This window comes from Empidonax traillii, unplaced genomic scaffold (assembly GCF_003031625.1).
Source record: "Empidonax traillii isolate 1590-97213 ecotype Southwest subspecies unplaced genomic scaffold, ASM303162v1 scaffold135:size1941959, whole genome shotgun sequence".
Classification (NCBI taxonomy): Eukaryota; Metazoa; Chordata; class Aves; order Passeriformes; family Tyrannidae; genus Empidonax; species Empidonax traillii.
In genome coordinates, this window is record NW_020955328.1 from 1,195,694 (window position 1) to 1,264,539 (window position 68,846).

At 54.6% G+C, this 68,846-nt stretch overlaps 3 protein-coding genes across 5 annotated transcripts; all 3 read right to left on the bottom strand.

Moving 5' to 3' along the window:
• Positions 1 to 12,944: 12,944 nt before the first annotated feature.
• On the bottom strand, positions 12,945 to 15,031 carry MRPS23 (mitochondrial ribosomal protein S23). The gene is made up of 5 exons (XM_027883844.1): positions 14,915 to 15,031; positions 14,653 to 14,820; positions 14,089 to 14,166; positions 13,855 to 13,978; positions 12,945 to 13,380 (listed from the first exon to the last, which is right to left on the bottom strand). Exons 1-5 carry the CDS (start codon positions 14,956 to 14,958, stop codon positions 13,219 to 13,221), a joined length of 576 nt encoding a protein of 191 aa, XP_027739645.1. The 5' UTR covers positions 14,959 to 15,031; the 3' UTR covers positions 12,945 to 13,218.
• A 5,338-nt stretch (positions 15,032 to 20,369) lies between these two features.
• CUEDC1 (CUE domain containing 1) lies at positions 20,370 to 39,628 on the bottom strand. The gene is made up of 11 exons (XM_027883843.1): positions 39,610 to 39,628; positions 26,978 to 27,439; positions 26,358 to 26,485; positions 25,406 to 25,532; positions 23,828 to 24,011; positions 23,352 to 23,435; positions 22,350 to 22,439; positions 21,869 to 21,962; positions 21,603 to 21,661; positions 21,213 to 21,283; positions 20,370 to 21,004 (listed from the first exon to the last, which is right to left on the bottom strand). The coding sequence occupies exons 2-10, from the start codon at positions 27,266 to 27,268 to the stop codon at positions 21,216 to 21,218; spliced, it is 1,125 nt and encodes a 374-aa protein (XP_027739644.1). The 5' UTR covers positions 27,269 to 27,439; positions 39,610 to 39,628; the 3' UTR covers positions 20,370 to 21,004; positions 21,213 to 21,215.
• Positions 39,629 to 44,212: 4,584 nt separating this feature from the next.
• On the bottom strand, positions 44,213 to 58,996 carry VEZF1 (vascular endothelial zinc finger 1). Of its 3 annotated transcripts, none has more exons than XM_027883840.1 (7): positions 58,824 to 58,996; positions 52,822 to 53,519; positions 52,066 to 52,129; positions 50,889 to 51,072; positions 49,272 to 49,490; positions 47,076 to 47,120; positions 44,213 to 46,713 (listed from the first exon to the last, which is right to left on the bottom strand). In XM_027883840.1, exons 1-7 carry the CDS (start codon positions 58,854 to 58,856, stop codon positions 46,286 to 46,288), a joined length of 1,671 nt encoding a protein of 556 aa, XP_027739641.1. In that variant the 5' UTR covers positions 58,857 to 58,996; the 3' UTR covers positions 44,213 to 46,285. The 3 variants fall into 3 exon arrangements, with proteins under 3 accessions (XP_027739641.1, XP_027739642.1, XP_027739643.1); XM_027883841.1 differs by lacking the exon at positions 58,824 to 58,996 and adding an exon at positions 57,544 to 57,879; XM_027883842.1 differs by lacking the exon at positions 47,076 to 47,120.
• Positions 58,997 to 68,846: the final 9,850 nt, after the last annotated feature.

The window sequence follows — 68,846 nt, forward strand, 5'->3', positions numbered from 1 at the left end:
AAAAAAATTTAAAAAAGAGGAGTTTTCAAAGCTTTAATAGCTTTGAAAACAACACAGAGAGTTCTCTCTGCTGCAGGAGAGGTTAATGATCTCCCTCTGCTACAGAACCAAAGTGGACATCATAATAAATAACCATAATAAGATATAAAGTATCACCTAGAGTCATTCAATGCAGGGAGCGGGGAGGAGTTACGATGCATTTCCATTATTCAGAGTAACTGCCAGGTGGGAAATATTCAAAGTGAAGGCAGTCAATTAAAAAATGAAAAGCATTGCTGAAACAGAGAGAGATTGCACCTTGTCTTGCCTGGGAAGACCGTGTGCTCTGGCTTCTGGTGGGACTGCAGCCCCGAGGAGGTCCCTTGTCCTCACCTCTCCTTCTCCCTGCAGCCCAAGCAGGAATGGCAGCAGTGTGCCACCCTGCCACCCTGTCACCAGAGCCCACAGGGGTCCCTCAGGACCCGTCTGCACGATGGCTCTGCATGGCCAGAGCTGAGCATCTCGGTACCAGCCTGGGCTGGCCCTTGCTCCAGCTGCTCTCAGAGTTGCCTTGGGCGTGTTTGCACACCCAGGTTTTATTCAGGCACATCCAAAAGGATATTTGCATTTACTGTTGGCAGTTAGAGAAGACAGAGAACCCCAGAATGGGATGGGTTGGGAGGGATCTTAGAGATCACCTCGTTCCCACCCCCTGCTGTGGGCAGGGACACCTTCCTCTAGACCAGGTTGCTCCAAGCCCTATCCAGCATCTTACAGGGGGGGATGTTTGGGTTCAAAAAGATCAGGAGCACATTTCTCACCTCCACAGCTGCCCTGCCCCATCCCCACACTAGACGTGAACATGGTTTTACTCTTGGCAGAGCCTGGGGTGACACAACAGGTACCCGGACACCCAGCAGGGTTTGAGCATAGGCAATAAAAAAACTCCATCAGAAACACCAACTGCAGCCCTGGGGAGCGACACGACCTCCCAAACCTCAGCACAAGGCCGGGGTGACGGCCCAGCTGCCCCCCTGCCAGCTGCCCCACGCACCAGAGGCAGGAGTCCATCCATCACCAGCGGCAGGAGGTGCCCCCAGCGCGGTGTCGGGGAGGGGAGGGGGGTCAGAGTTCCTCTCAAATGGCATTAATCACCTTTCCCGAGGCTCTGCACACGCTGGACAGAACGATTAATCAGCGGCGTATCAGCCCTCCAGCCCGGCCGGGCCCCTTTGTGTGGGTCCCTTCCCATCACAGCCAGATAAGATTATCAGTGACGAGCAAGACACCCATTGAGCAACACCTGACTGCAAGAATGGGATTTTTTTTTTTTCTTATTTATCCCCCTGTCTCAAAGATGAGCTGTTTCTTGTCTTGTCAAACCACATCCTTTTCTTGAAAGAACCAGCTTTAAGAATCCAATTTGTCAAGCTGGACAATCATTTGAGAATCCATAAAAAGCCTCAGTGACTTTATCAAAAAAAATAAATCAGAAGGTTTTAAATGGTAACTGAAAGGGATTTGAAAATAGGTTGAGTGGCCTACATCAATTAATCTTCAGAGAGCTGGGGCTTTGTGAAGCTAGAGTGGCGGAGAAGTGTCAAAAGCTAGTTACTGGGCTTGAGGAGATGGAAGTTATCGATATTTCTCACTCCTTTTTCTCTCTTTTCCTCTTTCTCTGTCTCTTCAGAACATGTTGAGGCAATATCCTCTGCCACAGGGTACTGCAAAGCCAAGAAGGGCTGGGAGGTCAAGCCCAGGACAGGTAGGTGGTCAAGGCCACTTTTCCTTGGGGAGATTTTTCGGAGGTCACTCCCAGAGTCAGCTAAAGAGGGCCAGACCACGGCGTTGGGTCTCACTGCTGGTGATGGGTCTCACTGCTGGTGATGGGTCTCACTGCTGGTGATGGGTCTCACTGCTGGTGAGTGCCAGGGCTCCAGAACAGCCCCAGGACAACCCTCAGAAGGAGCCATCACACACTGCTGACATTTAAGGGCAGCTGAGGAGCCCTGAGGCACATCATGACACCTGAGGAGCCCACAGGTCACCCACGGCCCAGCTCCAGCCGAGCAGGGAGGAGGGAAGGGCAGAAAGAGATAAATGGTTTCAGTTCAACCCCGGGGGGCCTGAACAAAGAGCTGCAAACCGACAGGAGACCTCGGGGCTCGCAAAATGAAATGAAGAAGCTGGAGAATGAGGTATTTGGCTGGAGAGAGCCAGTGCCCTGGAACAGCAGCAGAGCTCCTCTCCTGCCTAATGAGAGCGGACAGCCCCGATCGCTCCTCGCTGCGCCGCTCCCACAGACACGGGGACCAGGGACAGACAGGGGCCAGGATGCTGAGCCCCAAGGAACACAAGCAAGGGGACACAGGGATGGAAACAATGGACTGGAGAATTTAATGTATTGGATAAAAAAAAGACCTTGAGAGGAATCAAAATGCTGCAGAGAGAAGGGCCGCGCTCCGGTACCGAGAGCGGGATGTGAGGGGCTCCAGATGGCTCTGTGGTTTAGTGCAATAAAAAATTTAATCTGACAGGCAAGTGTGGGGTTGGAGAATAATAATAAGACAAATAATTTCCTTAAAAAAACCTGAAAGGAACGTAACAGCTCAAAGATATCTTCATTTGCTGCAAAGAACAGAGACTATTGGTTATTTACTGCAGTTGGGAGCGTGTTCACGAGCTTTCAAGAGCTATTTTGTTGCAGAAGTATAATATAAGGACACTCTCCTCACTTTCCAGTCTGGGGAAATAGATCTGACTTGGAAATTGGCCAGAAGGGCTGCAAGTTCGGGCTCTGAAGCGAAGGTGATAACTTTGCCAATTAAATATGGATGTGATTTCCCCCTCCCCTCCTTCCCTGGAATACTTTTGCACTGTCATTAGGTGATGATATAAAGACATAGGCCTCCTGGTGCAGCTTAATTGCTCCTATATAGAAAAATGATGAGCTGGGTTGCACTGCACGGGCGCTGCTGCGGCCACTTGCTGCCTTATTAATAGGTGATACCAACGTGTGTTTAATTCCTCTGCCCAAGGAAAAACAGAGAGATGGCAAAGCCCTGCTCAGCAAATACCTCAGTGCTCGCTAAACTGCTTCACTGAACAGCGAGGGGCTGAAGAGTGAGTTTATATTTAATCACACACTTAAAGTGTTTTGCTGAGTTGATGCTCAGTGCACGGGAGACAGGATGAGCTCCCCATTAAGTGATCTTTTATTCCCATATCCTGATATTTTTCTCTTTTATTGATACACAGCACAGACTATCCTGTGTTTTGCAATCTGCTGCTGGATGATTTCTAGTCCAGGGTGAAGCCTGGGCAAGTGAAGGACAAAAAAAAGAACAGCTTCTCTGGGCAACCTGCACCCTCCTCACAGGGAAGAATTCCTTCCTGATATAACTCAGCATTGGGAAAGCAGCATTACTGCATGTTTTCAGTGTTTGCTTCCTCAGTGGCCAATAGACCCTTCCTTAACAATCCATATTTGTTTCTGCTTTGTAACAATCACTCTAGGAAAGGTTTTTTAAGGGGTTGGCCCTCTCCCAGAAGAAATTGGGGGAGCCTTCTCCAATGTACACAAAAAGCAAGTGGGCACGGGCTGCAGGGGCAGGAGATTTGCATTTGCATCTGCTGAGGCTCTGAAGGCTGAGTTTCACTCCCGAAGAAGCTGCGGTTGGCAGGGGGGGAGCAGAGCAGGGAGGAGAGGCTGCCACTAAATTGATGGCAACAGAAAAAGCTGGAGGTACAAATGGCTTGAGAAAAGGCGTGATGAGATGTGACTGCCCTGGGTCCTGGGACTGGAGAGAGAAAAATGGGAAAAGACCACCTGGACGAAGAGAAAGTGCTTCTGATTGCTCGGGGAAAAACGGAGTTAAAGATCATTGGAACGGACAAGGCAATCTGGCGGCGGCGCGGGCTGTGATTGCTGCCGGGGCGGGCACAGGGCATCATCAACGCGGGCGTGACGTGGGGGCACAGGGATCCGGCCACACCACACCAACATCTCGGGGCGGGGGGCGAGCCCCGGCAGCCCCAGCTCTGCCAACTCCCCTCGACAAAGCAGAGAGCCCAGCCCCGAGTTCTGGGGGAGAGCTGGGGACACCCTGCCCAGCCCCCGGGAGGCAGGAGTGAACCAAACCACGATGGGGAAGTGTCATTTAGGGGTCACACAAATTCTGGGGCGCGACAGAACTCCCCCACATCTCCTCCAGTCCAAAGCCCTTCGTCCCCAGCGATGCTCTGGGCACCCCTGGAGCACGTGTGCTCTGGGCTGGGGATTCCCACAGCCAAAGATTATCTAAAGGTTATGCAAAGGTTACCACCCAATTCATGTGCTGGAGCAGCACTAGCTCTGTTTGCCTAATTTCCAGATCTGAAGGCCACAGGGCAGCTCAGCAGCCCAAAGGCTCCAGCTCCCCCCACACATCTGTGCTGGCCCCTCAGTCCTGAGCCACGTTCCAGCACACAGGTGATGGCAGCAATGAAGATAACAACAATAATGTATCCATTTCCTCCGCCTTGGGCATTTTTAAGTCATCTCATCTCAGAAATGAGCCAATTTCAGCCTGTTGGACCCTCTGAGCTCTGGGCAGATGGTGGGTTGTATTCACACATCACCTCTTGTAGCATCGCACGGGCTGGGACCCCAATCATTGCTGTGTTTGAAGGTCACAGAATTATAGAATGGTCATCTACTTCCAACCCTCTACCACTGAAGGGCACAGATCGACCCATCTTTCTCCACCTGATCTGCCTGACAGCCTCTGAACTCCCGTGGCACAGGAGGGGAGGCAGAGCCCCAGGAAGATGGAGACTGACCTTGCTCTGGGTACTGAGCAAACCAGCAGCAGGTTCTGGAGCCACAGGCTCCAGCTGTAGGATAACACTGTGCAGAACACACAGAGATGGACCATTTCAAAACAGCCATAAGATATCTTTTTCAAATGTCCCTGCTCATGTTATTAACCACGTCCCAGGTTACTAACCACAAGCAAGTTAGGATCATTTCCTTGCCAGCATCATGAGCCTGAGGTTAGCTGTTCCCTTTACCTCAGGGCTTCCATTAGCCTTTATAGACAATTTCCCTGTCAGGCTTTCCATGTATGATCACAGCTTCCCAGCATTCCAATCCACCCAATCTAATCCTTATTGCAACTCCAAGTGCTTCACTAATTCCTTGCCTCACACTGCAATTTCACATCCTGGAATACCGGGTTGAGCAGCAGCAGCGCTGCTGCCGCCTCTTCCAGACTAAATGAGCCAGGAGGAAAAACATTCCAGAAGGATTTCAATTGGGCCTTTACAGTTTGAAGGACATTTTAAAGACAGGGAACATAACCTGGCTCCTGCTGATGTTCATGAGGATTTAATCGTGAGAAATAGCAGACGGTGTTGGAGCGGAGTGAGGAAAGGGGGTGAAGTCTGATACGACATTAGGAAGATGTGACTTACTTTTCCAGTCCCCCCACAGTCCCACGGAGCAGGGCTGGTCATCCTGGCTGTGTTTTTGGGGTCCTGTGTTGAGAAAATAAAGAGTCATCAGTAGGAGAAGATGGGGACTGGGTAACCTTCTTATCCCCAGGAATTGCAAAGTGAAGCACATTTTTTAAAAGCTGCTGTTTTGGAGGGTCCCTCCATAAAGGCACAAGGAAAGTACCTTGAGAACAGCCTGTGGCACTCAGGACATTCCCAAAATAAGGGACAAAACAGCCACTGGACCCATGGTGAGAAGGAGACCATATAAAGGAGAACTGGATCTTAGTCCAGGCTCCAAACCTTTCCTCCCTCCCAGGGGTGACACAGGAGGGTCTGGGTTTCCTCCCAAAGGAAGCCTCATGAGCAGGGTGGGACTGTGAGGCACCAAAAAAAGGAAGGAGAAGCTGAATAAAAGAGTTTGCAACATCCAATGTTTAGTCCAGCAGAAAACCCAGACTGGTCCCTCTTACTGCTCCAGCTCACCCAGGGGTGCCACGGAGGCCCCTCTTTCTTAGATATTTCTGGATATTACAGTAGGTTTGGTTTTCTTCCAACACCACAAAACTGGTGGTTGCTGGGAGTCTGCCCCTACCTGCACCCTGAGCCCCCCAGGGCCCCCCATGTCCCACCCCCAGCCCTCCCTGACCCCGCAGAGCCAGGAAGGAAAACAAACAGCAGCAGAAAGCGGAAAACTTTCAGTCTCTCTCCTGTTAATTATGATCTTATTTTGCACAGAGAACCTGTCATTCAGCTGCTGGTAATGGATAGTTTCTATTTCAATTCTCCCTCCACCCTATTATCTTTTATAAAATTCCACGGGGCCGGGTGATGGATTGATAAGGGCCGGTCCCGGCGGGAGCCGCTCGCTCGGAATGGCTCTCACGCGCCCAACTTCTGTATCTTTTTAAATATTTCAGCTGTTTGAGATCTTTATTTCACATTTCGATTTCCTGTAGTACAGTAAATTTATCTTAGTCACCCAGTCAAGTTCTCTCCAAGTCTCTTATCTTCTCCTCCTCTGTAAACTGAAGGCCCCTACACTATCTGTGCTGCTGATAAAGCCGGCCCTGGCAATCCGCAGATCCCGCTGATCCGGCGGCCCCAGCCCCACAGAGACCTTGGAGGCCCCATGCTCAGCCCAGAGGAGACCTTGGAAGACCCACACTCCGCACCAGCTGGAAGTTCAGTGCTCAAACCCAGCACAGGTTCCTGCCAAGGCACCTCCTGCTCAGCTGGAGAAGCATCTGGGGCTCCCTGCGGACCCAAGGGATGCTGTGGGCAAGGACAAGCCCAGCTGGGGCCATGTGGGATGTCCCCGGTGGAGGGGTCTGTGCCAGCCAGACGCCCTGCTGCGCTCCCAGGCCGGCAGGCAGAACTCATCGACACAAGGATGTGTTTTTCCCCCTCTAAACCACAAATTTTTAAACGCCTCAACAGCAAGGAGCAGAAAGAGCACCCTGCACAGAAAACCCCATCCCAACAGCATCCATCAGGCCCAGGGAGGAGATAGGAGCGATCAAATAACAATGAACACAAACAACGAACAGGTAAAACCAAGTCACCTCCTCGGCGGCAGCGCCGAGCGCGATCAGGCAGCACCCCCTGGTGCCACCGCGGGGGGAGAGGAGCCGGGCCAGGCTGGATGGAGATGGGATGGAGAACCAGCAAACGGGGAAACAACTGCCCAGGGAACCGTGCGGGAATTCAACCTCCCGTTTTCCCCCACCGGGACTCGCGCCTGGGTGGATGCTTGGGAGAGGCACAGAGGGATGGCTGTGGAGGCAGCACATCTCACCTGCCCGGCTCCAAGCACAAACACACTGATTGGGGACCGTCCCCATCCCACCTGCTGGGATCCAGGAGCTCTAGGATCCAGGAAATCTAGATGATTTCCCTCCTTGGGAAGAAGTGGGTTACAGCTCCAGAGAGCTCCAGCTCCTGCCTTACCAATTACAGCAAGACAAGGGGTTGGGGTCCTCCCTCTCACCAGATCTGGGAGTGATTTCATCCCCCAGGATCAAAACCCAGCAGCAGGGCACCCAATAAACACATCTGCAGAGGGGTGATTTATCTGCAGGGGAAGCCATGGAAATTCCCAAACCCTCTTAAATAGCTGCCTCCTGGCTCTAAACCATCAGTAAGTTGCCAACTGGGAAATGTATTTGTCTGCTCCCCTCTGTATATTTTCTGCTTTTCATTATAATTTGCTAAATAATACATTGCAATGAGTTATTTATCACACTCAGCAGTTCCGTGATGCCTCCTCCATCGCGAGGAATTTCACCCATAAATCAGACACACAAATATCTGCTGGCACTGCTGCAGATTTAACCCTGCACCCAGCACCTTTCACCTGCCCCAGTGGCTCCCAGGCTCTGCTGAGAGCCACCACTGCATCAAATGGAATTTCTATCCCCCAGGATTGCCATCTCCCTCCCACTGTTGCTCCTTTCCTCGTGGACACCAGCCAAAGGGCAAAGAGGGAATGGAAATTATAAAATTCCCAGGGGGAACACCAAGAGGGAAAAGTTATGATTCCTCAGGTTGAACCTCCCTTTCCAAGACACTGTACCCTCCCTTCACAACAAATTGCTTTGAAAATATGGATTCATTTAACTTTACACCATCCATCTTAAATCAACAGTATCTTGGCGTACAGATGGGGAAATCAAGGCATGGAGGGGATAAAGAAACAGAACCAGGAAAAAAAAAAAAAAACACTCTCTGTGCTTTAACTACAAAATCATCTTTCCTCATTAGCAGCTAATCAGAACTACCAGAGGGGAAGAGATTACAGACAGGGCGGAGAGGGGAGTAACTCAAAGAAATACAGACATCAGAACAGATTTTCATTTATTTACTCATTTATCACAGCGAGTCACAGGCTTTGAGTTCATGAGTCTGCATTAGCCTCGCAGGATTTTGGGACGCAATCTGCAAAATCTCAGAAGTGAACAGGTCACAGCTCCGTGCCATCTCAGGAAGGAGAAAATCAGCAGTTTTGGGTTGGTCTCGGGAAGTCTGATATTGCTTTGCCTGTTGGATTATAAGAAACCACTAATCTTCCCTCGCCAGCCTCCTAATCTCTACGGGAGCCCAGATGCCTTATCTGGAACTTGCTCAGTGAAGAGCACCCCAGCTTGCCTGGCAGTGGCTGGGGGATGGATTCCAGCAGCTCTGGGATGCAGGGAGTGGCAGGTGGGGGAGTTTGGGAGTGTTTCAGCACCCACCATGCCACAGGTGCCCTGTGCTTCGCCAGCCAGCGGTGCTGCCAACAGGAGCACAGGGCCAGGGCAGGAGCAGTTTGGTTATGGACAACACGAGTGCCACACATCACGTGTTTGTTCCTCACCTGAGCAGCTCCAGAATGAGAGGGCACCACTGGGCTTCAGGTGCCAGGGCTGAAACCCTGCACCCCCTCAGCTCACCTGAACCTCTCTGTGCGTGCTCTGCCCACCTTTGTAACTTCAGACACCAAAATAAACCATCAGCACTTCAAGGGCTTTTTGCTCTCCCTTCTTCCCCAAAATGATTTGCAAGAAGCCAAGTGTTGTATTTACTGCAGGCAGAGAATGTCTCGTTTCCCTTTCTCTCCTTATTTCCCCCTGACCTTCCAGAAGTGAGGAGGCAGGCAGGGTCCACTGCTCTCACACCACCATCACCACCACCCCCCCAGACAGTGCACTGAGCTGGCTCTGAGGGCTCCAGAGGGGCCAAGCCTTCACAACTCACACCAGCCTGGGATGCCCAGCCAGTCACCACCTGCACAGAGCATTTCCTGTGGCATCTCCAGCCCCGGGCACGAGCCCGTGCTGGGAAATGAGGAACATATTTTTAAATGAGAGGAGGAAATGGTGTCTTTGTGTCAGGCAAGTGGAAGAAATCCAGGACCAAGAGACTGCAGAGCCTTTCCACTTCAGACAGCAGGTGCTCTCCAAGATGTGGTTATGGCAACAAAATAAATGATGGATAATTGCTTTTGTGACAACTTGCCAATTAAATTAGACTCAGCAGAATAACATAATGACAATTTGTTATGCTCTGGTGGGCACTAACACACCAATCATAATTAAATGCTATGACTGAAATAGAATGCTGCTGTACACAGGAATATATAACCCCAATTCCCTCCCAGTGAAACATTATAGGTTCAGACTTGATTTCAATTTCTGGAGGATAATAGCATTAGCGCACATCAGAATGAGCTTGCAATATGCAGAGAGGCAGCAGCAGCTCAGGGACAGACAGAGCCAAGGGCAGCTGAGCCACTGGGCTCCTGGGGGGACCCTCCCAGCATCTGTAACACTCCAGGTCTCAGAGCAGTGGGGGACATCCCAAATCACTGCTGTGTCCAGGGGACATCTCAAATCCCCAGCCCGGGCAAGCAGGTAGGTGACACTGCCCCAAGGCAGTGACTGACCCAGGGGAGCAGCCTCACTGCAGCCACTGAGGTAAGAGCCCGTCAGGACAAGGCCATGGGGGTTTCTTGTGGCTGCTCATCACTGTGTGCCAGCAAAGCCCTCAGGATCAGAGCAAAACAGCAGCAGCTTCTTCACCCTGAGCCACCACTGAGCCCAACCCGCAGCCCTCACAGGGATGCTCCAACCCTCCCACTGCTCCTTCCTCCTGGATCTTACACATCCCAGAACTGTCAGGCGAGGAATTACCATGACCTGGGCATTGCTGTTGCTGCAGAAGCAGAACACTGCAAAGAGCAGCAATCCCAGTTCCTTGGAAAGAGTTCATTTAGAACCAGAACCGGGCAGGTGGCAGGACTGATGCTGCCCAGGTCTTGTAAAGCAGAAGCCATCTGTGTGCCATCCCCGCTCTGGTGTGGGAACTCCACTGCCCTGCTCCAATTCCACCATCCATTTTCCCAACAGACTTCTGGAATTCCAAAGCTCAAAGGGGCAGGTTTGAAGACCAGACGTGTGTGTGTGTGTGTGCAAGCAGGGGTGGGCAGAGGCAAATCACAGAGGAATCTACAGTGTGGCAATGCCAACAATTTTACGTCTTACTTGGAGCCACATTCTTTAAACATTAAATCCTTTATTATCTGCCTCGATGAAGCTTGGCATTGGCAAGGTCAGATCACCTGGTTTTCCAGCAAAGCTGATGAATTATTTTGGCTGCTCCAGACATCAGACCTGATCCTATTAAATCCTTAGTTTCCCTGCCCTCAACACATACCAGCGGATAATCCACTGCCCAGGAACACGTGAAGGGGCTGAGCAGTGCTGTGGGGGCAGCTGCCCATGGGTTAAGACGGTGCCCAAGCTCAGAGCCCGGCCCTACAGCCCTGATCTGTGGGACTGGAGGCATTTGCTCCAGCAGGACATATCCTGCACTGACACTGTTTGGGAAAGCACCAGTCAGAGGAATGCTACAACATCCCTAGGAGATTCCTCCAACCATCCACTGCACCACTGTACCTGCATTCTAGATCCTACTGGGGTTACCTGCTAGAGACCAGGCAGTTTTTCAACCTAAAACTTCCAGGTGAAGCCCTCATTTTTAGGAATTGACCTTGGAAAACCTTCAGCCTGGCTGCGTCAGAGCAGTGGAAGGTGTCATCGCCCGCGATTGTCTCATCTCTTTGATGTCTGGAGGAGTGAGGCACCGTGTAACTGATACTTGGCATTTATTGTCACTTAAAATAGCCCGGCAATCAGCGAGAGGAACTGCCGCCCTGCGGGAGGAGGGAGCTCGGGATTTAGCCCGGGAAAGGTCACACGGCTGCCCCAGGACGGGTGTGGGATGGCGAGACAGCGACCGCCTCGCTCCGAGCCACGAGCGAGCGCTTCAGTGGCAGCGGAGGGTTCTCCAGCGGTGGGCACGGTCCCCGACCCGAGGCACAGGGCAAGTGACGGAGTCACAGCCGTGTCCTTCTCCCGCGAGCCCCGGGAGCAGCCTCTGCCTTCCCCAGGGCACCCCACGGCTCTCCATCCCCCAGTTCCCCCGGTGCATCCCCCCGGCTCCCACCCCGCTTGCCCCCGCGGGGGAGACGAGATGCCTTTTCAAAACATTTTTTTTGGTGAAAGCTGGGACTCTCCCAGGCCTGCGGGAGGCCGGCAAGGCCGCCGTGCCCGCCCCCGTGCCCTCCCTCTGTGCCGGGCTCTGGGATGGAGCGGCGGTGCCGGCAGCGCTCCCGGCACAGAGCGCGGCTCCCACCTAGCGGGGAGCGCCGGGGAAGGGGCTGCGGGGGAGCCCTTCCCACAGACACCCCCGGACCCCCCCCTTCCTGCCAGGTAAATGCTCAGTAAGTAACAAATCGCCCCCCGGCTGCTGCCCTGAACCTCTTCATTAAAGCCGCTGAACTCCAGCGGGTCCCGGAGTCCGGGATCCACCTCCCAGCCCAGCAAACGCTTCCATCCAACGCCATCCAAACCCGCAGAGCCCTGGGCTTAGCTGGGTTAGTTTGCTTCTCGATGCACCGACCACTCCGGCTCGCAGCCCTTACCCACCCGGCGTAACCATCCCGCGGCACCAACATCCCAACCACTGCTCCATCACCCAGCCTGCCCCTGCCCCGGCAGCTTCCAGCCGAGGATTCCCACACTTACACCACGGGAAGGCTCCTGTTCTCCCTCTCTCCCCCACCAAGTGTAGACTCCCGTGTAAGTTTACAAGTTTTCCCGCAAATTTGACCACATACCTGCCTCGGGACGACAGGGTTCAGACACCAGTGAAGGACACAACTGCTCGTGCAGGAGTTGGGCAGAGCGTGGAGCACATCTGCACCCTCCTCTCTCACTGCTGCTCCACAAAGGAGTTGGGTAGAGCATGGAGCACACCTGCACCTTCCCATCCCACTGCTGCTCCACAAAGGAGTTGGGTAGAGCGTGGAGCACACCTGCACCCTCCCTTCTCACTGCTGCTCCACAAACCCGAGGGGTTTTGCATTTTCCGAGTCACACTCTGGTTCCCTGGGCACGGCACGCTGGGCTGGGAGCAGGAAAGCCCGTGGCAACAGAGCTCTTACCTGTAGTGATGGAAACTGATGTTGTGCAGCTGGACAGGAACCATCTCAGGTGTTCCAGGGGAAGAAAAACCCTCGAGGGGCCTCTGACTCCACCCCCGGGCCACAGCTGCCCCTGAGGGGAATTCCAACTGCTCCCAGCTGAGCCCACCGAGGGAGGGCTGGTCCAGCTGGGCAGGACCTGCCCCAGGGAGCCACCCCGGGGACTTCTTCTAACACAAAATAAAAGAGGAATCACTTTCAACTTTCTCCAATTTCATTAGGAGTCACCAAAAACCACAGAGGTCCCCATTATCTGGTATTGCCACAATTTATCCCACTCTGAATTTAAGCAAATAAAGGAATGGGAAGAGCATATTATTCCCTTTCTATCAAGAGCAACTTTCCTCAGTGAGCTATAAAAAGATGACACTTGAGGCAGCTGCTGGAATGCATCACACAGGACCTGCCACTTCCACAGCAGGAAACATCTTTACTGCTGCAAACAAGACACCTGAGCAGGCAGAACTTCCAACTTTTAAAGAAAATGGTTTATTTTCCACTCTTATTTTCCAGCTCACACTTTGAGATAACAGCCTTGAACCTTAAAAAAAAACCCCACATTATCTCCAATTTCATCACTGAGGAGAAGGACTGAGGAAAACGTGTCACACTCATGAGTCTGGGGGTACCAGAGCTGGATTCCCCCCAAGGAAATGTCCCAAAGTGCCCGGTGTGGAGGCTGGATCCTGACAGGGGACAGCCAGGGCGCAGGGGCAGCAGAGTCCAGGGCAGCAGAGCTGTCACGAGGGAGGAGGATTCTCCTTCTGTGTCCCTGCCAGCTCTGGTGTCTGCTCCTCCCCACCCTTCCTCTTCTCCTGCAGCTCCTCCAGCACAGTGTGGAGCTGCTGCTGCAAGGCAGGATCCCTGGTTCCAGCAGATCCCTGGTGCTCCTGCTGTGCCACCTGCAGGCAAAGACACCAAATCACACAAAGCAGGGTGCAAGCAGCTTCTGAAGGGTGGCTGAGGAGAGAGACAGCCCTCTGTGTGTCCAGAAAAGCTGACAGCAATTAATTCATGCTGAGATTATTTCTATTATTATTATTATTATTATTATTATTATGGGGAAATTCAATACAGAGCAGCACACAAACATGTTTCCAAATGGTTTCTACAGACACACACTTATTTGAAAGATTATTCAATCTTTTATCACCAGAACAAGCTCTTTTCTGTCCCACAAGCCCCTTAACCTTGGCCAGACACGTTCATGACCAAGAGGAAAGTTTTCTCTGCACAGCAGAGACATTTTATTACAACCACCAGATGTGTGATTGCTTTGCTGAGAATTTACCCCAGACCACTCCAGTATCAGAGGCCTGGGAGAGGGGTTTCCTCAACCCACCAGCCAAGTGACTCTGTGAATATTTAATACTCACTTTATCTGCTGTTCTCCTCTGTAAAATGATCCCACTGGCTAAAAGGGCCTTTCCTGTTTCTTCAAACAATTTCTCCTCTTCAATTTTCCCTTCTTCCTTCAGCTCATTGTATTTCTCAACAAACCTGGATTGCAAGGTCGCGTTTTTACTCTCACAAATAACGTTTTGGTTCACTGACTGAAGGGGAGGAAGGGACAAGTCTCAGAGATATCTCCAGTTTAATTATAACCTTACCTCTGGCAGGTAGATTTGAAGTTTAACTGTGTCAGGTCGAAAGGCCTTGGACCACTGCCATAAACTCTGTAAAATCTCCTGGTCAGAAAAGAAAACGGGTGAGTTTTTGAAACTGAAATCAATGGTAAATAAACGACATCAGGGTCTGTTAGCTCAGGGTGTAATAAAAAGCATTCACAGAACTATTTCTCCTTTGCCCAGGAGCCCTTATGAACACCTGGAAGTGTCCAAGGCCACGCTGGAGCAACCTGGGATAGTGGGAGGTGTCCCTGCCCATGGCAGGGGAGGGACTGGATGGGCTCTAAGGTCCCAAACCAGCCTGGAATTCCACAGAGTTGTTTGTTCCAGCATTTGTAATGGTTTTAATAAATTCTAGTTAATCATCACCACGGGTCAGAGCAGCTCTGGAACTCCCCAGAGGGTTAAGCCCAGCCTGGAGCTCTGTGCTGTACAGGTGTGTTTGCCATTCCTGCTGCACAGGAGCCTCCACGAGCCAGGAGAAACACGTGGAGGATCATGGAAAAACCCTCCAGGGAGCAGGCCGGTGTCCCGGGGGTGACTCACGCCCGCACTTCATCCTCGCGGTACAGCACGGGCCGCACCGGGTCCGCAGCCCGCCCGCGGCGCGGCCGCACCGGCCGGTGCAGGGGCTCCCGCAGCGGCGGGAACGCCGCGTACACGTCGAACCACAGCGGCTTCTTGATGATCCCGATGCGCAGCAGGTTCCGCGTCCTGCGGGGAGAACCAGGGGGAGGTCAGGAAGGGCCGCCCGGACCGGGAACCGGGAACCGGGAACCGGCCCGGCTGAGCCCCCCCCGCCGCGCACCGGCTGAACACGCTGCCGATCTTCTGCGTGCGGCTCCCGGCCATGGCGGCCCCGCCGGGACACCTGGGACCCCTCGGGACACTCCGAGCCCTGCCGGGACCCCCCGAGCCCCCCAAGCTCCCCCCGGGCCCCCCGAGCCCCCCGAGCCACCGGGACACCGGAACGGGAACCGGCGCCGCCGCCAGGCCGCGCAGCCGAGCGCCGAGGGGAGACAGTGCTCAGGCATCGCCAGCCGATGGCCGTGCGGCGGCGCAGCCGGATCGTGCCGTGTGTCGCCCCCCACACACCCGGGGCTATCGCGACACGCGGGGCTCGGGCCGGGGGAGCCCGGGCACTCTCTGCCCCTGCCCAGGCGGCACCGGCAGGGCCGAGGCTCGCGGGAGCCGCGCCCCGGGGCGGGCTGGGCCGCCATGTCACTGAGCACAGTCACGGAACGAGGGACCCCCGGACCATCACCCGACCCTGGCCCTGCACACACACCCCGACAGTCCCGCCCTGTCCTCACAGCGCTGTGCAAATGCTCCTGGAGCTCTGGCAGCCCCCTGGGGAGCCTGTTCGGTGCCAACCACCCTCTGGGGGGAGAACCTTCCCCTGGGATCCCACCCGACCCTGCCCTGGCACAGCTCCAGCCATTCCCTGTTCCCTGTTCCCTGTCCCACCGAGCAGGGCTCGGAGCTGCAGCCCCCGAGGGGCTCTGCCCTCTGCTCTGCTCCAGCTGAGCAAACCCCGTGCCCTCTGTGCTCCTCGTGTGGCCCTTCCACACCTTCCCCATCCTCGTGTCCCTGTTGGGCCATGAGGGACGAGGAGACCTGAGGACACCCCCAGCAGGTTGGGGGTCTGCCCTGTTTGCCCCCCAGAGCTGGGCAGCCCATTCCCCGCACTGGAACGGCAGCAGCTCCCTCAGTGACCCAGCCCTAGGGGGAATAAGGGGAACCCCCCCCCCAGCCCCCTGGCACCCCCAGCAGCTCTGAGATCCATCCTCTGCTCCCAAACACCCCCCTCCTCCAGGCCAGCCACAGCCCCGGGGTGAGGGGTTTGGGGTCACAGCCCTCCCAGGGGCAGCAAAACCCCAAGTGTCCAAAATCCCAGGATCCCCCTTAGCCCCAGCCCCGGAGAAAGGTGACACCAGCTGTGCTTCCCTAAACTCCCACCCCACCCTCCCCGTGCTCAGGGCTGTGGTTTGCTGGGATCTGGAGGGTGGACAGGCTGTGCGACACAGCTGTCACTGTCCCCTGCCAGGCACGTGCAGGCCCGGCCGCCGTCTCCGGTTTCTCTTGGAGCCATCGGGGCTGCTGCGGGGCCAGGGCAGCAGTGACGGGAAAGGACAGCTGTCCTGGAGAGGGACACGGCTCCAAGGGAAGCAGGAGCTGCTCCCACCCTTGCTGGCCAGTCCCCTCTCCTCTCAGAGGAGGGGACAGCTCCGAGATGCCGTGCCTGCGCCTCCACAGTGGAGTGGTTTCTCTCCACGCATCAGGAATGATGTCCCCAAAAGGGCTGGGGCTCATCTCCTCTGCCCTGCACTGAACTGCCCTGCCTGCTGTCCCCAAGCTCACACTGCTGTGTCCCCATGGCAGCCAGGGCGTGGAACTGGGGGTGACACTGGGCTGCAAACCATCCAGGGTCAGTCTCACTCCTTCACCTTTTCCTGGACTCACAGAATATCCTGAATCGGAAGGGACCCACAAGGATCATCAAGTACAACACTCTGAGGCTCGTGGTGGGATTGTTGGGGTGTCCTGGGCAGGATCCTGCCCCAACAACACCCCAACAATCCCACCACGAGCCTCAGAGTGTTGCCCAAACGCTCCTTGAGCTCTGGCAGGCTTGGTGATTCTTTTCATAGAATCACAGAATCATTAAGGTTGGAAAAGACCTCCGAGATCATCAAGTCCAGCACCTTTTGGTGTTGGGTCTCACCCAGCCAGAGAGCAGATGGTGGGATCTGCACGGTCCAAGGGCTGCTCCCTGCCCTGATCCTGCCCTGGCAGCCCCAGCCCTGCCCGCTGGGCTCTGGAGGTGGCAGCAGACAGTGCGTGGCCACCACAGTGTCCCACTCTGTGTTTTCTACCTCGATTTATAAAGCCCAGGAGCTCCACCGGGGCCCTGTGTGAACAGCCTTGCTCCAGGCAGCATTTCTACCAGCCTGGCTTGGCAGGGAGCTGGTCACTAGGTGCAGCCCTTAGCTTGGGAATGAGCTGATGGGGAAAAAAAAAAAAAAAAAAATACATCCCTGCTTCCATCTTCCAGCCTCGGGAAGGAAGGGGGCAGTAAATTTCCACGGCAGCCTGACAGCCAGCAGGTATTGCTGGGCTCTCACATCTCCAGCTTCGTCCTCATCTCAGCACTTCCCAGCCCTGGGCTTTTCTCAGCTGCTGGTTTTCTTAAAACATAGGTTTAAAAAAAAACCAAACAAACACCCTTGTCCCTGTGGAGAAGAGGAATTAAAAAAGGAGTTGCCGGGACTGCTCCAGGGCTGCATCTGAGCTGCTCCCAGCACTGGGCAGGCCCTGGGCCATCCAGCTCCTTGGAAAGCCCTGGCTCCCTGCAGCACGTGGCACTCGCTTGGCTGCAGCAGGAAGGCAACAGCCACAGTTTCTCCACCATTTCTACATTTGACATTTAAGGCAAGAATGCCTTGGCTTTTTCCAGGGTCTTCTTCCACAGGGACGGTTTCCAAGCCACATGTGAGGCTGGGAAGCTCTAATCCTGCCAGGAGCTGAAGGCTGCTCCCGGACAGCTGGTGCAGATGGAGTGGGCTCTGACCTATCCCTGATGTGAGAGGGATGCTCCGTGTGCCACCCCGGCCCTGCCACTGCCACTGCCACAGCAGGAGCTGGGCTAGAGCTGTCCCTTCCTTCCCCATCCCCCTTCTTTTTAATTCCCCCTGTAAAGAAATGGGAGTGAAAAAATCCACCTGGGTGTTAAGAGTACAACAGGACTTTATTATAGGAATTACTATTAAACATCTTTAAGAAAAAAATCACTTATGGAAATAAATTCTAAAACAGCCACACTCACAAACATCACAGATCAGTTTGGTTTGTTCTTTTTAAACCCTTTTGTAGAGAAATGATACAAATATCACTGAGAACTGGACATTTTAATGTAAGAAATGCGTTTTGGCTCCCAAGCCGGGTTTGTGGCCTTTCTACTCATTAGACCTGATTTTTTGGGGTTTATTTTAAAGGACACAAAAATAATCCCTCTCCATCCTCCATTAAAACGATGCTTTGTTGCCTCCAAGATATTTTGACATGGCTACAGAGTGACATCACTCCGAGGCTGTGCCAGGCCTGGGATGTTTAAGGGCACGTTGTTGGTGGTGTGAGCCAAGACGTCCCCGGGGCGCTGTGCCAGCCCCGCAGTGCGGTGCCCGCTTTGGGCACCTCAACACCTCTGTGCAGGGCACAGCCCCCCCCGTCCCCTCCCCGTGGCCCCCTGTCCCAGCTCACAGCCCCCAGGCCACGCTTCCTTCCTCTGCCCGCTCCTCACATGCCCCCCAGCCCCGTGGGCTCTGATGGGTCACGGGGAGCAGATGGCGATGGACGCTCGGGACGTGCTCAGGCAGAAAGCAGAGGCAGCTGCTGTCCCGAGGCTCCTCTGCCAGCAAACCTTGGCAGGGTTACAGAACGTGCCACCTGAGCAGGCCGAGAGGAGGGACAGTGTCCACCTCTAGCTGCAGTTAAAGCCAGCAGGGCGGCAGGACTGGCCTGTGAGTGATGTGAGCCGTGCCCAGCGCAGCCTGCCAAGGGGAGCTCAACTGATCCCCCCCGGCACGGCCCAGCCTGTCCCGGGCACAGCGAACCCTCCAAGGCTTGGCAGAGGGGGGTGAGCTGCGAGTGCCCCAGGAACCTGTGCCTCGCTGCCTCAGCCCTCCCGTAACCACCTCCTGGTCTGGCAGGGCACAATTCCCTTCCCGCCAGAGTCAGAGCACCCGCCCGCCGCTGCTTCCTGCACTCCTGGAAACTCCGCCGGCACTGCAGCCCTCGGTAGCCGAGAGGAGCTGGAACGGGGACAAGCTGAGCCGGTTCCAGCCTTGATTCTCTTCCAAATATGCAGAGCTGCTTTGGACTGGGAAGGGGTAACGGCAGCCTCCTATGGCCCCGAGGGCCAGCAGAGGGTAAGGAAGGAGCTCCTCCTTCTCTCCACCACTCTCAGGCTGGGAATGAAAGTCCCACCCAGGGACTAAAGGATTTTCTGTTCCCAGATTCACACTTAGGCCCCTTGCACCCTGAGCCAGGAGGGGACAGGCTCCTCCAGAGCCCCATCCTACCCTGCTTGGTGCAGAGCAGCCTGAGGCATGGCTGGGCACACCACAGGGAGCAGGGGGCTCCGAGCCTTGCCCATGGCATGGCGTGGGATGGCTCTGACCTGTCACCAGGCTGCCACGGCTCGGGACACGCTCCTCAGTCCTTCCTTCAAAAGCAAAGAAGCAGACACCAAAGCTGGGATTTGCTGCTCTGATTTCAGGAACTCCAAGCTCGCTGGTGTCCCCGGGCACTCCCAGCCCAGCTCATCCTGCCCTCACCCTTGGCACCCCAGGGTTTGTCTGAGCGCCGCTGCTGCAGGAGTGTTTAGTTTGAGCTAAGGAGACACCACCTGGACCCTGCAGCCACAGACACCTGGGAGCAGCCCCGGCCCTGGCCAGGAACCAAGAGCAAGTGGAGCCTGCAGGTGCCCCCGATGCCCCCTGTGCTGCAGGGCTGACAGCCGCGCTCAGCAGGTGCAGCGGCCGTGCCGCTCGCGGGGGAGTCTTGGCGTCCACTTCAAAGGCACGCGGGCTCCGCTGGGATGGAAGAGGAGCCTGCCGGGAGCCAGCGCCTGCAACAGGGACTTTTGTTACCAAACCCCGTGGAGAGGCAGGGAAAACAGTTGCGTGAGTGTTTGGTGGCTGGGGCTTCTGCGTCTGCCGCCTTCGCAGCTCCAATCCTGCAACATTTGTGCTGGTTCGCGGGAGCCAGAGAGTGAAACAGGCACGTCTAGAGCCACCTCCCGCATTTGGCAGGGAGCGCTGTGCCGATAGAGGAGGAGAAAATGTGCTGGCGGGAGCGAATTCTGCCTCTACGCTCGTCACTCGGTACTTACACAGCGAAGGAATTTGTTTATGTAATTATTTTTAGCCTGACAGCATCTCCGAGAGCTGCAGCGACTCCGGCGCTGTGGGCACGAGGAAGGGGCTCTGCTCCTGCCCCGCACCAGACCCAGCAGTGTCCCCAAGCCCTTGTACAAACTCTCCGTGCTGAAAACACCTCCACCAGCCTCGCAAACACCCGGCTCGGGCTTTGCCTCTCAACTACAGCGGGGGCATCCCTGAAGCTTCCAGGCTCCAGGACCACCCCCGGCACCCCAAACCCCGTGGGTCGTGTCCTGCTGCATCAGAGAGGGTTAAACCGGTGCGAAATCCAGCCCTTGGTGCTGCCCCGCGGCGGCACAAAGCGTCCCAACTTCAAGGCAGTTGTAGCAATGCTGAAGGCAAAGGTTTAATTCAAAGTGAAACGCCTAGGAAAAGAAGGCCTTTCCTTTATAAACAATTTATATTATTTGACTATTACCTGATCTGAATCTCTGCTCATTACTCCTAGCAATAATAGACAACGGCTGTTAGCTTCCCTTTCTCACGTGGTTTTTGTTCCGGTGTGCGCAGAGTGAAGTCGCATCAGACCACTACAGATATGTTCAGGAGTGCTCCGGCCCCGCAGACCCCACGTGTGAACGGATCCTCGTTAGTACGACTGATTTCATTCCTCCTCGGACCGAGAGAGCAGGCGGGCCTGCTCCTCCCCGCTCTGAGCTCCACTGGCTCCTCCACAGCTGCTCGCAGCAGCTGCCCACTTTTTTTTTTTTCCTTTTTTTTTCTCTTTTGTTTTTTTCCTTTTTGGCTGATTTTCTGGATAGAAAACGTTGTTTTCAAACCGCTGGTAAGAAAACACTGTGCCTCACTTCAAAACTTGTACTTCGGAGGAGTACAGCAGCGGAGGGGGAACAGCCAAAATCTGGGTGATTTGTTGGGTGGGTTTTTCTCTTTTCCAGCCATCTCCTCATGAAGCCTCCTGCACGTCCTGTGCCAGCAAGAAACCCCAGTGCTGGGACCTGCAGGGAGGGGAAGGGGAGGGAAGGAGAACAGCACGTGCTCAGCCTCAGCTGCACCATGACCAGCACGTGGGGCTGTTACAGCCAAAGCCACCGATGGGCTTGTCCCCACCCAGACACCCTCTGGACCCACCCAGAGCACGTGGCCCCTCCTCCAGCCAGGACAGATGGACGGGACCATTCCCACACATCCCCGGGTGCCTCTCACCATTTACTGCCCTTCCTTTGGCGTCTCCTCCTCCTCCCGGAGCTGTTGCCTCCGTGCTTGGAAGTCTTCATCTGAAAGGCAGAGGCAGGCAGGGGCTGGAGCCACCTCCACACCAGGACACCTCCACTGCACCATGGCCCAGCTCCAGGGAGGAGCCCCAGGGGGAGGCAGCCCAGCCCCTGTCCCGGGGCAGAGATTTCCTTGCTCAGACATCCAATTCCCAGTGGGACACTGGGGTTCTCTGCCATAACTGAGAACACCAGAAGGGGGTTTTGGCTCACAGGGGCGTTTCTGCCAGGTGGTCACTCCTGGACCATCCCCAGAGCGACCCGAGGCCAAGCACCAGCCACGCCCAGCACAGCACACCCATCACGGCACAGCGTTCCTTACCATATCCATGGCCTTCCACGTCGTCCAGGAGATTTGCCGTGGAAGCCGCCGTCCCCATCCTGCACCCCCCGCTAAGGAAAACCAGCTGTGGGGCCGGGAGGTGGCTGTGGCACCAAAATCCCCCTTCGCATCCCACGGCCCAGCCACGGGGCAGCCGGGGGGCTCTGCCCACACCGTGCCCTTGGGGAGCCCTGGGAGCACCCGAGTGAGGGTCCTCAGACAGCCCTGAGTTGTCTCAGACCTCCCCCAGTTCCCTTTTAGGATACACCTGGTGCTTCAACAAGTGTTTTCTTTTTGATTTTCTCATCTTCGTCTTCTCGGAGAAGGCTCTGGCGAGTTCAAACAGCTTCTTGCGCGTGGCTGGAAGGAAGGAACTGGGTGAGGGTCTCGCCCCAACACCTTCCTGAAGCTGCCATGTGTGATGGGGAGGAGACAGGCAGGGCCAAGGCGTGAGAGCCACCCACAACCCTGTGCTGATGCCCTGGGTTTGCCTGGGAACACGGACAGCGCAGAACTGGGGTGGCAGGACTGGGTGTCCCTGTCCCACCCGCTCTGATGTCCAGCCCAGGAGCATCCTGCCACTGGCAAGGCCTAAGACAGCACCACAGGGTGGGGATGCACCAGCCCATGGCTGTGAAATGCAGGTGGAAACTGCTGCCACCTCTCCCCCTGACTCCCCCACTCCCAGCTCCCCTCCAGCCCTCCTGGGCACCCTGCTGCCAGCACGGAGCCTGCACACCCACTCACATTTGCCCATGTGTTTCAATTTGTCTCGGAATAAGGCATCGTCAGACACGGCACCGCCGGCCTCGCTGGTTACAGAGGGGGCTACATCACCTGCAAGGCAAACATCTGGTCACTGGGGGTGTGTGATGAGGGGACACTTGAGACAAACCACTTCCACGACCCAATTCCAGCGCTAGCAAAGCACGGCCCTGCCACGAGCACAGCTGAGCCAGAGCAGGAGGGACGAGGGCACTGCCACACGGGGCTGGCTCTGGACAAGGGCCCTCAGCAGACACAGCCCTGTGTTGGTGGGTGCAGGTGTGGGCCTGCAGCCCACCCTCACCGTGATCCCCCCATGAGTGGACGTGGGGCGAGCAGTGGCTCAGACCCAGCACAGGCACCTCCCTCTGTGCTGCTCCAGGCACAGCAGCCCCAAATTACCCTGGGCACTGCCTGCACTCTGGGTATTGGATCGTGGAACCCAGGACAGCAGGGTCACCACATCAGGAGCAGGACTTCCAACTCGGTCAGGTGGGCCAGAGACCCCCAGAGCCATGTCCCTGTGCCTGCTGGGCCATGCCCCTTCCCCAGGTCCGTGTGCCCAGCTGGAGCTCTGCCAGGCTGCCCTGCCACTGCGTCTCACCCGACCCTGCACGGGGCCATCGACAGACACCAGCTCTAATTCTGACTCTGGGCAGCTGCTCCCTCACAGAGGTTAATCAGGATTACCCGGGAACAGTCGTTATGCCTCCCAGGCACAATCCTCTGCTCCAGCCCAGGCAAGGGGGGACAGGGATGGACAGAGGCAGGATGCGGGAGCACCTCCACGAGGGGAGGGCAGGAGCAGCCGTTCCCATCACCCACCAGCTCCTCTCCTGTGCTGGGGGGGCAGCAGGGAGGAATCAGCCCATTTCCTCCCCCCATAGCCACTTTGGAGGCAGCTGGGCCAAGGGCTGGGGAATGCAGGGCCCGTGGGGCATCCTGCTGCAGAGAGATGATGCTCACGAGTGCCTTGGAAGTTACCTGATAATACAGAGGAGAAACCAAAGTCGTTGCTGACAGCAACACTGCTTGACTTGGATTTTTTGGACTCATATTTCAATCGATCTGAAAAGCAGAAAGCACAGCGCCCGCTCGATCAGACCCTCGGGCGGAGCACGCGGCTCCCTCCCCTCTGCCCTCACGCCCCGTGGCTGCCAAGGGACAGCTCAGGAGGGGAAGGGCAGCTCCGTCCTCAGCAGCAGTAAAACCACCCACACCCTTCCCGTGGCACTGGATGAGCAACCAGCTCACTGGGAAGGAGCGAGGTGACAGGGAAGGAGCAGTCATGGGAAAACTCTCTGCAGTTCAGGCCTGCCAGCACCTGGGGAGGGTGCACAGCCAGGGGAGGGCTCAGAGGGCATTTCCAAAGCTCCTCGCTATGGATTCTGCTGGGCTCTGCAAGTGCCACGGGGTGGGCACACAGCCAAAAAACAGAGGTTTCTGCAGGTGCTTCTCACCTCTCTCCAGGGCGAGGAGGAAATCCCGGTTCCTCTGGAGCTCCTTCATGAACTCCTCGTTCTGCAGGAAGAGTGCGATCCGCTCGTCCTCCAGGTACTGCTTCCAGCGCCGCTCCTGCTCCAGGGAGCCCTGGCCCCGTGGGACGAGCCCCCTCGGCAGGGGCTGCCTGCAGCCGTGGGAGCCCTGCAGGGAGGCAGACACGGCACAGCTGGGCTGGTGGTCTCAGTGCCCGGGGGTCCCTGCACCAGTGCCTTGGGCTACTTGGCCTTTTGGCCCTGTCACCCTTCAGCCCAGCCCAGCCAGCCACTGACTGCTGCTCCCCTGCAGGTCCCTGGGACAGCACTGTCCCCCCAGGATGGTGCTGCTGCAAAGGGGACAAAGGGGACAGGGCATCGCTGCCTCTGGCCACCGGGAGGGGGGACAGGACAGAGGGGGCCGACATCCCCCAGGGGAACCTCTCGGAGCCAGAAGTGCTCCTGTGCCAAGCACAGGCCTGCCCAAATTTTTAACTTTATACCATGGGGTTATAAAGTTAACCACCACAGGCAAGAGAAGGGTCTCAGCCAGCACTGCTGCTTTTATTTCCCATCTCTAAAAAAGCAGAGTCTGCAATTTCCTGCTGACAAACGTCCCTGCGTGAGGCACGTCACGCCTCGCACCTGGGGAGCAGCACAGCCCCACGCTGCAGCACAACCTCAGCCTTGCCTGCAATATTTATCTGATTTGTAGCTGCTCCCAGAGAGCCATAAAAAGCAAAAGCACACAATTACCGGGGAAAGAAAAGGGCAGCTGCTCCTCTCCTCCCCCTGAGCCCAAATGAATTGGCACACTCCTATTCCCAGAAAGGTAATAGAGCCCACGAAGCTCAACTTGCAGGGCAATCATTCATGAAAACGTGGCAGGCTGCCTTTGGAGGCAAAAAGGGAGGGAGGAGCAGGGTTTCTGCAGCCCCTCCAGGCCCTCACCATGCCAGGAGGGTGCTGGACCCATTTACAGTGTTAGCAAAGGGCTGAGGACACCCCAGACTGCAGCATGCCTGGAGCTGAGCTGGATGCCCAGTGTGCTCTGTGCCAGGGCTGCTTGTTCCCCACAGGGTGCTGCCCACTGCCTGCCCTGCTGCGGGCACCCAAACCTGGTGGCTTCAAAACTGCCATGAAGCACATGGGACTCTGCTTTCCCAGGGGCAAATCCTCTGGCTTGCACCAGCTTTCCCACCCAAGTTCCACTGCAGCAGCCCCCGAGTGCCCCAGCAGTGCCGCTGGTCCTGCAGTGTTACTGGTCCAGGGCAGCAGGTGAGACTTTCAAATAATTGAAGATACAAGGTGCTTCTGGCAAGTGGCATTTCTGGCACTAATCACTGAGATAATGGCAAGACAAATATGCAAGATTCCCCTTTCACACCTTGCCCACTTCATTCTTGCCTTGAACAAGACATATTCCAAGACTTTCAGTTTAGTGCACACCCAGATGCTTCCAGAGTGCTGGTGCTGCAGCTCAGGGTGGCTGAGAAAGGGAGTCAGTGCTCCATGCTGCTCTGTGGAGCTGGGATGCAGGCTGGAAAGGGGAGCAAGCCTCACCTGCGTGCTGGCTGTCTGCTGGGGCAGGATGCGGAGGAAATCCTCGGGGAGGTTGCCCAGGAGCGGCGGGTTCCAGTTCCTGTAGTGCCCGGGTGCCGGGGTGCTGCCGGGGCCTGGCACGTCCGTCCTGTGGGACAAGCACAGACGGCCCCTTTGGTGAGGGAGAAACCCACCAACACCTGGCACAGCAGTGGGGCACAGGGCCTGGCACAGCAGCGCTTACCCAGCTCCACCAGCAGTCCTGGGAACCAGGACACCCCAGCACGCTTCCCTAACCTGCGGTGTTAGTGTCAGCTCTGGAGAGTGAAAGGCTTTCCTAGTGCAACTGGAATCTCTGGGAGCTGCATTTCAAGCCTTGCCCTGTGACTTTGCAGGCTGGGATTTCCTCCTCCTCCTCCCTGTTTCACTCAGACTCCCAAAGACCAGCCTGGTGGAGCCCCAGCACTGCAGGGATTTGCCTACGAAGCTGACGAAGGTCTCTCACCAGATGTCACACCCAGCCTGCACAGCCCCTGTCCGAGGGGCTGGCACAGGGGTGGCCAGGGCACCACACAGGGGTCCCACAGCTCCAGCCACGGTGGTGCTGCTGGGGCACAGACCCCGGGGCTCAGTGCCCTGGGCTCAGCTCCCGCTGCAGCCCCACACAGCCCGGCTGCCCAGCACCTGGTGTTTGTGAGCGGGGGCGAGCGCTCCCCGCCCCCAGCAGCTCATTTTTGCCATTCCACACACTGCCAGAGCAGCTCTCCAGGCCCCTCAGCTGTTCATGTTTTAGGGCCTCACAGGGATTGCTGAGCCAGCTGTGAGCTTCATTCATCTCCCTCGTCTCCATCCCACCCGACCCCAACGAACTGGGGTCAGATACCCCGTGCCAGGGCCAGCTGATGGCAGCCTGACCCCCGGGACTGGCACAGGGTGCACCAGGAGCAGGAGGTGTGCGGGGCTGGGGGCTCACCTGGGCGGGGGGGTGGGTGGCGCGCGGGGGTAGCGGCTGCTGAACGCCTGGCTCTCGTAGGCAGGAGGGGAGTACACGGGAGGGGGCTCCTCATCCGAGCTATCCGGCTCCAGGGTCCGCTCCAAGATCTGCGGGGTGAGAGGGTGGGGTGAGGGCAGGAGAGGGAAATGCTCCTCAGTGGGCCAGGGCCTCAGTGCAGCGGCACGGACAGCACGGGCTGAACGACACTGCAGGGGATGAGGATCAACCTCGTGGCAATGGTCCCTGCACCAGGGGGTTTGATCGAGTTTAGAGGTGCTGCTCAAGGGGTGAGCGTGGGTGAGCCTGTCCTTGGGTGCACACAGCTCTGCAGAGTCCCTCTGGCAGCAGCAAAGGGTCCTTGTTGGGTTTTGGGGTAGGAGGGAGTGGGGAGAGCACCTTGGCTTGAGCCCCAAGCAGTGCCCAGGACACACCAGGCAGGCTGTGCCCTCCAGACCGGCTGAACAGGCCCTCGGACCTCTGCCCACCTGCAGCGGCCGAGCAGCACCGTGCCCAGGCAGCAGGGAGGCAGGATGAGACTGAGGGGCCTGCTCGTGACAGCCCAGTCGGGGCAGCCCAGGCAGGGGAGCCCCCCAGGTTACCTCGGGGGGGATGCTGTCCTCCGAGTCCGAGCTGTCGTCGCAGCCGCTGCCGTCCAGGTTCATCTGCAGGAGCTGGTCGATGGTGGCGTCCACGGCGCCATTGTTGGCCCTCAAGACGCACTCGATGATGTCGTAGTCCATGTTGGGGAACATGGTCTTGAAGTCCTCCATGGCCTGGTTGAACTCCAGCCGCCGGACCTGCCTGGCGGGGCGGCTGTTGTTGAGCTCCTGGGCGGAGGAGCCGCCGCGGGAGCCGCCGTTGCTGCTGCTGCGGCGGAAGAGGCTCGTCATGGCGGGGCGGCTGCGGGGGCACGGCGGCCACGGTGCTGCTGTGCCCGCCGCCCTCCTCACGGGGGGCTGCCCCGGCGGCCAGCGGGGACCATGGGTGGGCGGCGGGGGTCCCGCTCCCCGCAGCCGGCGGCTCCGCGGGTCAGCCCCCGGCGCGCTGCGGCATCCTCCCACCTGCGGGGCAGAGGGAGAGCATCACCCACGGGACAGCGCCCCGAGACACTGCCAGGTCCCCATCTCATCCAGGGACACTCGGTTCCACTCCACCCATCCCACTGCGTCCTCCTGGGACTGTCCCATCCCTGGCACGCCGGAGCGAGGATGTGCCGTGCCGGGAGCTCCACAAACAAAAGGCAGGGCAAGAAAAATGGCATTACTTCCACTGCCCAGGGCTGCCCAGATTTAACGTTTCCATGCTTGACATGTATTTATAAACACAGTAAAATCGCTCTTTAAAATAAAACGTGGAGTCAGCTCAGAGAGTGTCAGAGCAGGGGGCTAAAATGCTGTGCGGCACGGCAAATCGACTCTTTGGAAAAGCCACCAAATCCAAGATTAACATTCACTTTAAAACCATAAACAGATTATACAGCTACTGCTTCTCCTTTGGAAATGCAGGGCCAAATTCAGTTCTGGATTAACTCCACTGTTGAAACAGAATTACCCCAGGAACACTTTTGATCCATAATATCATTTTCAAAGGCTTTTTCCTAAGCAGCAGGCAGAGAGTTCAGGATAACTGTCCCTAAATGGTATTTAATGCAGAAGAACGTGCCAAGCACATTTCTTAGCAGAACAGGGTATAATCAGATTCCAAGCCATTAGGAGGAGCAGTCACCTCTGAAGGTCAGCCGGGCTCTGCCCTGCCCAGAGCCAGGCCGTGTGTGACAGCCACGTCCCCAGTGCTCGCCTGGCCTCGGCTCACAGCCCTGAGCTGCTCCAAGGGCTTCCCAGGGGCTTCCAGGGGCTGCTGAGAGCAAAACACACTTAAAAAACGTGGGGAACTGAGCGGGAACTCTGGGAGCAGGTTTACTTTTGCCACGCTGGTTAAACCCCGGCCTTCATCCCCAGGGACAGCGCTGCTCTGGCTTGGTACCAGAGGAGTCACAGGGGATTCCTGCTCCGCTCTCCTTCCCTGGCTTTTTTGTAATCCTGGAAGCATTTGCATCTGGATGCACCAACAGCAGCCCCGTGCAAACATCAGCACCAGCACCTGACCAGACCCTGCACCTCGGCCAAGGGTCCCCGGGCTGAGCACGGTGCCACAGGGTCCCCGGCCAGGGCCACTTCCCGTGGCATTTGTTTGCCCTGTGGGACAGGACCCGTGGAAAAGCAGCAGCAGGTTCACTGCTGGGCACGAGGGGCCATTTCCAAACAGCACCAGGAGCCCCCAGCTCGCTCCTGCTCACTGATAGTATCCGTGTAAGCGATTCTCAGCCAGGAACTGTCTCCATCCCGCTGTTGTGCTCTGTCCCCAGGATCTGCTCCGGCTTGCAGGAGCAGGGCATGGAGCAGGAGCAATTCCAACAGCTCTGCCCGGCTCTGTTCACCGAGGACAAATAAATCCGCTGGAGTCAATTAATAAAATGCTGCTGCTTGGTTCCTCCTCCGCTCCCCTGACTCATTCCCAGCAAAGAGCCCGGCATTGTTCACACCTCTGGAATTAGACTTTAATTGCAATATTGCATGGCTGGTTTAGTCACGTATTAAATTGAGTTGTAACACATTCACGGGGTACACACCTCCTTAAAAGATTTGGCTGCTCCAAGAGGATGGTGAAAGAGCCTGGACACCCAGGAAAACACAGCTTAGACTGAATACACTGCAAACACACACACCATCCACGAACGGAGACGAGAGTTCCTGTGGAGAACTGCTGGCTCAGAAATGCCATGCCAGCCCATAAACCTCCAACAGCAAAATCAGCCCCCAGAATCAGGCTGCAAATCCCTAGATCTCTTTAAAAATCATCAGATCTATAAAGTAACAAGGAGCATCTGTGGCTGGAGAGGTCTTTGTCTCCTAGCATTTGTCTTTGAGTGTGTATTTAAGGTCTTCCCTGTAACCATGAGGGCCATGACCACGCCAGGCGTTGGCAATGCCCCTGCCACCCCTCTGGGCTTCTCCTGATGCCAACCCCTCTGCTCTGGGGAGGTGTTAGTGAACACTGCACGAGAGCCTGGGACAGCCCTCTGGAAGTGCTGGATAGCGTGACTGAGCGGGACAACGTGCCGAGCAGCAGAGAGCTTCTGGTCAGAAGATGAGCGAAATCAGGGATGGGGACAAGACATTTATACACCCAAAAGGCTCTGCTGCACATCTGGCTTCAAACAGTCCCGAGGGAATGTGCTGGCTGGGACCTTCCCAGCCCTGACACACACCCTGGGGGGGTCGGGGCTCGCAGGGGCTGCTGCAAAGGACACCTTTGGCAACACCGAGGTGTGGCTGGTGCCAGGGCAGCTCCACATGCCCTGTGGGTAAACACCACCGTGGGCAGAGGTGACAGTGGTGAAACACCACAAATGAAGGCTTTTAAGTCCATTTTTTAAAAGTCCATTTTAAATGCAAACCACTACACCAGCACAAGAAAAAATCCGGGGAAAAGCAAGTCCCCTCACTGGCACGAGTTGACTTAAAAGATCAGCTGGTAGTTGTATCCCAAGGATCCTCCCCAGTTCCTGCGTGTCTGCAGCAGCATGTTCAGGTGAGCAATGGGGAGGGCAGTGGGACCCCCAGGGAAGGGGCTCAGCATGCTCCTGGCCCTTATTGCTGTGATGTCAGTGAGGGGCTGGGAAGATGCCAGGAAAAGCAAAATCCTTTGGATTTCCCAAAAAAGGAAAGAAGCAGCTGGTGTCTGACTGCAGCCCAGGCATGAGCACGGCTGTGCCTGGGGCACGGGCTGGGCTCCTCTTTGCCCCGTGCCCCCATCTGCAGAACGGGGCTGTGATCACTCGTTTGGCTGCTGCCTGATCAACTTTCTTCCCGCTTGAAAACAGCTCTCGCCCTGTTTTCCTGCAGGAAGGACCCTGAATGCTGTTATTCATTCACCCAAACCCGGGCACAGGCGTAATCCTTCACCCTTCTGCTGTGCCCATCACAGGAGGAGCTTAAAGGCTTTGCAAGCTCCGGGCGCGCGTGTCCCCGTCCCCGGGTCGCAGGGAGAGGCGAGGTGGCAGCAGGGACACCGGTGGGGCTGGCACTGCCCCTGTGCCCCCCACCATGGCCTAAATCCTCCCGTCCTGGCAGGGCACGGGCAGTGCCCAGTCCTGGCTCGCCCTGGGGACACAGTGACAATGCCCAGCTGAGCATCCAGCGCTGGTGGCTGTCCCAGCACTGACCTGCACCATGGGGAAAGTGCCAGGTGACATCCCAGTGCCAGCCCCACAGAAAGGGCTGCCTTGATGCCACATCCACACCAGCTTTTATCCAAGGGCCTCTGTGCTCCGGGATGGGGCTGGTACTGAAAATGCCCAGGCAGGTTTTGGTGTCACCACGCAGCCAGGACAGTGAGGGATGCTGTCCCACAGACCCCCATGGCTGCAGGCTGTGCTCAAGCACTGGCAACACCTTTGTGTGCAGCTCCTGCCCCGAGATCACCACTTAAAACCAGAAACTGTGACCAAACACGAGCTGACCTCGGGAGGAGGCTGCCCCGTGCCAGCCCAGGGCTGCACCCAGCTCTTCTCCCACCCAAGCTGCCAAGACTTGCACAATTCAGATCCCAGCCAGAGCCAAGAGCGAGACCTCGCAGCCAGGAGGAACCCTCAGTGCAGCTCACGGGGAGGGACGATGCTCACAGCCTGCCTGGGCACTCGGTGCCTCCCAAAATTGGGCTTTTCCCGTGCAGGGGTGGCCTGGGGGGCTCCGGGCACAGTGCAAGGAGCACAGGCTGCCTCCCATCAGCCACCCGGGAACGGCGCAGAGCAGCCGGATAATCCCGGGGCTCGGTCAGAGCGGTCATGTCGCGCTGGGAACAACAGTTGCTGGGCTCTGTGAGGAACACAGCCCTCTGAGAGGAACACAGCCCTCTGAGAGGAACACAGCCCTCTGTGAGGAACACAGAGTCAAGCAGCCAGCAGCTGCAACAGCAGCGGGACTGATCGCTCGCAGCCCTCGCCGCTCGGGGAAGAGCCTTGGCACCAAGTGCAAACGAGAATATTCCCTTCCCCAGTGTCTGCTGCGGCTCAGACAGCAGATGGGATTGCTCAAACGCTGCTGAGCCAGCCTGGGCCCTCTTCCCCTGCTATTGCCACGCTGTGTTTGCAGATCATCCCTGAAAACACGCCGAGCTGTGGCCCCTGTTTGCAGCCAGGAAGGGGGGATCCTCAAGCCCTGGTTCCCCCCAGCCCAGCACTCCCCAGCTCCCCCAGGGCACCCCTCACTCGGCAGCAGCTGCCGGGCCTGTGGTGCAGAGCAGACGTGCAGAAGCGTTTCCATGCACAGGATTATCTGGAGACGAGGGCCGACAGCCCCCCCAGCTCCTGGAGGGAACACTCTTGGAGGAAGTCTCAAAACTAGGGATGTTAAACCAGAAATAATGGCTCTGGCCAGAGCAGATGTGCTGAGCTCTGCTGCAGCCAGGCTCCTGAAAAGGGATTGCTCAATATGGGAATGAGAAGTCTGGGAACTGTTCAGCAGCTGCAGGTGTGACTATAATGGGATAGAAATTGGGATGAAAAGTAAAGGACCAGGAACAAAAATTATACCAGTGTCTAACAGCAAACTTGCCAAGGATGTGCAGGATGAGCCCCCCTCAGTCTCTCCCAAATCCCCTCATCACCTTCCTCTCCACCTCAGGGGATGCTGAGCACCCCTCCTGGGCCCGCAGCCTGGGAAAATTGCCTGCCAGCAAATCCTTTTCCACGGAAACAAATAAGCACCTGAGGATCCCCTTTAAGAGTTACTCTACTGCATATTAAAATGGCTGAGTTTAAGCCCTTTTCAAAGCGAAAGCAATCAGGGAGGCAAGCACAAGTAAGCCCTGCTTGGGAGCCTGTGCAGCACATACCTCTCTGCACCAGGAAATTCCCCTCTTGGCTCTGAGAGCAGCGATTGAGAGCAGAGCAGCCAGGAGAGCCATGGAGTGATCCTGGTCCCAACACTGGGCACTGGCAGCATTCCTGCTCAGGTGCTCTCACCTGATGGCCTTGCTGGGGAGCCCATGGCCAGACCTGCACTCTGAATGCTCCACATCCACCTTTCAGAGAAGCAGTGGCTGCTGCTGCCTCAGGACACCCAGTGCTCTCCCAGCCGTGATGGCCATTCCCTCCTCCCGGACAGATTTATGGGAGCCCTTTGTGAGCTGACCAGATGTCAGCCCTCCACAGCACCCAGCTGGCTCCTAAACCAATGAAACACAGATAAAACCTGAGGGACACACAGCTGGGACAGGAGAGCCGGGCAGGGCTATACTGGGGACCCCTTGCCCCCCCAGAGCAGCACCCACCTTCCCCCTGCCAGCGCTGGGATGCAGCAGGATCTGCAGGGCTGCCAGGGGGTCCTGGTGCCCCCAAGCCCTCTCTGCCAAGCAAGGCAGAGCCACCCCCTGCCCCTCAGCATTGTGCTGCTAATCCCTGGCTTTCACACGTTTTCCATGCCAGGACCACAGCCCCCCCCAGCTAAGCCTACATTAATGAGGTAGAACTGGAGCCTCATCCAAAAAGTCGCCTGCCTTGCGAGGCCGCCTTGCACTGGTTTCATTGAAGGTAATTTGATCTTGGTAGGACGACATTCCTAAAATAGTTGAGGGAATTCAAACATGAAATAAGGTTTCCAGGAAGGGATTAAAAAAAAAATAGGTCAAGCAAGTGTGAGCGATTAAAGTGACCCGGCATCCCTTTGTACGGTTTAACTGCGTCTCTGCTCAACCCCATCTCGCATCAACGTGTAATAAATTAGATCCACGAGGTTGCCCAAAGCAGGGAGGCTGATATAAGATTATTCCGGGAGGTGGCTGGTGTCGGTGACCTTTCCTCCTCCGGCTTTCACCGCCGACATCAAACACGCGCGGCCCAGCCGAAGGATCAGCTCGGAGCTTTGGAGCGGCGCACGCGGCAGCGGCACAGCCAGAGCCGGCACTGCCGCCGTCCCACGGCACAGCCCTGCGCCCACCACGGACCCCCTGCCTCAGAGCCCACGCCAGGCCTGGCAGGAGGGAAGCCCAGGACCCCCGTGTGTCCCCCCGGCACCGGCTGCCGTGCAAAGCCCTCGCGCCATATGTCACACAAACCCATCTCCAACTGCTTATCCCTCTTCTCCCTTTGTGCTCCCAGCCCGGCACAAAAGCCTCGGGAAGCAGCTGGGAGTGAAAGAAAATAGAAATTCCTGCGGAGACAAAGGTGTGTGACGTTCCCTGGGGCTGGGCTCGGGGCAGGGCGTGCTGAGGAGTCACTGCCAGGTGGTTTTTGGGTTAGATTTGGGCAGAGAGCACCGAAAGGGGAGTGGGAGAAAACGAACACAGGCTGCAGGCAGGGCCAGCCCTGCTCCCTGGATAATTAGCCTGGCTTATTCCCAGTTGCTAATTTGCTGTGATAGGTCAAGGGTCACAGAAGTCAAAGGACAGGAGGGGGAAAAGGGAGAAAGAGCCTGAGTAGAGGCAGAAACTTCCCCTCCAGCTTTTTGCAGGAACATACTGGAACGGACTGGGATTAGACTGGGCTGACCCTGCTCCAGCCTGGTGCAGAGCATCTCTGCAGGATTTGGCCCTGGGCTTCCTGCAAAGGCAGGGACAGGCAGGGACGGGCAGGGATGGGCAGCGCAGACCAGGCCCAGCCTCCAGCTCTCCTGCCGGCAGGGTTTAAGGGCCATCGCTCACTGTGCAAAGGAAAAATCCCGTATTGATTCACCCGAGGCTCCGGAGCACAGACTGCACGAGTTTCTATGGAAACAAAATTAGTGGAGTAAAACTCTCCCTGCCGGCACACGGTGAATTATTCACCAGGACAGGGCCCTGGCCAGAGGGGCTGCTGAGAAGATTTAAAGGTGATCACAGCGTGGCTGCCGTGATCCCCCTTCCCTCGGGGACCAACCCACAGCCAGGGAGGAGGAAAGGACCTGGATTTCCACGCTGTGTGAGTGGTGAGACCCACGGGGGATGTGGGAAGGTCCTGCCCCTCCATCAGCACATCTGCAGCCTGCCGGGTCCCCGGGGAGGGGACAAGGGCTTCCCCCCTGAGCTCCCCCCTGTCAGCCCCTCACTAACAGCACGGCAGTGATTTGTGGCACAAAGCCAGCACAGATGACCCTGCCCCATGCCCTCCTGCCATGCACTGGCCACCCCATGGCCACCCGTCCCTGGCACCCGGGATGAGGGCAGGCCCGGCTGGGTCCCGCTCACCCCACAGTGCCTCAGCACCATGCTCGTCGCTGAGAGCCAAGGCAGAGGGAGAGAAAGGGACTAATTAAGTCACAAACAGAGGAGGGGTTTTTTTAATGAGTCACTAAGCCATATGGCTGATGTAGCTATCCCGGGAAAGTGCCGAGCCGACAATCCGGGCGCTACCCTCCTTGTCCTGGGACACGGCTCACACTGTAATTGCACCAGGCTTTTGTCCTCCCTCATGCAGGGTGACATTGCTCAGCAGAGGAGAACCTGCTTGAAAGGCTACACCTCACCAGGGACAGGTATTTAATTAACACCCTGCCTCAGGCCCCTCCTGCCAGCCTCCAGCACAGGCTGCTCCATCCCGGCACAACGCGGCTCACAGGGCGGAGAAAAGCCCCAAAAGGCGAAATATTGACTTTGCTCCTTTCCTTCTGCTCCATCACAGCACATCACAGATATACACAGAAACTACATGGGACACGAACCTGCATTTGAAGCCAGGGCAGCGCTCAGAGAAGCTCTCAGGCTCCTCAGCAGCAGAATCACTCCTGCGCCAGCACAGCCCTGGTTCTGGGCAGTGAGGGGACCCAGACCCCCAGCAGTGGCTCTGCTTGCTGCCCACTTTGTCACCAACCACGTCCTGGGCTCAGATACCCAAACAGATCACGTTCTTATTCAAAATCCTATCTCGCTTCTCTTTCATTATGTTTAAGTTTGTCACCATCCCATCCCGGTTGATCTGCACTGGCCTGACCATGGCAGTCACCAGGCAGGGAGGTTAAAAGCCACAAGGATTTTAGAAACAACAGTTTAGGCTCCAGGAGCTGGGGATCCTCCCCAAAGGCTGTCCCCTGTCACCACCACTGCCTTACACCAGTGACCCATCTCCATCACCACTTCCAGTCACCCTTCCCTCCATTTTCCAGAGATGATCTCCCTATTTTCCCTTGTTCAGCCCTGCTTTGCTATGCCAAGGACAGCGGCCAGGCTCCATCCCGGTGTGCTTGCGTGCCCAGCTGCCTGTGCCTTCCCTGAGGAAGGGAGAGCGAGGGCAGGGATCGACCAGCTGTCAGGCAGAAGGAAGAAATACCACTTCCAGGAGTCAGAGCTCATTTCCCAGCAATAAAAGCAGGCTAGGGCTGGAGAAAAGCACCACTAATGGGGATGCACATCCCGCACCACTCCAGCTGCCGACAGGAAAGTATGCAGGGCTGTAACTTGGAAAAATAAAAGCCTTCAACAAGGGTTGGTTTTAAGCAGCACAGCCTGGCTCAGATTGGGCCATAAAGGATCTGCCATTCCCCACACGGATTACTGCTGTGGACGATGCCCTCCACGTGCCAACCTCGTCTCCCTGGCTCCCAGCTACAGCTCCTCCAGCAGATGGGAAAAGAAAACCTGACTGCTTCCTCCCAGGGAGGGGAATTGCTCAGACAAGCATTCGCCCTTAACTGCTCCACTCTCCATCCTCCTCAGCCCTATTATCCCCCCTCCACCCACACACACTCCTCTGGGGACCTAAGGAAGAGCCAGTCTCCAGTGCTCATAAATGTCACTTAGAAACGAAGACCTGAAGAGTTTGTGCTTCCCAGAGTTACTCCTGGGTGGATTTTACCTCCTTTTCCACCTTGCTGGCTTTGATGAGGAGGGTCCTCACCCCTGAGCAGGCACTGCCTTCCCTCTGCGAGCTCACACCCTCCGAGCAGAGGGTGAGGGAAGGACAGTGTTACCTCCCCAAAATAACCCCCGAGATGCAGGCAGACCCCAGTGACCAGGATATGGTGGGGCCAGCCTCGCCAGCCGTGGCAGGAGGGGACAGTTCCTGCGAGGCCATTACTCTGGGTTTTAAGACACTTGTTTGTTTGTTTGTCGCTGGGCAACCGAGAGGATGGAAAAAAAATATCAATGTCATATTGTCACCTATGAGTCACCGCTCAGCACGGGTCGAGATGCCCCGGTCCCTCCAGTGCTGAGCACGGGGCAGCCGGAAAGAGCCCCAGGCACCCCAAAAGCTGTTCAGCCCAGCTCCTGCTCCCTGCTCGGTCCTGCCCCAACACCTTCCCCGTCCCCACGGATGGGGACTCTAGCGGCCTGGGGACATCGGTGGCCCGGGGACAACTTTCCGGGCCCTGGAAGGCGAGGCAGGGATTTGCATTCCTATTTGCATTTCCTAATTGCGCCTGCGGGTTTCCTGGGGCAGCGGCTGGCTCTGGTTTCCATGGCAGGTTTTGTGCGGACCCGAGAACCGAGGGAGGCACAAAGGGGCCACAATGGACCTGCCACTCACCCGCATCAAAGGCGGCCGGCGGGGCGGGCCGAGGGCACCGCGGACGGGGCAGCGCAGCCTGTGCCCCCCGGCACCGGGCGGGCACCGGGCGGGCACCGGGCGGGCACCTCCGGGAGCCCCGGGGCGGGAGCGGGGTGTCTGGTGGCCGACACTCCGGGAGCGCGGCAGGTCGGCGCTGCCGGAGCAGCGGTGGGGACATGTCCCCGCCGAGGCTGCTCGATGGAGGGGCCGGGTTGCGGCCGCTGTCGCCCGCAGGCAGCAGCAGCCGCCCCGCGCCCGTCGGAAGCGGTGCAAGAGCTGGACCCAGATGTTCCCCCTGTTCTCATTTCCTGTTATTTTCAGCCAGCTTTCCACCCAGCCGGGTGGGTTTCTTTCTCTTTCCAGCTTCCCTCTCCACTCAGGGACTGTCTCGCCGTCCCGGCTGTCTCTCCCTGTCCCGGCTCACCTCGCTCCGGTGCCCACCCAGCCCCCGTGCTGACCCCAGGGAACCGGCAGAACAGCCAAAACCGGGACCGAGGCCTGGGAAAACCTGGTCCCAAAGCACTGCTGCAAGCCCAGAGCCACCGAGCAGAGATGAGGCTCCAGCCAACATCCCTCCACACCCCGGCCATGGTGCCAGAGTTGCTGCCGCCCCGGCCACACCACAAGAGAGAGACCCATCTCTGCCTCGCACACCTGCCAACGGCTCGGGGCTATTATTTCAAGCTTTTTTCTTATTTTATAGTTATCAATTGCCATCATCATTATCATTAATTTGTGCCATCCAAAAGCCTCCTAGCTCTGCCCACAAGCAGCCTGAGATGTGCCAGCAAGCGCACCCACAGTGTTATGGCCCCCACCCATCCTGGGATTTTACCCTCATGGCACAGACCCTGGGCACGAATGACCCTCCAGCTCCTCTCCCACCAGTGCCCACAGCATCCCCCGTTATCTGTGCCCCCGCAGAGGGGGTTTGTGCAGGCAGATAAGCACCAAGTGCTCGCTCTTGAGCTGCTGCTCCCCGGGGCAGAGGGAACCACGGCACAGCCACCTCAGCCTCACCACAGACCCAGTCGGGGCAGCAGGTCAGGTATCAGTGTGTTCTGTTCGTATGTGAAAGCTCTTTTTAAATAAAATGCGGCAAAAGTCAAAGCTTTCCCAGGAACTCTGTGGCTGGGAAGAGGATGGGCACCTTTGACAGAAATGCTGCTGACAATCAGAGGCTTAGGCACCGGGAAGGGACTGTGGGCACCCACAGATCAGCGTGTCGGGCTCTGCTGGCATCAGGCACATCCTCACCAAGGAGACAGGCACTGCCCAGGTAGTTGGATAACATAGTGGGAAAGGCCACAGGTGCACAACAAGGAGCTGATGGCAGCGTCTCTGCCATAAGGACCACCAAAAGCTTCCCAGTAACCCCGTGAACAGCACTGGCCAATCTCCACTCCCAGAGGGCTCCCCTGGGGTGTCGCTGCCCCAGTGCCGTGCTCCAGCCAGGCACTTCCACAGGAAAAACTCCATGAAAACCACAAAAAGCTTCGCAGCGGAGCAGATGCCACTCAGCCTATGTTGTTAGAGACGGAGGAGGAGGTGAGGAAAGCCACAGCTTCCCCAGCCGTGGGGCAGCCCCGCCAGCAAAGCCCCACTGGCAGCCTTGGGGGTCAGCCCAGGATGGCAGCTCTCCCACGGAAATCCTTATGGCTCCGGCCCCCGTGTTTGTTGTCAGCGGTAGCAGCAGGAGGAGGTGTGAGGAGGAGGTGTGACTCCAATGCTTTTTAAGAAAATAATAAAAAGGAGCCTTTCCAACCCGCCTGTGAGACAGACGGTGCAGGAGAGCGCTGCTTTGAGCGCCAACTTGCACGGGAGAGGCAACTCCCCGTACCCTTCCCCATCACCGTGTGCCCACAACCCATCGGCGGCAATTTCGGTGCTGGACGGGAACCCCGGGAGAGGAACAGCCTGGCAGGACAGTGCCCTCCATCCTTATGGAGGGTGTGAGACACCTCCATCCTTAAGGAAGCTGGGCTGGACACCCGAACGGGGGTTCACAAATGACCCCAGCAGGTGACCACCAACGCCATGGCACGCCAGGGCCCCGCCGTTCCTGCCCCAAGCCCTGACCCACCCGGCTGGGATGCTGGGGAAATCGGGATTCCGGGGCTGTCGGGGTGTGAAGGGAGCTGCCCCATGAGCCCGGGGATGGGGAGTTTGTCCAGCAGCAGGAAGCCACCAAACCCCAACCCGCGGAGCACGGAGGGGTCACGCTCAGGGAGCAGCGATGCTCGGGGCTGAGCGGGACGTGGGTCCTGCCCCCCGGCCCCACGCGGGGACGGGACTCTCACCCCAGGCCGGGCCGGTGGGCTCGGCCCCCCCACCGCCCCGAGGGCTCCCCACGCGGGACCCTCCCGGACGCGGCGGGCGCGGGGCCGCGGCGGGGCCGGAGCGGCGGCGGGGCCGGGCCGGGGCTGCGGAGGGGCGGCCGGGCGGGCCGGCAACAGGCTCGGCCCCGGGCCCGGCCCCGCCGCCGCCGCCGCCACCGCGGCCGCTCCGCCCGGGCCCCGGTGGAGGCCGAGCCGTGCCCGGCGGGGCCCGCGCGGCCCCGGGCCCGACCCGCGCAGGCCGAGCGGCGCCGCCCGCCCCGGTCCGGCCCCGGCCCCGGCCCCGGCCCCGGCCCCGGCCCCGGCCCAGCCCGGCCCAGCCCGGCCCAGCCCGGCCCGCCGCACAAAGAGCCCCGGCCCGGCCCGCCCCCCTTACCGGCGGTCGGCGCCGCGCTGCGGGGGCGGCGGCGGCGGGCGGCTCCAGTCACGCCGGGAACCATGGAAAGGAGCTGGGACGGGAGACGTACGTGGCGGGCGGGCGGGGGCGGCCGTGCCCGGCAGCGGGGGGCGGCGCGGCGGGGCCGGGGCCGGGGCCGGGCCGGGCCGGGGGGGCGCGGGGAGCGGGGCCGAGCCCAGTGGCTGCGGGGGCGGGGGGCGTGCGGGTTTCTCTGGGGCTGGGTCACCCCCCCCCCACCCCGGGCCCGCTGTCCCCCCGGGGGCACCGAGGGGCGGCACCGCCCGGCCCCCGCCACCTCCCGCGGTGAGGCACCCCTGACCTGACGGGGGCTGGGGGTCTCCGGGCCCTCCCGCTGTCCCCAGGCTTCCCTGGCACCCCCAGCCCGGGCGTCGGCACCTCCGGCCCCTGGGCAGCCTGTGGAGGGAGCAGCATCCCGAGGATGGATGGATGGATGGATGGATGGATGGATGGATGGATGGATGGATGGATGGATGGATGGATGGATCCCAGCTCTCCAGGTGCTCAGCCTCCTCCACACATGAGAAGCGTCCCAGGCTCCTGGAGCTTGGACCCTCAGCCCCGTGTTAAGGAAGAGGACATGCTGCTGCTGCCCCATGGCTGAGCATCAGAGATGGGGTTGTAACAGAGCATCACTTGGAGCACAGGCAGAAAACAGCCGTATCCCATGTCCCACGCTCCAGCTGACAGCTCAGGATGGGAAGCAATCTCCTCTTACAAGTTACAGGAACCCATTTACACAGGGCAGACACTTCCCCTTCCACAGAGACCAGAGCGAGACCACGAATGGCAGCGGGTCAGAGCTCTCCAAACCTCCTGGACACGCTGTGGGAGGAACCCACACCCCTGGGCACCACAGCTTCCACAGCACCCTGCTGCAGCCAGCAAGGCCGCTGGGATGCAAGTCTGTGGGTGCTGGAGCCCAAGCCCACGTGGGGGATGTCCAGGGCTCTGACAGGACAGCTCTCCATGCTGAGGTTTTCCCACTCAATTGTTTCATCCGTGTTTGGGAGCTGAGCGATCCTGGGTTAAGATCTGGGTGGCTCTGACAGGGAACACACTGGAGGCAAACCTTTGGCTTTCAGTGCTTATGGAACATGTGCCACAGCATTCTCTCCCCCAAGTTAACGCAGATCAGACTCTTCTGAGGCACAGCCTTGCAGCGAGCTTTGGTGGCTGCAATCTCTTCCTAATCCAGGCTTGTTTCGGGGAAAACAGGCGGTTTTATATCCCTTTGATATGGGTCTTAGCTGCTAATGACACTAGGAAGTAAAAAGAAATGGGAATAGAAATACACAGCTATGAAGAATTAAAATAGTGAATGTAATTCAGCCAGTTCCAACAAAATTGGTAATTCCCTGAAAAACAAGCCTTGCACGGAAAACATAGAACATGAACGGTTTTGTCTTGACAGCTGGTGAGAACAACTAAGTGAAAAAGTGAATGGAATATTTCTGACTTCTCTGGACAATAAAAGGTTCCACACATTCATGAAATGTCCTTTTTTTTACTAAAGGGGTTGGTTGGGAGGCAGGGGTTGTAAATGCTCTGGAGGAAAGCAGAGGTCTGTGCTCTGACACAAGCAGTGACTGCAGATGCCAAAGGTGTGATTTTCAAAAAGCATTGATGCTTCCTTAAAGAAAAACCCAGGACTTTTAAAAGACCACAGAATGGTCTGGGTTGGATGGGACCTCAAAGCTCACCTCATTCCAACCCCCCAGCAAGAGCAGGGACACCTTCCACTAGACCAGGTTCATTCAGAATAGCCCAGAAACCTGAAGAACGACGACGAAAATAATATAACAGTTATAAGAATCATAAGCCTGGCTTGCCCAGTGGTCCTGATTTGGGCTTCAGGGAGATGCAGTGTCTGACAGAATGATGCGATGCTGTGGCAGTTGCCAGCTGAGGAGGGAGCTGGCTGGACAGCCTGGCTCGGCTCCTCTCAGCACTGAAATACTCTTTCCAAACCAACACCAAAAAAGGGTTGTTTCTAGGTCAGGACCTCAGCACTCAATTTTAACCAGGGGCTGACAGTCCAATCTGAACACAGCTGTAAAATGGATTCGCAGGAGAAGCTCTGGCATTCTTTTTGTAATTAGCAAACAGCCTGTGAGCCATGTGCCTTTAAAGGTGAAAGCTATTTTTGACATAAAAATTAGCACGTAGTTCCTCTGTCATCCCTCGGCTCCTGCTCTGGGAGCTGTGAGCGAACAATCCAAAGATAAGGAGTATAAACATGCTGAATTAAACAAATGCATAGAAGGGGATGAGGTTTAATTTGTTTTATTCTCTGACAATTAGAAGAGATTTATTTTTACACTTTTTCTCCTAAAAAGCATGGGTGAAAAGGTCCACTTAAGCACTGAGACCTCAACGGCATTTAAAAACTTGAAGTGCTTTTAATAGCTGCCTTTTGAAAATACTGTTAATCTATTTTTGAGATGGATAAACTCAGCCACCAATGAGCAGGGCAGGAGTTTTCCGAAGGGCCCAGCACTGAGAAACTGTTGTTCACTTCTCAACAACTCAGCTCCCACACGGGGACCCCGAGATAAAAACCACCACAGTGCCGGATGCTTCAAAAACCTGAGCGTTCCTCAAATCCCAGTTTTCCCTCCTTCTGCCTCTGGTGGGAATCTAACCCCGACAGCTTTGAAAATGAACCCCAGGTGGTTTTCAGGATACAGCTCTGAGTGGCTGTTTCTAAAATAAAAGTGAGGGAAGAGCAAGCAGAACTTGGAGGCTTATCAGCACCCAGAATGCCCCGGCTAATCCTCGGCAGCCCCGGCCCCTTTATGTAACCTGGGATTGCTGCAGCTCAACAGCTTACTGGGGTCTGGGTGGTTTTCTTTAAACCTCTCGTGGGCAAATGCAAACACAATAAACACTTCTTTCTTCTGCCTCTCTAAAGAAAAAGTTGTTTTAAGGGGTGAGGAAATGCTTTATTTGTGAACGAGGGCAAATAGAATTAAACTCTTATGCTGAGAATAAAATGTGTTTCTCTGTGATTCATCCTGACTGAACAGAATCTTCCCAATTCACAACACTCAGGTGTAACTCTTCGATAAAAGGCGGAATTCCGGATTTCTCCTCACCCCAAACACCCTCTGGAAGTGGTGGGGTGTTTCCAAATAAAAAATCTGCCCATTTATACCATTTACACCACTCCCGGCAGCGTGGGTGGCCGGACTGGAATACTTACGTCCCCGTGGCCGCTTCCAAAGCCGGCACCCGCGGCTCTCCTTGCGCGGAGGACGCCTCTCTGTGCCGTTCATCTGACTGCTCTGACTTTCCACGGCACAAATCCAAGGCAAAATTCAACTTTAAAACTCTCGGTCGGTGCTAAGCCATTCACCTCACGCTGAATGCTTTACGGAAACTTCAGAAGGAAAAAAAAATAAACCCCCTATTGAAGTCCTTGCAATCGGAGACCTGAATGGGCTCGATATAAACCCCACTCGGACCAACGGCAGCAATAGGCTTCCCTGGATGTTGGACTCGATCCAGCTTAAAAGTTTCCATGAAATAAACTAGGCTAAGCGCATCAGCTGCATAGAAACTAACTCGGTGTAACAGGAGCATCTGTTCTTCACATCCACCATTTTCTTAGAGCCCTTAACGCGAGGTGCCACACGGATCACCGGGTGTGACAGCTCCGGCCTCTCCGCACGGGGACGGACATGGATTAGCGGGGAGCGTGCACGTCGGATAAACTACTTGACCAGGTAGCTTTTGTTTGTCAGAAAAACAGCTTAATGTATTTGGTACGACGGCATTACAGAGCGCAGCCAATGTCCGCACTGAGACAGCTGAGGACACCTCGGACCCATTAATACACGGCACAAAGCAAATGTTTACCCAAGTACAAATGAAACAGGTCGACAATTAGCTAATGCAGCTTTGTGGACATAAACCAGGTACAGTCGAGCAGAACCAACATAAAATAAAAAGGAAACAGCCCTTTTCCTACGCCACGCTAAGAGCACCATGGTTAGTGGTTTGGGAAGCCTCTGTCACAGTGAAAAATTTCCTTGCCGGTATTTAATGTGTTTGTTCTACTGCTACACTGCTGGGATAAAAATAACAGCAGCCAGGCTGTACGAGGGACCCACTGTCAATACTGCAGTAATTGACAACATACAATTAAGTCTCACACCTGTTTATTGTAAGTAATTCATAGATAACCACTTCTAGTACACATTTTCATATTGGCTTTTAATGCTTTTGTTGGTTTCTTTTTCTTTTTTTTTTTTTTTTTTTTAAGCTCAGGGACACCCAAACTTCACCTAAGGGTCATCTCTGTGGTTACCCAGACCCGGAAGGCTACACCTACTTTGGAAAACCGGTGCCAGGCGGTGCCGTGGCCACGGGTCCCAGAGATGGCTCGCAATCTACAGGTGCCAACATGCAGGGGGGCTGTGGGCAGGGAGGGTGGGGTGCATGCGCCTGGGGCCGCGGGCCAGCCGTGCCGCTCCCCGCACGCCGAGCTCCACACAGTGCAAAAACACAGACCTCTACACAGCTGGAGGAAGAACAGTGGTAACAAAGTCATAGCTACATATTCTTCTCTACATTTTTGTTTATTGAGACAAACTAATTAAAAGGCACAAACATAGGGCATATGTTTACATGGACATTATAACAAACATATACATTAAAAGTGTAGGAATGTGTTTCCTTTCTGCTAAACAGAAAGTTCCTAAGCTTTTATATATACAAAAGTTGTACAATTTGATGTCCTAAAGTACAAAAGATCATTTATAAAATTATTTTACACTAAGCTCTATTATTTTTTTTTTGTTTGTTTTTGTTTTACTATGTAGTCCAAGCCCCTAGAACAGTTTCACGTAAGGATACAGATACCTGTCACCTGAGCCAGCAGCCTGGCAATCACTGCTCGCACGGACACGGCCGGGGAGGAACGGAAGCAGTCCAGTGTGACTGGTCAGTCCTGCTATGACTCTGTGAAAATGCACACGCTAATCTCCAGAGCTCTCAACTTCATTAAGATAAAAACATCTCAACTGTAATTTTTTTTTCCTTTTTTTTTTTTTTTTTTTTTTTTTTTTTTTTTTTTTTTTTTTTTTTTTTTTTTTTTTTTTTTTTTTTTTTTTTTTTAAACAAAGTTTTAAAAATGTGAATATGTGACATGATAGTCTAAAAAGTATATCTGTTTCCCTAGATTTTTGCTTTCTACTTTATGTACAGATAAACAGGTTAAGAAAAAAAAAAAAAAGCACATGTAGCTTAAACATGTGTGACCATTTATGGAGCAGTTCTGGGCTGGACAGCTCAGCACCCCAGAACTCCCACAAATTGATAGAAATGTGTTAACACAATAGAAGAATAACGTAAAAATGATGATGTTTGCAAATATTTACAAAGTTGAACAGATTTGCACAACACTTGATTAAGAAATAGGGGAGAAATTAAAAGACGCTCTCTGCTTGTCCTGGAGGGGCATCCTACCTAGTTAGTGGTTAGAATAAAAACTGTATACAATTTAATATAAGACAAAACTTCTAGTGAACAACTAACACGTCTGTCCCCTGCTGGAACACCAGCAGGCTCTGATTGGGAGGCAGAGGGCATAAAAATCACACCCAGGGCCTCCAGAATCTTCCAGCTTAAAGCAATATTTCTTAAGTTTCCAAGCACTCCTTTTGCTCCTAGATAAGAGTCCCATGGGGGTCTGACTGTTCAGAGACCATGTTTACATACATTTCGACTCCTCTTCTGTCAGCCATGGCTGTTTCTCACCAAACAATAACAGTTTTTTTAAAAAAAATTGTTGACTACAATGCTCTATTCCCTTAGGGTAATATGTTGGGTAATATTTACATCTCCAAATATCAGGTCACAATCCCTATTATATGTTGAAGTTAGAATGATAAGTTATCATATGCTTTGCATATCAGAGCTGGTATCACCTTTCCCATAGGGAATGCTGCCTGAAATTATCATATTCCCAAAGGTAAAATGCATATTTTCTCCAAAAATGCATTTTTTTTTTTTAAATGACAACATTGTAATGCATTTACTCATTAAGAAAAAAAAAAAACAACATCAACACAGACAAAGGTTCTACACTAGCTCAGAAACAGTGGACTTGCCTGGCAGGTTAAAATGAGCCATCCACCCTGTCACAGATACAGAGGGGTCTTTGCTAGTGTTTAGATTAAAATAATTTTCTAAGTTATAATTTGAGGGGATAAAACATAAATTTTTTTTTAATTACCTTTTTTTTGTTGTTTTTTTTTTCTTTTTTTTTCCTTTAAAAACTCTGGCAAATAAGTATCTGCTCTAATTCAGCATCAGTCAGCTACAAGGTAAAACTTACTTTAAATGAAGTGCTCCAGTGAAACTCAAGCCTGAACCATGTGAGCCAAATCAAGGGGAAGATGCTACTGTGGTCTCTGATGGTGTTGCCCCAGTGTCTTAGTCTGAATTTATTATGAACTAAAACAAAACAAAACAAAAAACCCAACAGAACAAAACAAAACAAAAACAAAAAAAAAAAAAAGAAAAAGAAAAAAAACCAAAACAAAACAAAAAACCCAACCAAACAAAACCCAAAAAAGAACTGCTGGTAAGGATTCCATTTTAATCCTTTTTAATACTGTTTCGAACTTGTTTACCAGGGAGGAGAGGTGGGCAAGGCCTGGGGCAGGAAAGGCATGCTCTCCACTGGTCTCATGGCTATGTTGAGGGGACCAGCCAGCGTCATGGGCGTGGGCAGGTTCATGGGGGACGTGATGGTGACGGGGTGCGCTATGTTCACTGGAGCCGTGACCGGCGTGGGCAGGTTCACCGGGGTGGTGAGCGTGAGGGGCGAGGTCATGGACAGAGGACTGGTTATAGTTACAGGATGCCCTAAGTTCATCGGACTGGATATATTAACTGCACTTGATACATTTACGGGACTTCTCATGCTCATTGCAGCTGCCACTGTGACTGGGTTTGTGATAGTCCCAGAAGCCACAGAGGACGTTATATTGAATGGAGTAGTAAGAGTCACAGGCGTAGTAGCAGCAGTGGAGGTTTGGCACAAGTTAGCAGCTTCTAAAAATGAGACATAAAAAAGACAAAAAGTTTTTAACACATAAAAAAAACCTCATGGACAAGATTTAAACAAAACAAAACAAAACAAAAAAACCCAAAACCCAAACAAGAACAAGTACAAATTCTGGAATAATTTTTCTTTAGGAATTATTAGTAAGTTAAAACCATTAACATTCTATAGCCTACAGGAAATACAAACTCTCATGCAGATCATTTCAATTCAGTATTTTTTTTTTTTTTTCCTGAGAATTCAAGTGAGGTTGTCTTAGCAAGAGGGTTTCCACGTTCATAAAAACAGTATCGTACAATCAAAAAAATTCTCCCAAGAGGAACATTAGAAATAGAGGAGAGAGTGTACATACCGAATGGTACGTACTCTATAGCCTTCTCAAAGGTGAACTGACATTCTGTGAAGGTTTTAAAAAGTCATTATTAGGGACTGATAAGCAAAGCTCGTTTCAATATTTACCTGCTTATTTCAGTCTTAATTACTGCTACTTAATTGCTCCACTGCTCACAGTACCTCTACTCCAAGCCTACCCCAGCAGTACATCCTTCAACCCCCTTCAGCTCCTCAGCTTCCACATGAGCCACAGCTCCACCCCACATTTGTTTTGGGGGTTTTTTGGGGTGGTTTAGCAGCAAGCAGGAATGAAGTGCCGAGCAGGGGAGGGCCAGGAGGGCAGCGGGCAGGGGCTGGGGAGCAGGGCCGGGCACTGGGGAGCAGGGCTGGTGAGGGGGGGCCGGGGGGGACGGAGGGCTCTCTACACATCCATCAGCACCACCTGCCGGCTACCCACACCAGGAGGCTCCAAAAACAGGAGGAGGGGAAAGGGGAGGGCTGACTGCTCAAGAAACCCGGGGAAATCGTGTTCTACGTCAACGTTACGGCATGGCTAAGTCGTGTCTTATTCCACATTTGTAGGGCAGGACCCCAAGCTCAGTCACACCCACGTGTCAGAGGTAAAAACCAGGAGCAAAGAGTCCGCTTTGCCACTCTGGCAATACAAATGTAACTTTGAAAGTAAAATTAGCCCCATTCAAGGGTTACTGTTGGTTCTTCAAAGTCCATAGCTAGGAGGGGTGGAAAGGAAGGGAAAGAGTAAAAAAAAAAAAAAAAAAAAATTGTGAAAATAAATTGTATTAGACTAAAAAAAAAATCCCATCTAGTCTTGCAAAGCCACCACAACAAGTGGCACTAGCACAGGAGAACTAGCAAGGAAAGAGCAGCTCAGGCATGGCACTGACTGGTCTAACTTCACCTTCAAGCACAGTCACACCCAAAGACACATCCCACCCGTGCCCCTTCCCCACTTAAACAAAGCTAACAGCACCAGTCTGACACCACTCCTACCTACCCACCTCCCTCACCCCCCATCCTGCCCCAAACCACTTCTGTTAAAGCACATTCAATAATCTCAATAAGAAATGAAGGCATAAAGGAACAAGACATAGGAAGAAACAAGCAGGAAAATAATTCTCAAGAGATTTTCTAAATCCACCACCCATTTGCTTTATCTGTTTAGTGGCCTGCTGATATTTACGTTTCTGTTATCAGTACATATTAACACGAATAAGCTGTTTCTATGCTGTCTAGAATTCAATTACTGGCATAACAAGGCAAAAGGAGCAAGCAGCCTAAAACACAAACAAGACCTAGAAAAATAAAACAGATTGAAGAAACTGAAAGGAAGGTTAGGAGAAAAGAAAAAAAATAAGGTGAGTCAAAAACATTCTAAAAACAGCCAGTGAAAAACAATAAGTGGTCACTAAGAGCTTCTAAAACATGTAATCCACAAGAGTCACATGACAGGCATTAGAAATCAAACTGTTGTGAAACAAATAAGCAGCTGTAATGGGAGAGTTTAAACTACTATACCCTAAAAACACTGAACTGAAGCAATTTGTTCTTTACAAACTGACACAGTGACCAACAACAGGAAGCAATTCCTCTTTGATTGTGGCAGCACAGGTAAGGTAAGCTGTGGTCCAGCGCTAATGAAAAACAGGATCACTGATTAGTTCATTTTGTAATGAAAAAAAAGCAACAGAGAGAGAAGAGTAAGTTCTCTGAGGTCTAGAAAAAGGCCAGGAGAGTTACAGGATGATAAAGTAGATGGGAATAAACTGGGAGAGAAGAGATGAACAGGAACAGAAAGCACACACACACAAACTGGGGATGCAAAGACAAGAGGGGGTGTGTGTATATACACATATATATATATATATACACACACAAGTGAACAAGGTAAATATGCACAAACACAGCTCAAAGCCACAGGCAAGTCAAAGCCCACACTCCTTCCCTGGAGCAGACACAGCCTCCCTTTGTAACTGATGGCTGCTATGGACACAGAGAGCAGAGGGAGCAAGCAAAGAGTTCCTTTAACACAGCCTAATCCTGGGCCTGTTTCCTCCTGCTGGTTCTTAGCTGGGACTTCTAACGCCGAGAACGACACTGTCCTGTAAGACACCCTTCCTGACACCTTGAACTGCCTGCAGAACTGCACACTGCACTGCCTCACACACCTAAACCCGTCAATATTGGTCTGGTTTACCTTTCTTCCTCGCTTTGACGGCCTCTTCCCACAATCTCAGGGTCTCTACCTGCTTTCCAGGCCAACTTGTTACGTGTTGCTGCTGCTGCTGCTGTTGCTGCTGCTGCTGTTGTTGTTGCTGTTGTTGTTGCTGCTGCTGCTGCTGCTGTTGCTGTTGTTGTTGCTGCTGTTGCTGCTGCTGTTGCTGTTTCTGGTTGCTGGTCTCTTCACTCATGCATGCTATGCCAATTAAGTAAGAACACAAATTCACCTTGAAAAGTTACTCCGTTTTCTGCTGAGATCACAAAGGCAACTTCCATAAAGAGCGTGTGGAATCTCACAGGATTCCAAGAGCAAAAAATCACAGAGGTGTTTAAAACCATGTAATTAACTCTGTGCTTGATATAAAACTACTTTTCCAAGAGCTAAAAACCAGAATGCAAGTCAAGAACATCTGCTTTAACTGCTGAAAATGGACTTCCTTTCTGATTATTTAGTTTGTGTTTAGGAAGAAGGAAATCAAAGACTCTAGTGAGCCTCTAGAACTCAAGCTGATTCCATCTTTTCTAAACCTCAGCTCCAGCTTAAGAAAAAGAAATAAAAAGCTTTTTCAATTTTTATTACAAGTATGACTTAAACTTTCAGTTTACCTTTACATCACAGAACAGCCTGTCACTGCTCCCTGGCCACAGTACAGCTCATCATTTCCACCTCTAACAACTGCTCTAAATGCCTCATGTGAACTGGCTTGGGAAGCCAGAGCTGTAACCCTATACCTTAAAAAATACTTCACATCCAAATTTCCTACTAAGCTCAACAATCAGGCATTTCAGACATTCCCAGTACCTTCAAATTATCCAGGAGTAACAGCAAAGATGTTGTAAACTAATACAGTTTAAGAGGCTTTAAGGACAAAGTTTCTGAAGACATTCCTTACATCTTCCTCTTGATTCCCCTGAAAACCCATTTTATATTACTAACCCTGCGGGTTAACTTAAGTTACAGGCATTTGAAAGTCAAGTCTTCGTTTGTTTGCTGAGCACTCCCAGGTCCTGGCTGCAGCACCTCCACAGAGGTTAAGACCAGAAGGAACTATTACAAACATCTCATCTGACCTCCTGCACATCACCAGTCAGATGCCATTAATGCCCAAAACACATCAGGGCTGGATTTAAATCCTCTTCTTGTCAGCTACTGCCAGAGGGAGGAAACATTAAGCCTCGGGGTCAAAGCTCAGCGAACGTAGAGAAATCTTTCTCCTGATTTTGATGAGCTTTAGGTGATGCTTTAAACCTGAAACCTGGCAGATTTTAGCAGTTCTTAAATAGCCTAAAATCTCCAAACTATCTGTTGGACTTCCAGGCCTGCATAGTTCAGGAAGCACTGTAATCAGAAGGTGAGAAAACCTGGTCACTCTCACAAACTGCAGGGCATTCCTAAGGGATAAGAGCACAGGGTAGCAGCAAACCAGTTCCACACATGCCAATTCTTGAGCTGAAGCAGTTTCTGTCATTAAATATCTACTTTTAAGAGGTGTGACCACCCAGGCTGATGGGCTGTCGCATTTTAACTTCATCAAAGGCAATTCCCTTCGCACACACACTTATTATTAGAAATGTTTGTAAAACGTTCACCTACTTTTATTGATGCCTTGTTTACAGGTATTACAGTTGATACTTTGGCTCTGCCCGTGTGTCTTTAAGTGGCTGGTGATATATGCTGCACTCAGAAGTTTACCACAGATATTACACGATACCTTTCCTTCATGGCGCACCATGTGTGTCCGCAGTCTGTCTTTGGTGGCAAAGGCAGCAGTGCACGTCTAGATGGGGGACAACAGTTACACTTGAGGTGCAGACAGCAGCATCACAGGAGCAGCTAAGGCCCTCTGAGAGCCCTTTTTGACCTTGCAGGTCCTAACAGTACCCTACATGTATTGACAACATGAAGTTTTACCTGTATTTATAGAGAAACCAAAATCAAACTACTAAACAGAGACTGAGAGTGGTACTTGTTTCTGAGACAATCAGGACAAAAATCATACTCAATACTACTTGAACTTTCTTAAAATAGCAGGTTGCCTGACCCTCCCAAAGCAAGAGGGAGCTTATAAAAAAGCCTGGAGCAGGCAAAGTTGTTTTTTGATATAATTTTACAGTACAAATACGAACTTGATCTCTTGAATTGCTCAATTACGTCTGTTCCCATCCAGAACAAGGAAATAAAACCTCTTCCTAATGCTATTCTTTTTACCCAAGCCTTTTATTTAATAAGATGAGTCAGTAAAACAGAGGTTGGAATAAGCATGGATATTTCAAGCAAAACAGTTAATTGTTCAAGGGCAATTTAATTATTTTTCCTAGACTCAGTCATCAACTTACGACAACTCGCCTTCCCCTTCCAGCAAAATAACGGATCCAGAATCAACCATTCCCATCCATTTTAAATAGATGTACTGAGAGACATTTGATTTAAACATGCTGAGAAACACACTGCACACATTACTCCACAAATCAGCACTGAGCTGAGGATGCTGTTACAACCCTACTACTAAGTTAAGCATATGGTAAAATAGAGCAACTACGCTGTTCTCCAAGAAAGCAAAAAGCCTCTAATCTTCCTAAAAAAGCAGCCACAGCATCTTTTTAAACTTCCACCAGCACTCCAGCACTGTGTTATGCGGGTGGATGTGGCTTTACTCCTAAACTTGCTTTTCAAAGCAAAGTCTGGGAGCAAATACAGCTCTGGAAAGATTCACCTGAGATTGTACCAATAAAATAAGGTATTGTTCTTAATAAATCATTGCAGCCCTTACTTGGCATTTGAAGGGTCTCTCTGTTGAGTGAACGTGTTTAACGTGACAGCTTAAATGATCAGGCCTGCAAAAAAGAGAGGAACAGGAGAAAAATGCACCGTTACAAACACAGAGTAAGGACACCTTGGCTAGTGGGCTGACACTGCTGGTGACCCCCTGCAGCCCCAGAATAAATACCTTCTCCTCATCTACCAGCAGCTGTCACCCAGAGCTCCTCACAGTTACCCTGGGACCCAATCTGCAGCTTAAAATTAACCCTGTTCTCCTTACACCCCCCAGAAAGGTACATTTGGCCACACCTTGCACAAAGGGGAGAGCGCAGCAGCTGTAAAGGTTGATGTTTTCTCTGCTGCAAGCACAGGTACAAACACAGCCAGCAGCAATGCAAGCTCCCCCCAGAGCTCTGTCAGTGCCCTCAGCCCTGCTGCAGGACCAGGTGACACTTCCCCTGCCCTGCCCATTCGGTCACAGACTGTGGCAAAGGCTGGTAAGGGGCTCCATGCCCACCCCCATGACACAGACGTGTCCTACAGGACCTGGATGAGGTTGTGAAGCCATTTCCAACCACTCTCCTACAAAAGTGACTGTTCTGGCCACTGCTAACCTGGCTCAGATGGGGGGACCCCCACCCTGGAGGCAGACAAGGCTCTTTCTCCCCTCACCAATCTCCCAGAGGCCTGGTTCTCCCAGCCCCTCGGCCCTTCCTGCGCGTGAAGAGCCGCCAGAGGAGCGCGCCCGGGATTGGCTACACGGTACCTCGAGAAGCCTTTTCCACAAACGCCACAGGTGTAGGGTTTCGTGATGCCCCCTTCGTGAGACCTCACGTGGTAGGTCATGCGATCCTTTCTCTTGAAGCGCTGATTGCAAATGGGACATTCGAAGGGTTTCTCGTCGGAGTGGGACAGCTTGTGCCGGTTGAGGTGGTAGACATCCCTGAAGGCCTTTCCACACATCTCACAGGCGTGGTTCTTCTTCACGGGCTTGCTGGGCTTCTTCACCGTCTGCGTCACCGCCATGGCCGTGGCGCCGGCGCTGCTGCTGGGGTTGGTGGCAGAGGAAGACGTAGTGACAGTGGACAGGATGCCTGCGATAGTCGAAACCAGCGAACTCCGGCTGTTGTCACCAGCGATGGTCGAGATAAGGGGCACCATTGTGGTGGGAGTTTTCTTTGGCCGTGACACTAACTTTATCCCTGTGTGGCAGGACTCGTGACGCCTCAAATGGTAGCTGTCCCTGAAAGCTTTGCTGCAGTAAGTGCACACAAAGGAGGTTTTAGGTTTTTCCTTTTTAATCCCAACAATAGCATCCTTTAATGTTTCTGGTGCAGGCTGAGGTTTCTGCGTTATTGGTAAGGGCAGAATCGGCTTCTGATCGGGCGGCTCAACAGCAGAGCTCAGGAGAGGCAACAAACTGTTCTGTGCTGCCTGCTGTTGGTGATGGGAGGCTTCGTGTGCCTAAAACCAAACATTCACACTTAAATTCTCTGGATGGGTGCTCGCTTTAACACGGTGAGAACATTTACAAACGACAGGAAAGCACATTCTAGACTAAAAGCCGTGGAAGGAACAACAGGGGAAGGTTACATAATTCTGGTTTTGGACAAGATAAACCGCTCCTCGCACTGTAAATGCACTCGCTGTGCAGATCCTGCGGTAAGTGTAGGACACAGCACAACAACCAAAGAATTATTAAGTTTCCGGAGGGCAACTTTTTATGGAAGACAACGAGATGCTTGTCAGATCTTTTACTAACACGGCGTTTGATCTTTACATAACAGATAACTCATTTTGCTAATGATTGTATCAGATGCCACCTTGGGACCGTCTCTGGAGCTGACGAAGGTACTGACAGGAGTTGCAAAATAACGCCCCACCTTTAAGTCGAGCTCAGTGCACACCGAAAATTGAACTGCAGCCACAGAGAGCCAGGATGTGATAAGGCGTCTTATTTAAACAGCGCGTTCATACCAGTGTGCCAGCACTGAAACCAAAGCAACTGGAATCGGGAGCTGTCTAAAGCCACATCTCTATATTTAGCAGGTTCCTGATGCATTTATCCACTGACCACTGTGCTCTCTGTGTCTGGAACTAACAAGAATAGCGACACGGCCTTTTTCTCTTCGTCAGCAGCTACTTTGTGCTAGGAAGACAAGCTAATCGATATGCACTGGGAGACACCCAGAGATGCTGGAGAGCACACACAGGGGGTGTTGGGGAAAAAACTCTGAAAGCTGTCTGAAAACAGCCAATACCAACTGACTTTGAACTACAGAATCAGTGGGAGAAGCTACAAGAGGGGATTGTAGCCAGCAGGGCTCAGCTGAGCCGCAGCCTGCACCACCACGGGCTGTGCTGCACCATGCTTGGCTATTCTAAGGCAGAAAACACTGTTATTAAAACTCATCCAGTCAGATTGGGACAAAACCCTGGCAGATACAATTTTAAAGTGGTTTAGAAACCACACAGACCAATTCAGCCTAATGGAGCATTAAAATAAATCACTCCAGCACCTTAAGCCAGTTTAAGCGCATCTGTATTCAAGATGTGCCTCGGTCTCATCAGACCAGTTTTAAATCAGGCTCGTTATTAACGCAGCGTGCCAGGCCTGAAGCTGAGTTTGGGGAAACTTGCATTCCCATTAGATCGGTATTGCAGCCTTCCAGGACTCCTTTCCTACAGCTACCCTTACAAAACAGCATGACTCGAGGCTGCGAGAGCTGAATAAAACACTGTGCTGGTGTGTGACCCCAACCTGCCAACTTCTACATCAGCTGAGGATGGACAGTGCTAGGCAGTGCACTCAGGCTAATGCTATTCCCACAGGAATCCATTTCAGCACGTCCTTTGGAGAAGCCAGGATTTCTAGAAGCTCCCTTTGGGACTTTTTCCCAGTTGGATCTGGAGGCTTGGCCTCTCTGGATCGCAGCAGGCCGCTGCAGAGCACCTCTCCCTGGCTGCAGGATGGCTCCTGCCCCTCACAAGCCCATCATCACTCCAATCTCACTTTTCAGGAGCGTGATGCTGGTGATCTTCGGATAGAAACCACCAGTGGATACCAACACTAACCTATGTGGGGAGGAATATGAGCTCCCTAACACTACAAGCCTATCCAACACGAGAACAGTTGACGGGATGACGCCTGGATTTGGGACGGTAACAGGAGACAAAACTTGTGGGGATCATTAGGAGCCAGGCCAGCCTGTCCATCTCTATCTGCATTTTCCATCCCGCCTGTGCCCAAGGTCAGGATGCAACAGGTAGGCTGGATATTACCACACCTGCCTGGCCACAGCAGCCACCTCAAACAACAGCCCCAGGGGCTGCTTTGCAGAGCGATTGCTGAAGAGCCGGATCCAGAACTCTCCTGGAGGCGACGCTGCTAAATCAGGGCACTGCACAAGCTCCAGCAACTCCACTAAACTTTTCCCTGACTTCAGTGTCAATTGTGGATTTTCAACCATTTATTTTCCGTGGTTTTAAGAGGGCATTGAGACACCCACACTGCACGAAAATAGAGTCTGCATGATACACACCAAGAGCACAGTACTGAGCAAGTTAAGCACTTCAAGATAATTTTAATTTAAAAAAAAATTTGAAATGTTTTACAACTTTAAACGAGCATTAAGCAGTGTGGTTAAGCTGCACCAGAAGGCACTGCAGAACACCTAATGATAGCTCCAGAGATACAGTTTCAAAGGCAGAGCTAGCAGATCGGATAATGGAGAGCCCAAATCCTTTGGACAAGGTTCAAACTTAGGCAGTTTATGGATATTTTTAAGCCTCAAAGAATCGTCAGCACTTCAAGGTAATGATGTACTTATTCCTACGAATCCGATGGAGACAGTGGACATAAAACAATGTATATTCAAAAGGCTACAGGCCATGGAGCTGCTGCTTATATAAGTCTGCTTATCTTGGTTCCCAGAGAGCCGGCGTTATTAGCACCGTCCTGCCCGCAGCCCCCGAGCCACGAGCCGTGTTCCTCAGTTTCCAAGGGCTGCCTGCCTTAAAGCCTTTTAAAAAAGGATCAGGCAGCATTTTTTTTTTAACTCCCCGCTGGAGAAGGGAAGGCAGCACCTGCTGCACGCCTCTCGCGGGCGCTGCTATTCAGGCTCCCACCACGGTTTTACTTGACCCAGAATTAACGTCAAGTCAACATTTTGGGGGTATTTTGATGGCCTGGGACAGGCTCTGGTGCAAAACCCCCTCGTTCTGTCACTAGCTTCTTCCCTGGTGTGGTGGGGGAGAGCAAACAAAAACCCCTGCAATCCGTGACCCGCAGTGTAGGATGTGGCATTGTGAACTTCCAATGCCAGAGGCTAAAATATTTTTGTGCTCCAGCCTTAATGTGAGAGCAACAAATTAGGATGAGTCATATCTTGAACGCTCTATCTGATGGATGAGTCCTCCTCACATTAACAGAGACAACTTTCGCTTCCCAACCAGATCCTAAAAGTGGGTTTCAAAATAAGCATTTCGGGGACTAAGGAGATCCAAACAAGAACTGCTTATTCAGTAGCACGATTGTTCCTTTAGAAAGGGATACAATTCATCAAAATGCCACCTAAAAACAATCAAACAACTTTATTTGGAAGGAGCGATTTACAGTCACACAGCCCATTGCTACAGGACTAAAATTACGACGCCGAAACCTCCTCCGAAAACATTTGGCTAAAAATTACAACTTTATATCCCGGGTATTTAACTGTCCCTCAGGAATCCTGTCCTAGCTGGAACACACACTTGGCTTAAAACTCCCCCCAGGAAGAACGAGCGTGAATATTCAGTCACTCGCATTTGTTATTTAACTGACACAGGGGAGAGGCTTTTAAATCCACTTTTTTAAACTAATTTTAACTAATTAGTTGGGTCTTAGCTGATGTGTGCTGTGAGAATGAAAAGAAGAAAGTCACATCAGGAGTGCCTTAATGCTGCTTGCAGCTGGGTGCACTGGGATGCTCGCATCCCAAATCATTGATTTTAATAAAATCACTCCAGAAACGATATTCAGCATTTATTAGGAGGTCTGAAAGCTTTATTACTTGGGGGAAAAAAAAAAAAAAAGGAATCAGAGGAAAATTTCCACGTCACAGTTTTATGAAGATGCTTCCGAGTCGCATGCTGGGAAAGTGAACTGCTGACTCCTTAATTAAAAGCAGCAAAGGCGACTCCTAAATCAGCCTGTGACATCACTATTTCAAAACTCAGCACCTTCAAAAAAAAAACACGGACGAGCAGCGAGGAGCTGGACACGTACTTGAAAGCATTACTTGGCATTTCTCAGAGCCTGCTGCAATACCGTCCTGCCAGCCCAGGAAAAATTTCCCCTGGAAAACGCTCAGCTGGGAGGCAGCGAGGCACTACAGCAGCCCCGGCTAGCAGGGAGATGGCCCTAAACTAAGGAGATTAACTTCCTAGCGTGAAGTTTCCTACGTGCGAATCACAACTGCCCACTAGAGTGAGAAATAATTCACCAGACCTCAGCCAAACTCGATGGCATCACCCGCATCCATCACGAAAAGGCGGAAAACCCAGCGCCCAGCTCCCGGTACCGGCTCCCCGGAACATTCCCGGCGTGTTTTCGGAGGCAGAGAACCCGAGCGAGTGACTCATCCCTTGGTACTTGCAAGGGACGAATTTTTCCTCTCTAAAGGAATGGTGCTCGCTCTTGGCGGATTTATTCATTCAACTCAGGTTTTCAAACTCGTGTCACGGGTTGGGTTTGGGTTTAATTCCGAAGAGGACACTGAGGAAGCGAGCGGGCCGCCACCGGGAATGTGCAAAGAGGATTATTTTACCTTGAGAAAGGTGATGTGCTGAGCTTTTTTTTTTTTTTTTTTTTTTTTTTTTTTTTCGCTGCTGCTGCAATCGCACATTTTATGTTTTCCAGCTCAAAAAGAGCAGGAGAAAACAATCCAGCGTGAAAGGGCTCGCGAGGCTCACAAAAGCCAGGCGAGGATTTTTTTTTTTTTTTTTTTTTTTTCTGGTACACTGGATTTTCTTCGGAATTACATAAACAGCGGTGTTTTTAAGTCAGTCTTTCGCCGACAGAAAGGGGGAAAATTGTGACTCAGTTGGCAAAGGGAGGGGTTGCACGCTCCACCGTCCCTATTCCTCCCCATTCCCGTTAGGATTTCGCCAGTTTTTACAGAAATCCGGCCCGCTCGCGTCCTATTTTAAAAGAAAACAAGCTCCCTCGTCAGCCGGCCCTGAGTCAGGCTGTTTAAAGAGGGATTAATTTATTCTCCCAGACACGGCGTTTGTTCCATCGGGGTTTTGTTGGAGCCCGGTGGAAGCTCGGGGTTGGTTTTTTTTTTTGTTGTTGTTGTTGTTGTTTTTCTCTTTGGGCGGGGGATGGGGGTGGAAGAGAAAAACAAACACCAAAAAAATAATAAAATTAAAAAAAAAAAAAAAAAGGCGCGATTTCATGTTTTGGAGGGGAGGAGAAAAAAAAAATAAAAATAAAACACGACTGCGAATCCACGGTTTGCGAGGGAAGCGGGAAGGGAGCGCGCTGCGGGGCGGCGGCGGAGGGAGAAAGTGCAGGAGGGAAGGAGCGAGAAGCGGAGCCGCGGGGCCCGTGAGGCGCTGCCCGGCGGGCCGGGCCGGGCCGGGCCGGGCCGGGGGCGGGCGGGGGCCGGGCGGGCGCGCTGAGTGACAGCCCGGCCCGGCGGGGACCGGCGGGGCCGCGGCCGTGAGGGAGGGAGGGGGGGCGCGGGCAGCGCCGCCGCCGCCGCCGCCGCCGCCGCGGGGCCTCACCTGAAAGAGGAACGCGGTCCAGTTGGCCTCCATGGCGGGGGCGGCGCGGCCCCGGGCGGCGGCGGCGGCGGCTGCGGCGGGCGGTCCCCCCGTCGCTCCCTCCCCCGGGCCGCAGCTACATGGAGCCGACAACAAAGCGGCGGCGGCGGCGGCGGCTCAACATGGCAGCGCCGAGCGGCCGCTTCCGCTAACCTCGGGCTGCACCACTGCGGCCCAGAGGGGGGAGGCGGCGGCGCGGCGCCCCGGCGGGGCGGCGATGGCCCGGGCGGCCGCGGCGCCGCCCCCGCCGCTCCCCTCGCCGCGGGGCGGGCGGCGGGCCCGGGGCGGCGCGGCGGGGCGGCGGCGCGGGCGGCGGGGCCGGGGCGGCGCGGCGGGCCGGCCGCCCCCCCCGCGGGGCTGGCAATGGGCCGGTCCCGGGCTGGGGAAGCCGAGCTGTGGCGAGAGAAGATGGAGGAGCGGCCGAGGTGTCCGGGGCCGCCGCGCCGCCCGCCCCGGCCCGGCCCCGGGGCCGCCGCGCCGCCCGCCCGCCCCTTCTCCCCTCCCCGCCCGCCGCCCCCGCCCGCCGCGCCGGCAGGGAGGGAGGGAGGGAGAGGGAGGGAGCCGCGGGGGCGGCGGGGGGCGGCTTCGCCCGCGGGTGCGGGCGGGCGGTGGTGCCGGGGGCGGGGGGGTGAGCGCGGGGCCGCCCCGGGGGTCGCCCGGCGCCGCCACCACTTCGGCTCCCCCGGGCTCGTCCTCAGCTCCCCCGGGCTCGTCCTCATCCCACCCTGGGTGCTGCCGCCTGCCCGGGTCGGCCAGGCCTCGCACCCCACCTGGCCGGGCTCCAGGAGGGCCGAGCCCGGCACTGTCCCGCGGCCCGGGGCCCCTCCAGCCCCCCCGGGCCGGGCCGGGCCGGGCCGTGTCCCCCTGGCCCTGCAGCCCCCGGGCGGTTCGGGTGATGCGGTGCCACCGCAGCCCCCTGCCCACTGCGTTCCCCGCACACCTCCACGTGTTCAGCTGAGTGGATTCGCCCGTATATCTGAGGCATCTTCAGCGCAGCACCTGAATGCAAATCGTAGCCACGAGCAATTAAATACATACATACCGTTAATTACGTGTTTACACACATCAAGCACATCCCTGACAGGCAGGAGGATGGGGCCCGGGGACAGCTCCTTGTGCCTCCCCGCTGCTCCCAGGACAGGGAGGGATGTGTGGGACACCTGTGCCCCACCTCGGGTGGCATCTGAGGGACACCTGGCATTTCTTCAGTACCGGGCAGTGGCAGGTTTTAACACCACAACAGGAGGGGGGTTTTAATCCTGACCTCCACTTGCCTTCCCCGGGGCTGGGGAGATGAGAACAGGCTTACAGCACTTTATTATTTATTTTCCCGCAGCTCTGGTCAATCCTCTTTGCTCGGGCCTGGATCCCTGCTGAGCATCCCAGGCCTAGGCCGCTGTGGCACCGCGGGCTTGGGGAGAAACAGCTGAGCTGCCCCGGCCGCAGCAGCCGCGGCTAAATATGGCTCCTGTCAGCACGGCTGCCCCGGGACTTCCTCCCGTGCGGGACAGCCGGCTGGTTTTTCTTGTCTCCTGTTACAGATAACGCACAGGCCGGTCCCAAAGCCACAGCTCAGTGTAATGCTGGGGGGAGGAGGGACAGCAGGGACCAGCAGACACTCATGGGTTCCCAGCCTGCTGGCCCGGCCGTGCCTTTGTGCAGCCTCAGTCAGGTCACCTGGCCCCGCAGCCACAGGGTCCTTGGCCCTCCCCGGGCGTTTCTTCACCTTCTGAGAGCGTTGCAAAACAGTCCTTGTTCTGTTCCGAGTGACGCCTGCGGATGTTTCGCGCCTCTCAGGCTTTTTTCCTTGAGACTCCGGTGCCAGAGTCAAGTGGTTATGTCAAAATCTGTTTGCACTTAAAACAAAAAAGAGTTTCTCAGCCCTGTGACCCCAAAAGGGAAGTTTGTGGCCATGTGCCTGGGGCTCGGCTGCCTGGAGTGGTCTGACCTGCTCGGGAGCACCTGCAGCTCAGACGGTCCATCTGCCTCAGGAAATTTGGAGCCTGCTTGGTTTTGACCCCCCCTGTCTGCACCACGGGGGGACTCTGCGCTGAGGCACAGAGCTGGAAACGTGCGAAATACCGCCCCTACTCTGCAGAGGCTCTGAATTAAGGAAAACAGACCAAAAAGAGGAGCTAAAAGGGTTCTCCAGTGCGCGTGCAGCGCTCACACCGGCCCGGCTCACCTGGAGATGGTGTCTCTGCTCAGCCAAGATGCTCTTCCCAGCCGTGGTGCGGAAGCAGCTGGATCATCCCCTGCTCCACCCCGCCTGCCACTGCCCCAGGGTTTCCCTCTCCTGCCCTGTGTTCCAACCCTGGCACTGCCCTCGGCAGAGCGGGGCTGCGGGAGAGCCCGGAGCAGCCCCGCTGGAGCAGAGGAGACACCACTGCCGCCCCTGGTTATTTTCCTCCCGGTGGCTCAGTTATTTTTGTTAACGCTTATTAAGGAAGACTTGGGAGAGCTCTTTGTTAAGGGCTCACACTCACTTCAATTAAAGGCTAAGAAAGCTACCCAAGCGTATCACTGACTCATCGGAGAAATCCCGACGAGCACGTAGCCAGCTAAACTCTGTTCTTGTTTTCACAACCAAAGAATCAAGAGGGGATACAGGAACAAAATCTGTAAGACTCAAAGCTGAGCCAGAGCAGAGGGAAATGGAGTTGGAGCCCACTTCCCTCTTGGCAGTGCCTGGCTGAGCCCTCCCAGCCCCTCATCCTGCAGCCTGAAACAGAGCTGGGTTGGGAGCAGAAGGAGCTGAGGTGCTGAGAGTCCCTGGGGGGAAGGAGCTTGTGGGAGCTCTATTTAGAAAGGGCAAGTCTATGCCAAACCTGACGAACTTTCCTTTACCCAGAATTATAACTGGAAATCTAAAAAGCCACAGTGTTTGAAAACACATATTTACATTATATATGCCCCAAAGCAGAATAAACAAAGGTTAGATTTGTAAACTCTCCGTCTTAATTAAAGCAGCGCTGCTTAGGACAAACCCACATAACAGGTGGCTTGAAGTGTTGTGTTATTTAATTTATACCTTCCAGCTCCCTTAGTCATCGAGCTGGGACAGCGATAGCATCAGCAGCCACCCCGCTGCGCCGGCAGCGCGGCGAGTGCGCACAGGGAATTTCTAGGGCACGGGGAACCGGGTGGCCCATTTACCACCGTCCCGAGGCTGCGCTCTTCTGCCTTTTCAAACACAGATCTTCCCTCCTTCCTTCCTTCCTCGGCTCTTCCTACGTTGTTGGGAAGGATGTGAACACTGCTGGGGCTGCTGGGTGTCCCCTGCCACCAGTGCCAGAGCCCAGGCTGGTTGTGGGGAGCCTCCCAGGGACAGGCCAGCCAGCACTGGGGCTGCCCCTCGGTGCCACAGCCACGCTGTGCCCAGCGCCAAAATCCCCACAGAGCCCGGCTGATTGTGTCCCTCCTGCCACCCAGCACACGGCTCCTGGGGACATCACCTCCAGGAGAACACGCCTCTGGGTGGGATGCAGATCTCCTCCGGAATGGGATGCATTGAACTCTACCCATCTTGTCCCACGATCCTTGCAGCAGCCCCCTGTGCGTTAGGACCTGCACTGGCACATAAGCAATAAAATCCTGATTTGCTTTGCTGCTGCCTGTGCATCTCCCGTGGGTGTGGAGTGGATGAGAGGCTGCCCACACTGTGTGTGCACCCACGTCCCCTCCTTGCCCGGGACCTCCAAACCACGTCCCCTGGCCCCTGCTGATACGCTGTGCTCCAGTTCCACTGGGCAAGTGTGTGCTTGCCCTGCTAAGAATAGAAAGTGTTGTCAAATATTTCAGCTTTAGAGGAGCCCCTTTCTGCTCGTGCTCTGCTCCCTGAGCAACGTGGCGGGCTTTGAATTTCACAGCTCGGTGGGGCTGGAGAGCCCCGAGTGTGTAAATAAGCTGTGCTGCTGGTTCTGAGAATGTGCTCCCTGCAGGCAGTTTCTCTTCAGCTGCTTCCCGAGTTTGTGTCTTCTCTGGTTTCTCTGTTTGCAGCCTTGATTCCCTCTCACACTGATCAGGGGCATTAAAAAAAGACAGTAAAATACATCTGCGGGAAGCAGATGTGGAAGCAGAGCGTGTGCCCACTGCAAGGATCAGCCACGGGATGATCCAGCATCCTCCAGAGAGCATCCCCGACCTGCAGCAAAACGAGGGTGGAAGGTGCTGTGGGGACAGACAACTCATTCAGCAGGCAGAGGGAAAGGGAAATGGAAACAGAAAGGGAGAAAGGAAGGGAAAGGGAAAAAGAAAGCGAAAAGGAAAGCTCTTGCCAGACAACTGCCCACAGTCACGGTCTCCCCCAGCCTTGGGGGTGGCAGTGATGCCCTGCCTGTGCCATGTCAGGGCCACCCCCCAGCACTGCCACTGCCGAGAGCACGGGAGCCTCCTCGTAACTGGTGCATCTGAAAGATCCCTCCACTTTTCAGAAGAGGAAAATAGGATGCAGGAAATTACCAGCCAGCTCGGCTGAATCACTGAGGGAGGCAGGACAGGAATCAGTGGGGAAGCAGCGAGGAGCTGCTCAAAGGCTCAAAGGAGCGGCAGTGCAGGACTGGCAGGGATGGCTGAGCGCTGCCCCTGCTCTGTTTCCAGGGGTTTGGCACCAAACCTCGAGGTGAGTCGCTGCAGTGATGGATAAGGAGGGAGGGAAGCTGGAAAAGCCGATGTGATGCCCAGGGCAGCGTAGCCATGGTGCCAGGGCCACACATGTTGTTGTGGCAGCTGGGAGACCTCTGGCTCTGCATGGAGCTGAGTGTCAGCTCCCACCACACCCTCCCTGTCCCAGGGCTCCTCAAGAGCCGAGCGATGCCCGCGCTCCCGCCAGGCAGGAAAAGCGTGATGGTTACCCCATGCTTTAAGCATTCCCTGGTGAAAGCATTCCCGTGGCAAGCTGCCCTGCATTGGTCACTCCCTTCCCTGCTGTTCTCCTGAGCTCTTCCTTTCCTGCTGCCCCTCCCGCACCCACTGTCCCCGCTCAGCCACGCTGCCACACTTGCTGTGGGAAACCCTTCCTGCCTCCCTGGGGTTTCATCCTCCTCTCTAATCTTTGCCGTGCCCGTGAATCCGTCAGTCTCCTCTCCCCAGGGTGCCGCAGCAGGCGGATTCCCGCTTTCCTGCGGCCTGAGCTTCACTTTCCCCGGCAGGGCACAGGGCTGGCTCTGTTCCTCCTCGACTCCAACACTCCCTCCGGGCCCAGCACACGCCAGGGCCACGGGGGAGCCGCTCGGAGCTTCCTGCCGGGCAGGAGCAGCGGGAGCAGGGCTATGTTTAGCCCCGCGTCCGTCCGGCAGCACCCGGGAAAGTGCCCTTATCTCTTCCCACCTCCTTGTCCTCGGCCGTGCCTGGGCTAATCTCTGCTTGGCACCTTGAGCGCCGGAGCTGCCACGAGCCACCAGCACCCGGCGGCCTTTTGTTGTTATTTTAGTGAGCTCCGTCACAAGGTTTTTCCCACACAACACCCGCTGTCGTCCGTGCCCCGGCGGAGCGGAAGGGCCGCTCTCCCGGTGGCCACGCCAGCCACAGGGATGCTGCTGCTGCTGTCACCGTCCTCAGCAGTGTGCGAAATTGCTGCCCGTGCCCCAGAGCTGGGGCTGCTCGTGGCTGCTGCCACAGCACTGCACACGTGGGGGGCTCCCCGGGGCAGCTGAGGGGTGCGCAGGGCCGGGCACTGATGCCACACGCTGTGGATTGCCCACACTGAACATCAGAGCACAGAATCCCAGAACGGTTTGGGTTGGGAGGGATCTTAAAGCTCACTCAGATCCATCCCCTGCCATGGGCAGGGACACCTCCCGCTAGGCCAGGTTGCTCCAGGCCCCTGAACGCTCCCAGGGATGGGGCAGGCACAGCTTCTCTGTGCCTATGCGATTTACATAAGATTTACACACGATTTGCACAGATACACAGCAACTTCAGTCTCATACAGGACGTTTCTGAGCCCTCCTGGCAGGTGCTCACGGCCCCCTGCTCACCCCGTGCCCCACACTGCCCTCGGTACTTCACCTTTGAGCTACTGCTGCTCTCCAGGAAAACATTCCCAGTTTGATTTAAAAACTTCCCGAGCCAGAGCCTGTACCAATTACTTAGCAGCGTGCTGCTCCGGTTAATCACCAGTGACCATTTTTAGTAATAATTCCTGCGGGGCCGAGGACTGCAGAGAAACATCCGCTCCTGCCTTGCTCCCCTTCCCACCATCTGCCCGGCTTCTCCCGGGCACGGGATGTACAGCAGCAGGCACATAAGGTCAGTGCATTTAGGGAAAAACACGGCCACTGAATTAGAGCAGCCGAGCCAGCGAGGAAATCCTAACGCTAATCCCTGATCTGTCACTGGCACACACGGCAAAGCTCGGCCCAGCCGGCTGCTTCCCTCCTCCCCAGCCACAGCTGGAAAACACGGATAATGCTGCATTACCTTCCCTGCAGGGCTGCTGCGATTAATAGCAGCGGAGAGCTCCGAAATCCTTCAGGGATGGGGTTGGCAGGGATTAATACCCGGCAAGATGGTCCCCCGGGACCCTTTGCCAACACTGTGCCCCATTTTCTTTATTCTTGGCTATTTACTTTTATTTTTTTTTTTCTGGGACCTGGGTGTTGTTTAATCTCATTTGGCAGCTATGGATTGTCTCCAAAATAATCAATGTTTGTGCATTCATCTGCATTGCTCAGCTGATCCCACGGGGATGAACATCCAGCGCTGGCAGGAGCCTCGGGCAGAGCATCCCTGCTCCCACCAGCCAAGGAACCAACTTTCCTCCATGTTTCCAAAGGGGGAACAAAACCTTCGGTGGTACCAGGCGGCTCTGCCTCAAATTAATTTCGGTGCCATGGGGAAAATATCATCCTGTATCATCCTGCAAGTCAGGCAGGGAATGATGCTGCCCCTGCCTCCCCCCCGCCTGCACCCCGTGTACTGCAGAGGCACGCACGTGTGAGGATGGAGAATCGATGGATCCAGAGTGAAATCCAGCACGGAGCTGCCCAGAGGAATTTTCTCCCCGTGTTTCAACCGGTATCAAAAATAACCAGAAAAACAGAGCCCTGCCCTTTGTCGGGAGGAAAATACCCGGAGTTCAGCAAACTGCCAAGTTCTTCGCGTTTGAATTTCCGCTGGCAGCTGCTCCCCGCAGCATCCCAGCCGGCCCAGCACTCCGCAGGGGCCGGGGCTCCAGGCTGGCAGCCCTGCCCGGCTCTGCAGCCGCCTGCTCGGGGCTCGTCCGACCCGGCTCATCCCCGGCTGCGCGGAGGGAGAGCGAAAAACGGGGCTCTCGAAAAAAAACACACCAGACCCGAAGCGTGAATCGCGGCTGAGTCACTGAAACACGAAACTCACTTAAGGGATGAATTAGAGCTATTAGAATACAGAGGTAATTACTCATGCGAACAATGCCCTGCTCGACTCTTTAATGATTACACAAATTAGTGCATAAAATTATGTTAATGGCCCTGCAACCGGCACATACACCCAGCCTGCCCGGTGGGAGGGGACGAGCAGAGGTGAGCCAGGGCCCCCCCAGCACCCAGGAGCGAGGTGAGGGAATGCCACGAGAGGCTGAAGCCCATCCCACAGCTCTGCTGGGCTCCGTGCCGGGCCTGTCCTGCAGTTCTGCCGGGCTCCATGTCCATCCCGTGGCTCTGCCAGGCTCCAGGCCCATCCCATGGCTTTGCTGGGCTCCATGCCCACCCTGCAGCTCTGCCTGGCTCTGTCTCCATCCCACCCCGCAGCTCTGCCATCCCATCCCATGGCTCTGCTGGGCTCTGTGCCCATCCTGCGGCTCTGCTGAGCTCCATGACCATCCCACAGCTTCAGGCCCATCCCATGGCTCTGCTGGGCTCTGTGCCCATCCCGCAGCTCCGGCAGGCTCCGTGCCCGTCCTGTCCCATGACTCTGCCAGGCTCTGTGCCCATCCCATCCCATCCTGCAGCTCAGCCGGGCAGGACAAAGCGCTGCGAGGAAGGCGCAGTGCGGGTGGCACATCAGCCTGACTCTCAGGCCTGAAGGAGAGGGATTTTAGGGAACATCTGTTACACAGGGAACTTCCTGGTTGTCTTCATTTTTCCGAATAATTCAGCTTTCTCTTTGGAACAGCTCCAAGTGCAGTTCCAGATAAACTGCTCTTCCCTGCGCAGGTGCAGCGAGGATCATCCTGCACTTGGCACGGGGGACTCCTGCCAAAGCTGGGGCTGTTTTTAGCCAGTCTAGAAACGACGCCGATTTTGCTGCGCAGTTAAAACCCTGCTGTCACCAGAAGCAAGAAACCTCACGGCGCAACCAGCACGCACAGATCAATGAATGAATCTCCTGTTCCAAAGCAGAAGTTTCTGTTCAAAAAAAAAAAAAAAACCAAACCCAAAACCTCAAACAAACAACGAAAACCCCCCAAACTGCGGTTTCTGGGAGAAACCACAAGTTTTCTAACCGTTTCTATTTCAGCCTAATGTTGGGTATATTAAGCACAGGGCTATCAGGACGGTGTGCAATGAAGGAGGAGAGATTCCCTCCCTCTCCTTCCCCAAGTGTCTGCACAATGAAGGCAGTATCGGCAGGGCGGCCAGGCAGCTGCGCGGCCCAGGGCGGCACAGAGGGGCCACACAGGCCCGGGGGCACAATCGCCCTCAGTTGTACCAACAAAGCCGCTCTATCGGAAGCGCAGGAGCGTCGGAACAGGCAGATTCCCTGCTGGAATGGCTGAGCTGCTCCAGCGCTGCCGGGTAAAAGCCCGGTGGCACCGGGGAGGGAAAGCTGCCTGCTCGCTGCCACAGGGGCGTGCAGCAGAAACACCCCTGGCCTTGGCATGGAAGAGTTATTTAGGAGAGGGGGTTACATTTGGTTGTCCCCTCTGCTCTAACAAAGGTAATTCCGTCTCCAATTCCCACCCCTTTCCATCTTCAGAGAGCACAGACGCTCAAAACATTGAGTTTTGGGAAGAACACATAAAAGAAGACACTTGGTGCCTTGGTTCGCATCTGTTACAATCCTAGGAAATATGCTCCCAGAAGATGTGCTGGCAGAGCAGCCACCATGGGCTGCCTGGCTGCCTGCAGAGCCTGCTCCCACGGATGCAGTGGCATATTGAAACAAATGCAAGTTTTACCCAACAGCCCCAGCCGGGCGAGTGGATGCAGCTCTGGAAGCAGCCCTGGAAGCAGATCTGGAAGCAGATTCCCTGCGAGGAAAGGCAAGAGGGAGCTGACTGAGGTTCGTTTTCATCCACAGCCCAAGAAGCCAAAGGGGGGAAGAGATGGCAGCGGGTTCCCTGGGCTGTGCCAGGCAGGAGTGCTGCTCCCAGCACCCGCTGACTCCTCACCATCTCCATCACGTCGTTAATGAACTCGTAACATGGTGTAATTAAAACCTGAGAGTGTGTCAGGAGGCACAGCCTCCTCCAGTTAACTTTTTCTAGCGCTGTCAAACCTGGTTTATAGCACGTTTCTGAGACATTAATTTAATTCCTCTATTTTATGTCAATCAGAGAACATGGTGATCCCCCTGAGGATGGTGAAAACACTCTGGATCAGAACCCAAAATTAAAACACGGGGCACTTGGGGAAAGCCTTGCCTCACCCCGTGGCTTTCCTGCTCCACCACCCCCCGTCTGGCTGCTCACAGCACGACAACAGAAACAATTTCACAGGAAAAGAGCTGAAATGAACCAGAGCTCCACGCTGGGAACAGGTTTATTACAGCATCTCAGAGTGCTTTCCAAACCCCACAGCTAGGACAGAGAGGACAGAGCGAGTGGGTGATGATGGGGTATCTGCAGGAACCTCGAGGAGCCACAGCCACCCAAGCTCTCCCCTCAGAGGGGAACCCCAGCATGAGAGAGGGAACTCATCAATGCTCCATCCCCTTCTGTTTCCAGGTGAAATGGAAACGCACCTTCCAGGAAGGTGACACCCTCCACAAATCCCAACACTGAGGAACGCTGTGTGACCTCCTGCTCCTCGGAGTCAGTGCCCTCTCGTGTCCCCCCAGGGA

What these genes read in the sequence shown, in the direction of transcription:
- MRPS23 (XM_027883844.1), bottom strand. Translation starts at nt 14,958, where the DNA reads ATGGCCGGGAGCCGCACGCAGAAGATCGGCAGCGTGTTCAGCCG. An exon ending in ATCGGCAGCGTGTTCAGCCG is followed by an intron (nt 14,821 to 14,914) that starts GTGCGCGGCGGG and finishes TTCTCCCCGCAG; the next exon opens with GACGCGGAACCTGCTGCGCA. An exon ending in TTCAAATCTACCTGCCAGAG is followed by an intron (nt 13,979 to 14,088) that starts GTAAGGTTATAA and finishes CTTGCAATCCAG; the next exon opens with GTTTGTTGAGAAATACAATG.
- CUEDC1 (XM_027883843.1), bottom strand. Translation starts at nt 27,268, where the DNA reads ATGACGAGCCTCTTCCGCCGCAGCAGCAGCAACGGCGGCTCCCGCGGC. An exon ending in TTTCTCCTCTGTATTATCAG is followed by an intron (nt 22,440 to 23,351) that starts GTAACTTCCAAG and finishes TTTGCCTTGCAG; the next exon opens with GTGATGTAGCCCCCTCTGTA. An exon ending in CACTTGTTGAAGCACCAGGT is followed by an intron (nt 21,662 to 21,868) that starts GTATCCTAAAAG and finishes CGGGGGGTGCAG; the next exon opens with GATGGGGACGGCGGCTTCCA.
- VEZF1 (XM_027883840.1), bottom strand. Translation starts at nt 58,856, where the DNA reads ATGGAGGCCAACTGGACCGCGTTCCTCTTTCAG. An exon ending in CGTCAAAGCGAGGAAGAAAG is followed by an intron (nt 47,121 to 49,271) that starts GTAAACCAGACC and finishes AAACCTTCACAG; the next exon opens with AATGTCAGTTCACCTTTGAG. An exon ending in TATAGAGTACGTACCATTCG is followed by an intron (nt 46,714 to 47,075) that starts GTATGTACACTC and finishes TCTCATTTTTAG; the next exon opens with AAGCTGCTAACTTGTGCCAA.